Raw genomic sequence first — 72,089 nt, forward strand, 5'->3', positions numbered from 1 at the left:
CTATGTCCTAGACATCCCTTAAATATTTTTTTTAAAACAATCTGGATTGTAAATGTCAATGCCTGTAAAACCAGTGCATCAAATCATCAGGATAAATGTATTTATGTAAGCCGAACTTAGCTCATTCTACCTCTTCTCAATATAGCTATCCTTTTCTTCCCAGTTATATAACATAAACATAGAAATACTGTAATAACATCTAATTTTTTATTGTTGTAAGCCAGCCATGCATAAAACAACCGAATAATGCCATGCATTATTAGAAGTTCCTAGGAGACTTTTCCTTATGAGAATAACTGAAAAAAACCACCCTTACCTTACAGTCAAATATTTTTGCTTTTTCACTTTCATGTCATGTTTAACAGAGCACATTTTTTCCCACACTTCTTCAGCTTTTTTGATACTTATGATGAAAGCCAGAATCAGAAGAGTGAAGCCAATTAAGAGGAGAGCAGTGGCTTATGATTTTGGCATACCTTACGAGAAGAAATTTCTAATTTCAGTGGAAGAAAGTTTGCTGTTAGTTAGATTTTAATTGACAAACATTAGCTAAACAAACAAGCAAGAAAAAAAAAGAGCTAAATAAAAACAAAACCATCCCAAACAAAAAAACCCCAAACCTTACAACAACAACAACAAAAAACAACCACAAAACAAAAAAGAAAACAAAAAAAAACAACACAAACCCCATCCCCTCCAAAGCTAGTCAAAGCTTATACAAGCTTCAGTTAGAGAGATTATCTCTGTTGGAAGAATATTTTGATCTTGGTTTTAAAGTATAAACAGCTACACCTATGATTCAGGATGCTGAAGACCTAAAAGGATTTTCTCATACAATACTTGTCTTTTGTCACTAAAGATTTTATTAAATGTTGGGATGATGTCAAAATGGACATATATGCTTCATAGGCAACAAAAAAATGCATATCTCTGCCCTGGTTTAAAAGTAAATAGAGGATTATGAGTAATTAGCCAAACAGTCATGCTCTTTATGCCAGCAGCGCAATGAAGATGATGACTAATCAAGTACATTGAAGGGACTTTAAAATCCCATTTGCCGCTTGATTTGATTAGTAGAAAAAAACGGCTACTGAAAGCTTTTTATTTCTGTGCAAGTTGTGCTATTACTTCCTGCTATGTGCAATTCTTGAATTTAATTCTTAAGAATTTAATTCTTAAGAATTTAAGAATTAATAATTAATTCTCTCCCCTTCCTTCTAGGTGTTTTGACTTCATACACTCTCCACATTGTGTGTCTCCAGAGCATTGTTTACCTGCATGGTACCTACTCCTTCTTTTTACCTTTTCTTTTCCTTTAATTTGTAAACTGCAGTAAAAACCAGCAGACCCAACAAAAAACCTTGCACAGTTTTCCCTATCTCTTTAGACAGCTGCTGTAATAGTATGTGATCTGGGGGAGATGAGTTGGGTCCATCAGGCTTTTAGCTGTTTCAGCTGATATATGGATCTGGAAAGAATTGGATCCTCAATGATTTTGATGAAATTAGACTTATCTAGTTTAACCATCCATTCTCTATTTAAGAAAAAAGAAACCAAAATTAAATGAGCAAAGTATATCTGCATTTGTGTTGGACTTGATCCTATAGTTGCTACCACAGCAAACATTAAATCAACCTCCCTGCAAGGTTCAGAAAGCAAATATATTCTGCAAAAGAGAGGAGAAAGCACCAGGTTATAGCATTCAGTTACCATCAGCTGCAATTTAAACTTACCTTCCTCGTCATCTAGTCTATGAAGTACTGCACCAGCAGATGATCAGCAAACAAGTGTGAGCTATTTGCTACCACTCCTGCTATTCCTCTGAGAACAAAGGGAGAGAAGGATGCTTGCTTTCAGAAGCTCCTGGAGTCTGAAAGCTGCTCTCAGGTTATCCAGCTTAATAAAATGCACTGCACCCAAGCTGGCCTTGCGACTTCCCATAAGCAGAGGAAATGAAAAGTTGACAGGCATTTAGAAAGCTAATATCACTCAACTATGGAAGCAAAAGGCAGGAAGAAAGGAAGAGGAAAACAAAATATTTAACAACCTTCCTGAGGAAATGAAATGTCTTGACACGGGGGGGGGGGGGCACTTAGGTCTTACAATTTGCAACTTTTGAAGCACATTATTCTACCTTCCTGGGGCAAGTCAAGGCACATGGCCTACTTTGAACTCGAGCAACTTCTGTCTCACCAAAGGGTCACACTCCAGAAGCTTAAACTTGAGGAAAAAAGATCCCACCTTCTCTGACCAAAAAGAAACAAAAACAAAACAAAACTTCCATGTAGATAAGAAATCCGCCTGTTTCTGCCCGATGGTGGGCATGTTCCCATGGGAACATAAGCCCTGCTTTGAGAAGCAGCTGAGGGAGTGCAATGAGCACAACTAGGGAAGGAGAAGACCTGGCAGTAGCTCACACCACTGTCCCACATCTATGGGGACATTACAGAGGTGGTGGAGGCAAACCCTGCTTAGGGAAAGCAGTGAAAGCACTGGAGGCAGGACTGGTAACCTGCAATAAGGTAAAAAAATCCCTGTGGGGTATAAAGATACGTGAGATATAAGCATATAAGTTCAGGAGCAACATGCCCCTCTAGGGCCGAGGTTGCAGGTGTGAAGACTTAACAGTGAAGCCTTCTGTTTTGATTTGTTGCCCTCCAAGACATCGCTAATCAAATTTTCTCTTGCTTGAGTTCTAGCAAAATTAGCTTGGAGGCACAGAGGGCTTTTTCACTTTAAGAGATAATGCTAACAGATTTACCTTGAAATACCAGCCAAGCAACTTCTCATTACAGCAACACTAATAATTACTATTACATGTATGATACATGTGTTCTAAATTTTTCTTTTCCTATTGTAAACCATATGTTATTCTCCTTACCAGTGGGATAAACAGTATGCTATTTTTCTTTTGGAGGAAGACTATAAGCTATAGGCTTCATGAAATCCAAAACAACTTTTTGGAAAACAACTTTTTTAAAAAAACTTTTTCTTCATGAAATCCATTACAAATATAACTGCAAAAAATTGCACAAAATGGCAAAACAGATGTTTCTTCTTAAGGTTTGATCTTAAGGTCATTTCCAACCTTAACCATTCTACAATTCTCAAGAACAGCTCAGACATGGACTGTAGCAGAATAAATAGGAAAACAAGTTTTTGAGCACAACCTCTCATGTAATTCTTCCAAGCCAAAACCACTTTGAAAGCCTGTTTTCGATCACGGGTCTTATGCATTGATATGTCTAGCTTCTCTTTGCCTCCAGAATTTGCCCAGCTCTTTAAATAAAGCATCTTTTCTTTTTATTGCTACCACCCCAATACTTCGGACCTGTCTGGTTGTTCTTTTAAAAAAAGTCACCAGTTCCAGTTATTAACTGTAAGTTTTTGTAAAAAGCTGTGTAAGGGAAAGGGCAATTATTCACAGCCTCAGGAGAACATTAATTTCTTTGTCTATATTTGTTTCTCCCACAGTTCTGAGGCTGTTGGCACTCTATGAGCCAACAGTCCTAAATCTGTGAATTGATGTTTAAGGTATTGCCCACAAGTGCCTTAAAAGGTTTCTCTCTTTCAGATGATCTTGGTGTCACATTGACTTTCCAGCCATCCTGTAGAGAATGCTACTGAGATGGCTTCAAAAATCTCAGGCTTCCTTCTACTCTTTGAAGTGTTTGGGGTTTTTTGCTTGCAGACCTATGGCTATGCATATTAAAGGCTGCCTAGCTGAGGGAACTACTGAAACTGACTGTGGATGAAGGCTGCTAAATTGTAACCCAAAGGTGAATGTGTGGAGCCCAGGATGTGTGCTGCCTCGTATTTGAGTATTCCATGGTGGTAAACTAAAATCATCACTTTAATATTTCAAGGAAAATTGTGCTGTCCTGCTGGGCTCCCGCTGAACTAAGGAAGCTGACTTTCCTATCTTTCAGCATTTGTTCCACTGCAGAAAACGACAACAGCTGGTAGCTTGTGCGAGCCTCTTTCCCCTCTTAGCCTGTGTGCAGCAGGGAACCTGCCAGCACTTAGATATCATTTTACCTGGTTGCCTGAAGACCGGCTCATAGGGAGCTACCTGAGAACTCTTTCCCTTATTAAATACTGAGGTGTAGATGTATGCATAGTTATGTGGCATGAGTTTTCATGTTAACAAAGAGTTAATAAACCTCTCCATGCGGAACACCAAAGCAGTACTCTGTTAAGAGTGTTGAGCAACAGTCTCTTTTTCCACATGGGAAACCAGCCAGAAAAAATGTGCGCATTCAGAAAACCTGATACCCAGTAGCATAAAATGTGGAAACTGCAGAGGTCTCAATGCTGTTTTAAAAGCCGAGGTAGTCTGAACTACACTCTGAAATCTTCTGTCAGTTCTGCTGACTTTCTGTTAGTCTGATGTTTAAGGGGTGATTAAAACTCAACGGCAGCTGTTTTCCTAAATTGCTTGGATTAAAATACATTAACACTGTTTCTTTGCTTACATATTTTCCTTGTGAAATTTAATTATCTGGTAATTTAATATCAGTATGAATCCAGCCATGGATCCTCACTCAGTTCTAATCATCAGCAGATTTTGAAAAATGTGGTGTGTCACTCCTGTTTTAGTAGAAGGTCACAGCAGCTGGTGTTAGTGCTTAGTCTACATCCTGACTTGTTTGTTTTTTCAGCATGCAATTAAACACGAAATTACAACAGCATGCCTTTTACTCTTAGCTTCTTATCTCGGATTAGTTCTGAAATTTCAAAAATGAAAATATTTCTGCAAATATTTATAAATACACACAACATGTTGTTTCTGGCCCTAATTTTAAACTTGGATTCTCATTTTTTTACCATAGACACTCTGTTTATACTAACCAATTTGTCTTGTTTAATATTTGCAAAATATTATGACGATATTTATAAAATCTTAGTATTTATAAAAAGGTCAATGGACCTTTGAATAGGAAAAAGGATTTTACGAATTCATTAAGAGAATGGTGGCAAAAGGAGGTGATTTCCTCAGAACAGATCTATGACACATTCATGTTTATTTTCAGTGAATCATGCTATAGAGCACAAATAATTGTTCAGAAAGCTGGGCAGGAGTTTTCTAGTACACATGTGAATAAGAAAAAAAAAAAAGGTCAATATGCTGGTACAATGATAACACAATTGTGTTTTGACTCTTGTGGGAGTGGCCACCAGTTAACACAAAACAGTTTTTAGCAAAGAAGGAAAGAGTCCTGAAGGGGTTAAAAGATACTTGAATATTGGATATGAGCAGGATTTAAGATACAGATTTTTGTTCATATGCCTGTGTTCATAATAACATACTGTGGAAACTGTAAGTGAATAATCAATCAACAGAACACAGCATACTCAAATTAACTCATATAATATATGAAGGAAAAGAAACGACACCTTGCCTTTAAAAGACTATTTCTCAGCACCAAAGCATGATGTCTCTGATCTCTCAGTCCTGATTCTTAAGGGGAACCTACAAAATAAATTCAGGTGAGGAGCCTGAAAGCTTGTACTGGCAAAGTTTTAGTAGGTGAGGCTGCAAAGGTGGCCTCTATGAGAAGACACCAAAAGCTTCCCCCATGTCTGACAGATCCAGCGCTACCTGGCTCCAAGACAGACTGCTGCTGGCCAAGGATGAGCCCATCAGCAATGATGGTAGTGCTTCCATGATAACACACTTAAGAAAGGTTAAAAAAAAAGCTGTGTAACAACATCTGTGAGAGAGGAGTGAGAATATGTGAGAGAAGTATTCCTGCAGGCACCAAGGTCAGTGAAGATGGAGGTGGAGGAGGTGCTCCAGTCACTGGAGCTAATATTTCTGTACAGCCCATTGTGCAGACAATGGTGGAGCAGGCCACAGTGCAGCAGACATCCACATTGCAACTCATGCCTTGAAGGAAGCTGTCACCACTTAGAGGACATGCTAGAGCAGGCTCCTGGCATGGACCTGAGGCCCCATGGAGAGAGGACCGTATGCTGGAGCAGGTTTGCTGGCAGGGACCCACTCTGAAGCAGCCTGTTCCTGAAGGATGCACCGTATGGAAGGGACCCACGCTGGAGCAGTTCGTGAAGAACTGCAGCCTGTGGGAAGGATTCAAGTTGCAGAAGTTAATAAAGGACTACGTTCTGTGGGAAGGATTCCACACTGGATCAGGAGAAGAGCATGAGGCGAAAGGAGCAGCAGAGAGAATGCGCGATGAACTGATTGCAACCCTCATTCGCTGTGCCCCTGTGCCACTGCAGAAGAGGAGGTAAAGAATCTGGGAGTAAAGTTAAGCCCAGAAAGACGGGAGGGATGGGAGAAACTGTTGTTCAGATTTGGCTTTATATCTCAAAATCCTACTCTGATTTGATTGGTAATAAATTAAATTACTTATCCCCAATTCAAGTCTGTTTTGCCCACAATGGTGATTGCTGAATGATATCTCCTTGCTCTTAGCTTGACCCATGAACCTTTCATGGTATTTTCTCTCCCCTGTCCAGCTGAGGAAGGGAGTGATGGAGTAGCTTCGAGCATTTGGCATACAGCCAGGGTCAGCCCACCAGAATACATTTATTTATATATTTATTTAATTTATGCTTTTGTGATAAGTAGATTTTCCATTAAAAAACCTCAAAGCCAATTCTGTAATAAAATCAGGCAAAATAAAAGATTACTGCCAGTAAAAAGACAAAATATACCCAAAGTACATTTTTATTAGCTTTTGTAACAATTAGAATCATACAGTCATAGAATACTTAGGGTTAGAAAGGACCTTAAGATCATCTAGTTCCAACCACCGTGGGTAGGGACACCTCACACTAGACCATGCTGGCCAAGGCTCCTTCCAATCTGGCCTTGAACATTGCCAGGGATGAAGCATCTACGACTTCTTTGGGCAACCCATTCCAGTGCCTCACCACCCTCACAGTAAAGAACTTCTTTGTTATATTTAACCTGAACTTCCCCTGTTTAAGTTTGAACCCAATACACCTTGTCCTATCACTACAGTCCCTAATGAAGAGTCTCTCTTCGGCATCTTTGTAGGCCCCCTTCAGATACTGGAAGGCTGCTATGAGGTCTCCACACAGCCTTCTCTTCTCCAGGCTGAACAGCCCCAACTTTCTCAGCCTGTCTTCATACAGGAGGGGCTCCAGCCCGCTGATCATCCTCGTGGCCTCCTCTGGACTTGTTCCAACAGTGCCATGTCTCTCTGATGTTGAGGACTTCAGAACTGTACACAGTGCTCCAAGCGAGGTCTCATGAGAGCAGAGTAGAGGGGCAGGATTTCCTCCCTTGACCTGCTGCTGGTCACACTCCTTTTGATGCAGCTGAGCACATGGTTGGCTTTCTGGGCTGTGAGCACATACTGAAGCCAGCTCATGTTCAGTTTCTCATTGATCAAGACTCCGAAGTCCTTTGCAGGGCTGCTCTGAATCTCACTTCTCTGCCAATGCAGCTGTGCCTGGGATTGCCCCGAGCCAGGTGTAGCACCTTGCACCTCAGCTGGTTGATCATCATGAGGCTGGCATCAGCCCACCTCATAAGAGTGTCAAGGTCCCTCTGAATCCCATCCCTTCCCTCCAGCGTATCAACTGAGCCACCTGACAGTGTTCATCAGCAAACTTGCTGAGGGTGCACTCAATCCCACTGTCCACGTTGCTTACAAAGATGTTGAACAAGACCGGTCCCAACACCGATCCCTAAGGAACACCACTCGTTACCGGTCTCCAGCCGGACATCGAGCCATTGACCACAACTCTTTGCGTGCGCCCATCCAGCCAGTTCTTTATCCACCAAGTGGTCCACCCATCAAATTGATGTCTCTTCAGTTTAGAGACAAGGATGTCGTGTGGGACAGGGTCAAACACTTTGCACAACTCCAGGTAGATGACATCAACTGCTCTGCCCCTGTCCATCAATTTTGTATACCTCTCATAGAAGGCCGCCAAATTGATCAGCAGGATTCCCCCTTAGTGAAGCCATGCTGGCTGTCACCAACCACCTCCTTGTTTTTCATGTGCCTTAGCATGCCTTCCAAGAGAATCTGCTCCAGGAGTTTGCCAGGCACAGAGGTAAGACTGACTGGTCTGTAATTCCCCGGGTCATCCATTTTTCCCTTCTTGAAAATGGGGGTTATATTTCCCTTTTTCCAGTCATCGGGAACTTCACCTGACTGCCATGATTTTTCAAATATGATGGACAGTGGCTTTGCAACCTTTTAGTTTGAAAGGGTCAGAAGAATCTCTGCTAATTCATTAGCAAACCAGGCTTCAGCAAAACAGTCAGATCTGTTGTATTGAGCTATAAATATTTCTGCCTTAAATTCCTGTTTCCATCTGGTGACAACTTATCAGTCTAAACATACATAGAGCATATGAATCTAGCATGGGATATAAAATGGGAACTTAATTTCTACACAGAAGTCTTTTAAAAGTAATTTTGATTAATAACCTTAATTTCTATCAAATTAGCACCAGCATTTTTTCAAAATTAAAATTCTGAATAATCACCAAGGGCAGAGTCGAAGTCAGATTGCTTTCTGAACAATTCCATGAATTGCTTGTAACAACCTCTTCTTAAAGACATCAAAAAGCATCAAAAAAGAGCATGACTTTGCTAATATTTGCTCTGTTTCAGGACAGTTTGTGTCTGCTTCCTTTGCAAAATTCCTGGTTTCAATTTTGCCTCTGCAGACACTCCAGCAGACACTTTGCAAGTTTTCTCCCAGCATTTTGTACCCTTGAACACAACTCTTCTCTGCAGTATTTATTGGAATGACTTCTTTTGTCAGGTTTTATTTTGTCAGAAATTTTAACTGCATATAAATGTATTTCTGTTTTAGTATTAATAAAAATATAAACTAGATCTCACCTTCTCAAGTAGTTTCTCTTCTTTTTTTTGAGTGGCTTAATTTTAAATTTTATCTCTAATTAAATTTTATTCACAGAATCACAGAATCCCAAGGGTTGGAAGGGACCTCAAAAGATCATCTAGTCCAACCCCCCTGCAAAAGCAGGGTAACCTAGAGTACATCACACAGGAACTTGTCCAGCCGGGCCTTGAATATCTGCAATGTAGGAGACTCCACAACCTCCCTGGGCAACCTGTTCCAGTGCTCTGTCACTCTCACAGCAGAGAAGTTTTTCCTGATGTTCACATGGAACCTCTTATGCTCCAGTTTACACCCATTACCCCTTGTCCTATCACTGGACATCACTGAGAAAAGCCTAGCTCCATCATCCTGACACTCACCCTTTACATATTTGTAAACATTGATGAGGTCACCCCTCAGTCTCCTCTTCTCCAAGCTAAAGAGACCCAGCTCCCTCAGCCTCTCCTCATAAGGGAGATGCTCCACTCCCTTAATCATCTTTGTGGCTCTGCGCTGGACTCTCTCCAGCAGGTCCCTGTCCTTCTTGAACTGAGGGGCCCAGAACTGGACACAATATTCCAGATGTGGCCTCACCAAGGCAGAGTAGAGGGGGAGGAGAACCTCTCTCGACCCACTGACCACACCCTTTCTAATGCACCCTAGGATGCCATTGGCCTTCTTGGCCACAAGGGCACAGCGTTGGCTCATGGTCATCCTGCCATCCACCAGGACCCCCAGGTCCCTTTCCCCTTCACTACTTTCCAGCAGGTCAACCCACAACCTGTACTGGAACCTGGGGTTGTTCTTAAATGTAAATAAATTCTTTAAAACCAGCTATGTTGCCAGTGGTTTCAATGTAAAGAAGAAACAAATCTTTACGGAATAATTAAGACGCTAAATTTTCTTAAATCTTTCAACATTGAGAAGTGGTTGGCTTTTTTTTTTTGTTTGTTTGTTGTGTGGTTTGTTTTTTTTTAATAGTTTGGGGTGAGTTGTTGTGTTTGCTTTTTTGGTTTTGTTTTTTTGTGACTTTTGTGACTTCTTTTCCTTTTAGTTCTTCCAAATCACAGAAAGTAATGTGAACAAATAGAGGAAATTAGGAGTGCTGAAATGTTAGGATAAAATAAAGGGCTCCTAAATCTCTGGCTCAATATACATGATGTTGCAATTCAAAACAAAGACAAAAGTTTTCCCCAAATAACCAAAGAGCTATGGTATGAATGCCAGACAAAGCTTCATATTGCCTGCGTGACACACTATGTGTCTGTCAGCTCCACAACAACAAATCTAAAGATTATCTATGGGCAAAAGCTGATGATTAACATTAGCTGATGGCAAGACTATCATCCAAAAGAATAGAATTTCAAATTTATTTCTTTCCAACTGTGCCTTGTTTATTTTGTATAAGCTCAAACTACGCTTTCTTATTGCATAACATATGCCACTTGGAATTACATTTAAAATTCTTAAGAAAAAAAATCTAGGAGTCATCCAGAGAGGAATAGCAAAACCTACCAGATGTCTAAGAAACAAAACTCTAGGTGGGCTCTTCAAAGGAGTTATAAAAGAGCACTCACAAGGAAGGATTGTCCCACCTTGCAGAGAGGAAGACAAGACATGAGAACTGCCTTCTGTGAAAGGCAGCTGAAATATGACAAGCTCTGCAACTGGTTGGTATTCACGTTTAAATGCTGAAGTGTCCCCAGTATCTAAGGTGCTTTTACTGCTTATAAGTCTTACACTACACCTGACATTTTGCACTTCTGACTCATTGCTTAAGCCCCCTTTCAAGAGGCTCCCAAGTCTTACCTGCTACCTCTTGGTTGTAATTAGCTATGCCCCAGCCATGATCCAGCCATCACAAGAATCAACACATCTCACCATCCAGCAAGGCCCAAGGTCTTTGCACTCATTCATCTTGTGCCTTGGGTAGCAAAAACAAAGAGTGAAAAAAGGCATGAAATAGTGCAAAAAGAAGATACCCCATAGGGCCTTTAGATGTAATTAACAGGGGCAATTAGCACAGCAGATAAGCCTTGGGGCTGTGCAGCCAGTGTGGATTTAGGAGGTTTGGGCTGCTGTGGGCAGCTGTGAGATAGCTGAGTGCTTCTCTGTGCAAGGATAAGGACTGCACTTGGGAGTGCAGGAGAACTGGCAAGATAGGGAAAAGTTTGGGACAGGGCTTGTGTGCACACCAGAGCTTTTGCCCTGACAAGATCACCGTACCACATTGTTAGGGAAGAAGACTCAGAGAAGACTAATAGACCAGCCTGTCAAGCTTTGCAGGCAGCGAATGCTTCCTACAGTTCAGATGCCACTCAGGAGCTCAATAGTTGTGCCTGGGACAGGCTCGCTCCTGCTCCTGTAATTGGCATCATGACCTGCCAGCACTCATCACTGTAAGCAGACGGCCACTGTCTTCTTTCAGAGAGTATCTGAGACACCAGCTGGCATCAGTGAGAACATTGCTTCCAGGAGCCTTCAGAAAGCTATTGTTGCCCTGTGCAAATAAACCAGAATATGCCCTATGAGTGGGTTAATTAGTATTTTAATTTAATAATTCTTGTATTAACCAGAAATAAGACTAGATAAGGTGCCTCCTTCAGCAAGACAACTCTTCTTGCTTGAAGGCAGGATTCTTAGCGTGTGACTGGGGAAACACAGAGGCAGCAGCACTACAGCATTGTTTAGAATAAGCCCTGTGAATGAAATTGGCTGAACAGGAGCTGACAGACAAATTTTCCCTTTGCTGATTTGCACAGTCTTTGCAAATTACCTGTGGTTTGCTTGTGTGATTCTCTTCCACTTCTTTAGCTCACTTTTTCCTAGGTACCTTGTAATACTAAAGAAGCTTCTCTGTACTCAAAAGGCAAGAATAGCAAGGTTTATACATCCACTATTGACCTATCTGTATCTCCTCCTATACACGTAGTTTGCTTTAAAGTGATTTCCTTCTATCATATCATTACTTCTGTCTACAATATCCCTCTCCTCTCCTCTCCTCTGCTTCCCTCCCCTCCCCTCTCCTCCCCTCCCCTCCTCTCCCCTGTAAAAGGGATAGATAGTTGCTTTTAAGCAACCTTTTTTCTTATTATACCCAAGCAGAAATTGTAGAAATTAGATCATCTTCCTGCTCAGTCGTATGTATCTTTCTGATTGCTTAACCATCCTGTGCCATCCTAAAATGTTGCTGGAATGATTTAACACATTTACCAACACATTTGCTAAAACTACTAAATAGCTTTGGCCATTTTTTTCTTTCTTTTTTTTTTTTTCCTAATCTCTTTTTTTTTTTTTTTTTTTTTAACATTTTTATAGTGATTCTCAGGATGATTCCAGCTTCTAATTTGTTTAATATTATCTGCATCAGTCAATATGGTGCTAAGAGTAAAAGTAAACTAAATTGTTAAAAAGCAGCTTCTGAAAAACTCTAGTTCCATTCCAGAATATATGGCACCATAAATAGAAATGGAAGAAATGTTGAAAACACAGTAAGGTGGGCTAGTGAGGTAGAGAAATATTTGACGGGGCATAAGAAACTAGTGATCTGTCATTACCCCAACATACCTGGATTAGGAAGCCTGTCAGAGAACATACAGAACCAATACATTGCCGGAATGTAGAAGGGGTAGCAGAAAGCGTGGCCTTATGAGAAGACAAGTAAGTTTCCTATGTATGTGCTTACAGTGGAAGGGCTTGAAGAAATAAACTCTTCTCTGTGGGGGGATTTATCCTGATGTCAGAGAAGAAACTCATTGCAAACATAGAGGCAGGATGCAAAGCCACCTCTGTGTTAATGCGTTACTGCTCTCAGATAAATGGAAATGCCATTCCTAATTCTCTTGCATCTGAAAGTGCATTCCCTCAGTTCCACCCAGACTGTCATACTGGTATTTCATGCAGGACACCCCACAATCTGCTTCTCCTTCTCTACCAAAAAAGAAAGAAAGAAAAAACGTTTCAGAGCCACTTCTACTAAGACAATAAATTATGAATGCTACATATTACCTAACGGGTGGTGAGTATTTCTCTTGGCACTGGACAGTCACCCATTGTGGAAAAGCTCTGTGACTTGCAGATCAGCTGCTGGACCTACATAAATGTCTTTTTCCTGTTTCTTGTGTTAGTGTCTCCCCCCCATCCGAGTGCTGGCAGTTCTGCTCTACAGCTAACTATTCACCCCCACCATGTTTCCAGAGCAACAAAATAGTCCTTCCACAGGGCTGTCCTTGTTCCTGCTTTAGTATGATTACTGTACATCAGCATGTTACTTCTTTAGTGTACTGTCCACAGATTCAGTCAAAGCACTAGGTATAAAAAAGAAAAAAAATAAAGCTTCCATCCTGCCCCCACTCATAAAACTTTAGAGCTGGCATCTAACTAGTTAGTATTTTGTTTATGGCTATGCTCAGTGAGGAAAAGGCAAAGCCCCACTGAATGTATGTTTAAAGGCATCCTGATAGGTCAGAATTGTTTTATGCTGGAAAATGTATCTGTTTTGAATGGAGATGAGCATACACTGATTTTCTTGGAGTAATGGGCAAGTTATGGCTGGATGCTGGATGCCTCCTGATGCAGAGCCTCATGATGAGTAGATGTATAGCAGTTAGGAGCAGTACTCACAGCTAAGTTCTGATGCTAGTGTGGTTCTGCAAAAAAATGGCATATCAGTAAGAAGAAAAGAAAACTATCTGAGCATTGCAAAACACTTGTCTCAAAATCCTTTTGGAAGCCAATATCAGGATAATCAAGCAGACAAAGATATAAAAGGAAGCTATCACTATAACAAGAGCAAAATGGCTGAATTATATCCTTCTCAGCATATTATTGAGGGGAGATGAAAAATGATTAATCAGAAAAACTTCCAATGGACTTACTCACATCACACCTTGCAGCCTGTGGTCTCAACTCACTTTTTTATCTGTTAAAGAAATCTCAAGGTAGCAGCACCGTTAACAGCAGCATCTCTAGGAATCAGAGATCATAAAAGCAAACCACGATTTTCCAATGCAGCCAGGATTTTCCCAGAACAAAAGTCTTTTCTTCTCCCAGCGTCAATCTGAGTCACAGTCTGACAGCTCTCCCTCAGTTCCAGGATATCTGATAAGAAATTTGTCACCTGGTTCAAATGGCTTCTTTTGCAGGGCACTATGCAGGGCTGTGCATGGACACATCAGTTGACTCTAAAATTGATCATTAAATATAGCTTGCATCTGCAAGGAAATTTTGGGCATAACCCAGGTGGCAGGATATAATAACACTGGCTTCTAGACTGGTGCAGACCATGGTGACAGAGGTTGTCCCTCTGGAATTCCAGCAGGACCACAGCGGAGCAGATATTCACAATGCAGCCTGTGAAGGACCACAGACTGGAGGGAATTGAGATACTGTGAAGGAAGTCATGACATCATGAAAAGTCCACACCAGAGCAGGCTCTTGGCAGGAGCTGTGGCCCTGTGGAGAGAGGATCCTGTGTTGGAGCAGGTTTGTTGCAGAAATTTGTGACTCTGCGGGACCCACGCTGGAGCAGCCTGTTCCTGAAGGACTGCACCCCATGGAAAGGACACAAGCTGGAGCAGTTCATGGACTGCACCTTGTGGGAATGATTCATGTAGAAGTTCATAAAGGATTGACTGTTGTGGGATAGACCACACACTGGAGCAGGACTCCTCTCCCTGAGGAGGAAGGAGCAGCAGAGACAACATGTGATGAACTGACGGCAACCCCCATTCCCTCCCCTGCACTGCTGGGGCGAAGGAGGAAGAGAAATTGGGAGTGAAGCTGAGCCAGAAAGAAGGGAAGGTAGGAGGAAAGCAGATTTGGATTTGTTATTTCTCATTATCCCGCTCTGTTTAATTAGCAAGAAATTAATTTCCCCGAGATGAGTCTATTTTGCCTCTGATGGTAACTGGTGAGTGATCTCCCTGTCCCTGTCTTGACCCACAAGCCTTTAGTTTTTCTCCCCCAGTCCTTGAGAAGGATTGAAAAGGGAAATGACACAGTGGCTGGTGGAAACCCGACAGCCAGCCAAGGCAATGCTCCACAGAACCCTGCACAGTCGATACATACTGACCGATTTTCCAGGCATTCCTATTGAACCTGAGTTTTAAACAAGTCTGGCCAGATCTTCATATAACGGTTTGGCTACTTTGTTGTAAAACACAGAGGGTCACAAGATTAACAATTAATACTGTTTCCAGACCTTCATGACATGCAGGTACCCATGTGGTAGATTTTTTTTTTTTTTCTTTTTTTTAATGTTACTGTTCTAGTTCTGGAGATCTTAATTTAGCCTTTATAGTTTAAAGCGTGTATTATGAAGCTCAGGAAACATCAAGGTTTGGTGAGTGAGTGTGCAAGAAAAGAACATATTTCACGTGATGTATCCTGTTCAGTCTTATTTATATGCAGAATCCAAATAAGGGGAGGTTGTTGAAAAACTAAATGGAAAGCAGACATTCCAATGTTATTTCCATATTTCAAAGAATCAGTTGATTTTAGGAACATCTTGAGAAGTCAGTGATATTTTGAACGATCTCAGCATGTTTGTCAAAGAAATTATATGTGTGCTGTTTTCAGACTACTGTCTTACATGTTTCAAAGCTCCATATAACCCACAGGAACAGAATAATTGGAAGAATGGTAAAGAAGAGGACTTAGGAAGACATACTCATATCTGGAGAAGTGAGGAAGCATTACCATGCAAGTACTCCATACGAAGAAAACAACCTCACATCATTGTCACAAGGCAGAGCAAGAGGTACCTGAACACTGCAGCATTTTTTTTTCCACAATGCAAAATCTTCCTGTTGTATCGTTGTTGCAAAAATACCACCTTTTTTTTCTTTAAATGTATTCTGTATTACTTATTTGCAGCATCGATAATTTGTTAAATCATCTATTACTACAACTATATTAATTTTAAGTCTAATTACTACCAGGCTTTTCATAGTCACCTGGAAACAGAGCTGCCTTAAAATTATTATTATAGCAGCATTATGGTGTTGCTTTGCTTGGCCTGGTTAGCTGATTTGATTATATTATTATAGCTGTTCTGGTAATTCTCCAGCAGTGATTTACCCTGGATGAAGTGCTCCGTTAATGTTGAGATATTGCTTCTAGTAATTGGAGAGGAGCTAGCTGCAAGGTGCTAAGTCAGAAGTCAGTGGGAAAAAGAGAAATGAACATGGAGGACAGAAAACACTACCTCAGGAAAGCCAAGAACACAAACCGCTTGTGACCACACCACTAGCCACAGTAAGCCAAAAGAGACTCTGTACTAAATACAGTCATTAACAAAGATGACCTTGCAAGAAAGTCACACAGACCCTGAAAAGCAACCGGGCACAGAAAAATTGCCTAGTGTTCCAGCTAGTCTCAGCCACATGCTTTCTTTTCACAGGTGCAGTCATACAAAAGGTAACTACTCATTCTTCTGTTGATCTTGGGAGTAAAATCTAAATGCAAAAAACTTCTGGCAAACAAGAACTTTCATCTTCACCACTGAGGGCACAGCAAATATTTCTACAACACAACCAGATTTTTATAATCCCAGTCGTGAATCTGTTCCAGCATGCCAGTTCTTGGAATGCTAATTTGCTTCCTAATAAGCAGTTCTTTTTCTTCAGCTATTAAAATAAAGAAAATGCTTTAAACAAATGCTGTAAATACAGAAAGCTAGGCACTTTTTAGAAAATTGTCTCGAGAATTACAAAGAATGAGAAACAAACTTTCTACGCTTCAACATCCGGACGTCCATCGCTACAGAGTTAATGCATTTCTTCTACCAACAGAACAACATTTCATACCAACTGAGCTGTGTGACTTTCAATCTCACCCATCTGAAGTGTTAAGGGAAGATTCACCAATGCAGAATATAAATTGCAGTCTCAACGAAAAGTTCAATTTGCGTCTTTTGGTGACCAATTTTGGCAAACACACTACAGCGTGCAATGGGCAGCATTATGCACAGTGATGAGTACCCAGAGTAACCTCCAGCTAAGGAAAAACAGAAGAGAACTGTTGCTTGGGATTTCACTGGAGAGATATAAAGGACAAAGACAGAAAAGGCAGATACAAAAACCAAGGAGAAATAAAAGACAGATGAGAAGAAGGTGGAAAAACTAAAGATAGGGTAGATAAATTATTATGTAAAAAAGCACAGAAATGGTATATGAAGTCAGGCAGAATATACAAAAGGAAACCTAGAGAAACTGTAGAAAGTGCCTCCTGTCAAATAGAAAATACTTCTTCTAAAAGAAGAAAGACTTGAAGTCAGGAGTAGTCCAATAAATCTCAGGCTTATTATATAGACATTTTCTAGGAATCTTAATTATAAGGACCAAAATTTCAGCTTCAATTTTTTCCCTAAAAATTGCAGCTGTTGACAAAATACTATACCAAGCCATGGTCTGCACAAGCCCCATACCAAGCCATCCTGTACACCTGCATGGAGAGAAGAAACAAAGTTGACTCCTACAGAAAAGAACAGGTATCATATCACCAATGCCGAATGGCTGCATTTATGCCATACAGAGAACACAGGCCCAAAATACCTGGCTATGGAGAATGTGTGGGAGGGACAAGGAAGAAAATGCAGTGTTTGTACAATTTCTAGAAGAGGTATGTCCTCATTCTCTGGGCAGTTATGCCTCACTGGAAGAGTTAGCACACCACACCTTAACCTCCACATCACACAGCTCTGCAACGTGATCAGGAAATCCCCTTCACGCCCCCAACGTCATTCTCCCGATGATTATTAAGCCTGGAATAATCCTGATTGGATAACTGTCTGCACAATCTGCACAGAGTTTGAAGATTTGAGAAATAGCTATTGACATTTGATTCGATGCAGAAGAGGGAGAGCCTGATAGATGACTAAGAATTTGAAGCTACAGACAAGACAGGGGAGGCATGTGTCAGAGTAGAACTATCATGCTTTGCATTCCCTTTTGCCTCCAGCTATGAGAGGCTGTCCTACTATGGAAGCAGAGCATTAGTTTCCCAATCAGTATAAGTTACAGAGATCCCCAGTTAGCCCCTAAATAACAAGTTTTCATGTTGCACTCTGAAAGGTTTTCCTAATACTGCACTTACTAATTGAACAAGCTCACACAAATTGTTTTAGGAGGTTCAAAAATTTTTAACTTGTTACATGCCAGTGGTGTGTTTCCTTTGTGACCTAAAATATCTGTTTAACATTTCCATTGAGAAAAATGTTGAAACAATATTTAAATACACAATTGTTTTCCCTTTTATGGAGTAATTAGAACCATTTTTCAGCAGCAGGATATTTATTTGAAGGGTGACATATTGAGGAAGCCTCATTATTAGACAGCACTTAGCATACACAAAAGTATTAGAGGGAAAATATGAGTGAGTTTCTACAGGATACACTATGCTGGCAAATCAAAGAAATTAAACAGCCAGAGAGGACATGACTCATTCATTTTCTTGGTAAAAGCTGGCTTTATAAATGTAATGAGTAGCTGTTCTTTATGAAGAAAAAAAAAAAGTGTTAGCCAAAGCAAGTGTAATTTAGCACATCTCAAAGCATGTCAGAATGGTTAAGCAACAGTTACCTGCATCAGTAGGCACTTTGCCACCTTTTTTTCTTTTTTTTTTGTTTTTTTTTTTTTTTTTTTTTTTTGCTTGTAATGGAAAGAGAAAATAAAAACACTACCCTTGAAAGAAAACACTGTAGGCATTTCTAAGCTGCTGAAACACATGTTGCCACATGAGAAGTTGTCTCCTTCCCTTCACTGTCCTCAAATAGCTGTTAAAGTGACATGCACCTCATCAACACTGGCAAGCACACACTTGGTTTCAAGAATTCTCTTTCCCACTATCTTGTATTTTTTTATTTCTGCCCCATTTTCCATACATAAAGTTAGGCCACGGGTGAGTCCACTGATACCTGTACCTGTCGAGACCATAAAACACATCAGTGGTCTGTATGGACATCAAAGGTGTCACAGCCATTTTGAATGGTACTGAATAGAGCTAAGAGATGGGAATCAAGGCACCTATGAATATTAGTGTTTCTTTCTACACAATGTGCTTGAAGGCTCAAATATTGTGCACATAAATTCAGGGTTCCATTTCAGGAATCAAATACTCACTTTGCAGTAAAAGCAAATCTACTTTTTTTTATTTCTGCAGGTACCCTAAACCTAAGAATCGGGAACTCCAACTTGTCTGTTGCCTCTAAAAATTCAGTTTTGGCAGACATGAATTGCCTATACAGAACGGAGTTGGGTCCTGTCCAACAAGTCCTTTTGTTCCAGACTTGCCCTAGTGCCAAGCTTAAGGCTGTGAAATAAGAGCAAGACTCAGAATTTCAGGTAACAGCTAAACCATACCTTCTGATGGTATTACTGTGGGCACAAGTCACATTCTGCCCTACACTTTGGAAACAAAAGAAGAGTGGTACAGTATGTCATCCAGATCAAGCTGCCACAGGCAACAGGTACTGCAGCCAACTCATTAGCACTTTGAACTATAGTAATGAAAAGATCTATACCTGCACCATTAGGCTGCTGTATGATGGTATTTACATCCACTGAAAGGGTGCCTTTATTTGAAGGGAAGATGTCAACTCTTTTTCTTTTTTTTTCTTTTTTTTTTTTTCCTATCGAAAACCTGAAAGAGTAACTGGCTTTTTAGTTGAGTTAGTTTCCATGCATCAGGGGAAAGAATGCTGTGCTTAAACTGTTCCGTGATTTTAACTTATCTCTAAAAACACCCTTTGAAAGGTAAAGACAGAAACAGACTTCCAAATGAAACCCTCCCTAAATACTAACATTCAGACATTTCTACTTTATTTTATTAATTTGTTGCAATTGAGAACAGTAATCTTAGACTTCTGTTTACCTGCATTATGACTTTAAGGTTCTTTCCAACCCTAACTATTCTATGATTTCACATTCCATTTTCAATATTTCTTCTTTCCAACCCCCAGATTTTGTTCACAGTTTGTCAAACTGTCTTTAGAGAGGCTGGAGCACTTAAGGTAAAGACCACATTATCTTTATTCCATAAAAAAACCCCAAACCAAATCAAACCTGAAGATACAGTTTTATCTAACTCCTTAAAACCAGATTTAAATTTAAAATACAGACACCTCCAGTTTCTCTTTAAATAAAGACCTTATCACCTTCTATCTCTGCTTGAGAGAACCAAACTAGACAAATGGTTTATTCACACTTTGCTACCGCCCATCTTCTCATACAGGTGAGAGAATGCTGCTGTTGTATGCTGCTCTCAGATCTCTTAGAAACAGCCATTTAGTCACAAAAAATTCGTGTGTGACCTCTTGTCATGGTTTAAACCCAGCTTGTAACTCAGAACCATGCAGCTACTTGCTCACTCCCCTACTTCTTCCTCCCCTTGGGGAGGAGAAAAGAAAGAATGTAACTCCCACGGGCTGAGATAAGAACAGTCCAGTAACTAAGGTATAACACAAAACTACTACTGTTACCATCAACTATAATAATGATAGATGTCCATCTGTATGTTGCATCTCTGCCCTGATGGCCTGAAGTGGCATGTGCCCATCGGGCTAAAGATAATTCACCCTTATGTTGCCAATCTAAGTCCATCTGAGCCACTTCAATCTTAGCAGCTTTATCCACTTGTTGGTTGTTCCGGTGTTCCTCAGTGGCCCGACTCTTGGGTACATGGGCGTCTACATGGCGTACCTTCACCACCAGGTTCTGCACCCGGGCAGCGATATCTTGCCACAGTGCAGCAGCCCAGATGGGTTTACCTCTGCGTTGCCAGTTGCTCTGCTTCCATTGCTGCAACCACCCCCACAGGGCATTTGCCACCATCCATGAGTCAGTATAGAGATAAAGTACTGGCCACTTTTCTCGTTCAGCAATGTCCAGGGCCAGCTGGATGGCTTTCACCTCGGCAAACTGACTCGAGTCACCCTCTCCTCCAGCAGTTTCTGCAACTTGTCGTTGAGGACTCCATACGGCTGCCTTCCATCTCCGATGCTTTCCCACAATACGGCAGGACCCATCAGTAAACAAGGCATACTGCTTTTCACTTTCTGACAGTTTATTAAATGGTGGGGCCTCTTCAGCACGCATCACCTCCTCCTCTGGTGACATTCCAAAATCTTTGCCCTCTGGCCAGTCCATGATGACTTCTAGAATGCCTGGACGACTGGGATTTCCTATTCGAGCTCGTTGTGTAATTAGTGCAGCCCATTTACTCCATGTCGCATCGGTTGCATGATGTGTAGAGGAGACCCTGCCTTTGAACATCCAGCCCAGCACGGGCAACCGGGGTGCCAGGAGGAGCTGCGCTTCAGTGCCAATCACCTCCGAAGCAGCTCGAACCCCTTCATAGGCTGCCAGTCTCTCTTTCTCAGTTGGGGTATAGCTGACCTCAGATCCTTTGTATCCCCGACTCCAAAAGCCGAGGGATCGACCTCAAGTCTCCCCTGGAGCTTTCTGCCAGAGGCTCCAGGTAGGACCATTCTCCCCGGCTGCGGTGTACAGTACATTTTTTACATCTGGCCCATTCCGGACTGGTCCAAGGGCTACTGCATGAACTATCTCACGTTTAATTTGCTCAAAGGCTTGTTGTTGCTCAGGGCCCCATTTAAAATCGTTCTTCTTCCGGGTCACATGATAGAGAGGGCTTACAATCGAACTGTAATTTGAGACGTGCATTCTCCAGAACCCCACAGCACCCAAGAAAGCTTGTGTTTCTTTCTTATTAGTTGGTGGAGACATTGCTGTTATTTTGTTGATCACATCTGTGGGGATCTGATCCAGGACCCCTTTTCTGCTCAGGTATCATTGAAAGCGTAAATAGTTTGGCAGTGACATCCAGTAGCCCTGAATTACACTACCAAAAATCTTCAGAGGATAGCAGAGATTTCTGTCTTAATGCAGAGACAGGCCTCGTTTACATCATGTTCATTGGGTATGTTTGTGGCTGAAGGCACGTATTTAGCTGAATGATCTCCTCAGATGGAACAGACAGTTTACATACTTTGTACTTACCGCTAAATTCAAAATACCTAAGAAAAGCATGTGTTTTGGTACAGTCTCAAGAATTCCGCATAAATCTGTAAAGCACACTTCAGATCTCAAGTACTACTGACAGTACCCAGAGCTAGATCAGCTTGTGTGTCCCAAACTAGATCTGCTAAAACAGATGAATGCAGCTGGTACCTTGAAAGAACGTAGTACTTGCACCACCACTAGATCTGAGCTCTGTTTTAACTCAGCCAGAAGCCGAGCTTGGTCTGTTGGCCAATCAGCTCAGTTCTTTAAAAAATGAAGGAAAAACAATGTACAAAACAAGCAATTAAATCTGTACCAGGAAGAGTAAGTTTTCATATTCCAGAACATTAAAAACTTACTTTCTACAGCAAGTCAGTATTTTGTAGTTTTTAGTGGTGCATCCTGCTAAAGCCACCTATTGATCACTCATTTAAGCTAAAAATTGAGTACGCATACGTAAGAGTCATATGTAAGAGCAGCGCACTTAAAAAGGTTAAATTTTTTTTTTCATGCCACATTTATTCACATCTTCGCATGGGCAAAAACAACAACTCTGGACAAAGCAGTCTATTACTTCTTTTGGGAAGATAAAGCAAGTACACATGAAGCATCAAAATATGTTCATTCTAACTGATGGGAAGAGGACCAAAAAAAAAACCAGCCTGAAGCAAATGGCTTTTGCATTGCAGAACAGTTGCTGTAAGTTGGCAGCATGCTTTGTTACCCTGCTTAAAGTTACAGATCTGAGACTCTGGTGTAGACTAGAACCGTAAAACTCTCAGCAATGAAAGCAAGAGTGTTTGACACAAGTTAACATTCTAGCACAGTATCCAGTGCTGTCCTGAGTCTTCTCTATCTTCTTGCACAATATGTAAGTGCATGTCCTCCATCTCCTATGGCAAAATGCCTTTCCTAAAATTTTACTCCTAGAACAACATTATTGCCCAATTTCACTGATACATCTTGCCAAATGTTAGTCTCCAACATGCACTTAGTTACTGCTTCAAGGCAACTGCGATGGAATAGTGAATCTAACACCTTGGAAAACGATGGGTTTTATGTATCGAAAGTTGGAATTAAAAACTTGATTGTATAACGAACTGTACAATCTGGTCTGAAGTCAATATTGTCCTTGAGTAGAGCAGGAATTTGGACTAGATAACCTGCCAAGACAATTTCTAATCTGGATGATTCTCTGATATGGCTGTCTTCATACTCATGGAAACTTTAAAAACGCAACCTAGGATTCTAATATTTTACCCAAGTTCTTGCATGTAGTTTAATTAAACATGTTCTGGCACTCAGGAAAGTTAAGGAACTTCAAAAAGCCACTCAGAATTCTATAGAATAAAATATAACACAAATTGGGGTTTCTTTACATGCCTCTTCAGTGAAATACTTCAAAATATTTACAGTGAATTTTCATTTTATTTCATTGCTTCCATTCTATACACTAAATTTGCAATTAGCAATACTTCAAAATGAAACCAGTTCCCAATTATACTTCCACTATACTTTCCAACACTTATGCATTTAAAATACATGAAAGTTATAATGTAGACCTGAAAGTGATTTAGTCAGAACTTACAAACAGCAACACCTGTTATGTTTGCCATGACTATTTTCCATAAGTGATAACTACTATACAATGATTAATGATTATAATGCACATCAATTTACAGTATTCACAAAGATAGACTTGCAACGTGAAAGTGTTAAAAAGGCAGCAGCCTTTCATACAATTTAAAAGTGACTCTCCACCTGCTTGTTTTATTTGCTAAAAAACATTCCCCCCCCCCCCCCCAATTTTCAAGATATTTACTGATGAAAACAAGGACTAAATTATTCTGAAAAATAAGAAGTAATTTTCAGACTGGAAGTCTTGATGTACTAGGGGAAGAGACTAAAAATTGTACATTTCAGTTGTTCGCTTGTACATAAAGAGACTTACTTCTGCTCCACAAATAACAATTCAGCAGAGACTTTAAAATGAAGGACATCAGTGTCAAATAGCAAATAGATAATGGTGCACATATTTGTGATCTAACAAAAGAGAAACTCTACAAATAGCTAATTTATTTTTTTACACTTTCTATACAATTTGAACACTGATAGTACATCCATCTGTATGAATACAAAGTAGCTGAGTAAAACTAAACCCTGAAGTTGTAAGTGTGAAGTTGACTAAAAACGGCACTTACACATGCACACGTCAGCTTCTAATTTGCTTTATTCACACACTTTAGTTACTGTAAGCCTTACAAACAAACTGCAGGACAGCCAAATCTGCATTCTCTGCAACTTCGCCCAAACTCAAGTTTTTGTTATTTTGTACAAAGCAAAAGATTCCTCTTCATCATCTTCTGTCACACTGCAGCAAAGTAACATGTAATAATTCACAGGTGTGTAGAAGACATTTACGTGTAAGTTATTTTTACAGTTTCTATTTTGCTTACAGTGCCATTAACAGTGAAGTTGAAGACATTTTTAAAAGACCAGTAAACCCACCAGTCTCTCACTTGCAAGTTCTTATGAGAACAAGACCATTTGAACCGGCTAGCAGTCCAAATTAAATATCAGTTATGATGTTCATAAAGCATATACTAAGAATTCATAATCATTCATTTCTTAATTCAGTTAACCGGTAAGAGGAAAGGTAAATCCTCACTCCAGCCATATTTGAAATCTATCCCCTTCTGTATGACTGCACATTATATATACAATTTGTGTCTATAATGTGGAATTTAAACAGTACTCTTTTAATTACACTTAGGAATCTATATCCCCATTTTTAAAACAAGTTCCTTTACAGTGCAAGGAGCATCCACAGAATGGATTCTCCAAACTTAATTTACTAAGCCATTTTAAACAGTTAGGTTAGTGAGTTTCTAACCTAAATCCACTGTGCTAAATCCACACCTGAACAGATTAAGAAACATTTTGAAGCAGTGTTGAGTAAATTATTTTGGTAAGCTGTAAAACTGCCACATGCAACGTATACTGTACTACAACAGCTCCAAATCCTTTATAAAAACCTAGCATTCCTTCTTCCCGTTTTATAGTATTTATGCAGTCTCTCATTCCCTCATACTGAGTATTGATGGGAAGCACTTCATAGCCAAGGTCTGTATTGTCAATTATTGTGCGTGTCCCTTGAATATGAAGGCGGTGTAAAACTGTCTCCAGTGGGTAAAGCATGACATCAGCACAAAGGCTAGCTGCAAAGCTAGCAATAAGTTCTGGAAAATAAGCATCCAGCATGCTCTGAATAGAAGTAGAGCCCTCAGGTGGAAGGTTGTGGGAATTACCCCGTTTCAGAACAAACAAAACAAGCTTCTGGATGATGGAACTGATGACGTAGTGAAGAACCCCATGTAGAACAGTTGGAAAAGTCAAGACCATCAGAGGAAGGAGACGCTTGCTATGGGGTACTCCCATGCCTACAACTCTGCCAATTCCTTCTTTCACGCAGTCCAGGATGCCAGGATTATCTCGAATTATCTCGCTCTACAAGCACAAAGGAATAGTTACAACTTGTGCTAACCATTTCAAAACCATACTGACATCCACCTCTACACTTTGTCACTGCTGAACAGAGAATTCTTTTATAGACATCTGCATGTTATTGTTATCTACAAAGCTATACTGCTACAAATTCTTTGCTCTAACACTCTTAATCGCACTCAAGTAAATGTTCTTTTAAAACATGAACCCATCCTAAAGTCTTTATTTAATGTACATTTCATTTATTTGTGGTGCTACCAAAGAAATTCAGCTTCTAGGCTAGTGCTGATATATCACAAAACAAATATATCTGCAAAACAGTCATGTATTGAAAACACCTTCTTCCAGAGCAAAATGAGAGGGAAGTATATCTAATTCAAAAGTCCTTTTATTTAAGGACTATAACTCTAGTTCTTGAACTTGAATGTGCATAATAAAGACTTCCATAACTAAAGTTGAGCTGACAGATAATTTTTAGTATGAATTTAATAGGTTCAGCTCATGTTTCTGTACCATTATTTGCATCTAAAATAGCACTCTTTACTATGCTGCCTCTTAGAAGAAAGATAATTATTTTGCTCATGTAGTGAAAATAAACAATTCACTTAGCAATTACTTACTCCATTATACTCCACCTATGTATGACTAAGCTAAGGACCTTGTTTCCTCTTCTAATGCTTTTACGAATTCAGTGTTTTATCATCTCTGGTACATCCAAAATTCAGGATTTGGGAGTTCTCAATGCCCAACTCTGAATCCTTGCTGACTGTGTCCTGACCTCATGCCCAGATAAACCACCAGAACATTCCTCAGTACTCTGGGAAAGTACTAACATCCTGCAAAGCCTTCATGATCAGTCTGCACAGAAGAGAAACTCATCTAAATACTTAAGAATATAGTGTTGTTCCACACTTTAAAAACAAGTTAAGCATCATAACCCCTAATGAATCTTCTTCTCCCCCATATCATTATAGCCACTGCACTTCAAATCTGTGCTTGCTTTTGTCAAACACAACACCATGTGGTTTGAAAACCTAAAGACAAAACCAGTAATGTGACAGCTACAAATTTCTACCATTTACAGTTATTTTGATGAAATATATTTACTTGAAGAAGTGTATCAAAGAAGTACTGTTGAACAGCATGGTTTACCAGAATTAAGATAACCAAAATTAGCATAAAACTGTTACTTACAAATCCCAGAACCTTTAACTTCCATAGTTTGTTACTGGTCATTGTCCTTTTGCAGCACAGGAATATAATGTAAATCTGATAAGCCAAGTTGCCTCCCTGCACTGATTAGTACACCATATTCCAACTTTCTAATTTCCTTTCTAATGCCAGATTTAGACTTAAGATAGTACGACTAATATACCTATTATAGTAAATACTTTTAATCTCAGTTAAAAATTAGTCATACAGTGTCGAGCAAAACAAAGGCAACAACTGCAAAATAAACCTGAATCCAAAGCTAAAGACCCACTTCTCCACATAATGTAGAAAGAGAATAACAGTGTCTTTTTTAACGTTTTAAATATATAAGTTACCTGCACAGTTTCAATCAGGCTTGCAGAATAAAAAGGCATTGCTACCACATGTGTTAAACTGTAGAAATGAACAAGACAAGAATTATGCTCATGACAATACTACAGATATAGCAAACTATGCACCTGAAAGTTGACAAAGTTATCTACCAAATCATGCCCAAGAGAAAATTAACTAAATTATTAGAATGCGTATCAACAAGCTGAGACATACTTCAGCCTGAAATTCTGTTAAATTCTATTTCCACGTGACCAGGCTGATTCAGGTCTCTCAGCTATCATAATTTAATTATTAAAAGAATCTAATATTTTAAATTAGGCAGATTCTATACAGGCGCAGGGATCTAGTATGAGAAAATACTTTGTGAAAGTGGTGTATGCAATCAAAATGGTTCAAAAAAACCCCAATAACCCCAACCTCAAAATTAGAAAATTGTTATCAGCACCAAGTAACCATAGCTGCAGATTAAACTAATATGCATTTAGCAGTTTCATTAACATTTAGATAATGACATAAGGTAGTAACACATGCTACACTTACCCTTTGAGTAGTAGGTGTCCACCTATCTGCTTGAGGTTCCATTTATGTGAAAGCTCCCTAAAAAAAAAAAAAGTATTTGCCTTAACATTGGTAAGCACACAATATTCTCAAGCATTTCTTCCACAGGTATCAACACCCAGTTTTCATATTGCTGTTCTACTATCAGCTTATGTTGCAAGATTTCCCATAGCAGAAAGATATATCAGAAACATACTTAATAAATCATGCTTAAATGTTAGAAGTTATTTGGGCCCATTATTCTATTAAAACAAAAAAGGCTTTTAATGATTAAAATGTATGTAGCTCTCATAGCTACTGCCTTTAGAGTGTTGCAATTACTTTGCATCTTTATGTACTAACTCTTCAAGCCATTTTTAGGGAATATTGGATTATTTTAAAATCTCACTAGGGTTCCTTTGTCAACACACTTGTTTTTATGTCTTGGTTTGGTTATGCTGCTTCTTTTGTTTGAGGTTATGTTTACCCAGTTGTTGTTTCTTTCCTGAAAATCTAAGTCAAATTCTGACACAGACAAAACTAAACCAAGTAGAACAGGTCAGACTAGAAGCTGAATATTAATTCTGTACAAACCTAACTTAAGACTTTTGGCTTTAGCACATCCTGGTAAAACAGAAGAAAACCCATGTGTTTAACACAAAGGTGACTTTAAAAGAAGTCCCACTAAAGTAGTATTTCTAATTAGGCACTTCAAATTAGGAACAGCAAACATAACTACATTCCACTTGACAGAAAGTGTAATCCCACCCAGGTCAAGATACCACTCAAATACCAATGTATTTACCATACATTTGGTAAATAATTTATGAGGTAAAAAGATATTTGTCTGAAATCTTGGACACACTAAACTGCACATTTTTAATAATAACCTGTAAGGTGTTCAGCTTCAGTTACTGTCCAGGAATCACACCCACCGTCTGTAGTTACAACTTCAAAGAAAGAAAGTCTACTCTTTCCCTAAAATTGTATGTTACTAGTAGCTATCACTTTCCCACATATGTAGGTCAGTTACTAAAGAGAAAGGGAAGAGCACTTACTATTATGCATTCTGGACACGCAGATTACATCCACTGAACCATATTACTTCAAAGATGTGGAAAATGAAACCAGCCAAACTAATGTGTGAAAGACTAACCTGTCAATCCACTACATGTAACTATTCCTGCAACTGGAGAACAATTAAGGAACGAGTTTGTCTAGTACAGAACCAAATGCAACTTGAAAGTGTGAACATTCATTTCTGTGCCCTCTCCTAAACCAGAGGGAACCTTTCATAATATGATGATATAAAAGTGGAATTGACATCTCACTTCGTTGTTCTTTGGAGTTTGATAATGTAGTTAAATAACCTTCTAAATCAGATTTGGTGGCACTGCTGCAGTAAGCAGTAACATTCATCTCCCCGTGACAGCCCAAACATACAGGCTATGATTAAAAAGCGAGAGCATCCTGTAGAAATCTGCATGGGGTGGTGCACATACAAGACAAATGCTTTAGCCAGATCACTTCCCCAGTCCAGATCATTTTGTGGCTGTTCACATACCGTGTTGGCACAATGATGGGGGTAGGACTGAGGAAGGAATAAGCAAATACTAGCAGAAAGGACTGTTCCTTTTCGCAGCAGCACCAGCTTACTTTTCAAGCTACCAAACAAGTGGCCCACAAGATAAAAATCCTTCCTCACATTTAACAGAAATCAGAACTATGAAAATATAAACACTATATCACATTTGAACTTAAGGGTCTTCTACAGCAGGTTTTAAAAAGCAAGAACAAGTCAACTTTGAGAAAACTGAATGCCTGTGAATTTCAGTTAGGCATGAGACACCTGACCAAAAAGCTTAAATATACACTCCACACAATTTAAGTATGAAATGCTCTTGATAATGCTTTTGACAAATGCCAGAAACCGAAGACCTACTTTTATTAGTATGCATGCATGCATCATAACAGTAGTTAGATTAATGAAACTAGGACTTTTTATTTTAGACATGGTATTTGCTAGTGTCACGCAATACAAACCAGAATACAAAAAGAAACTTATGAATGCTTTAATTACAGTGGAATTACACTGAAGACCAATGTGCTATGCTAGTTCTATATAGACCAGTAGGCAAACATACCAAACATACAAAGCTCACAGGAAGTCTCTCACTATTTATTAATTACAAGGTTGTCTTTGCCAAGGCAATCACACCATGCTGAAAACACCTATTCAGTGCCTGACTGTTCTAATCAAGTAATTTTTTTCAAAACAGCTTTACAGTTTTAACATTTTCAATAGAAATCAACAACGGATGATAAATTTGTTAGAATTAGTAAATAAAACCCCCATGCAATACCTTGGCAGAGGTGTAAATTCACTGATGATGCCTTCTGTTCCCAGGGTTATGCCCTGAACAATGAAAGTGCTGCCCATTCCTTTCCAGAGGGCTCTTGGACCCTGTGTTTTGAACATGCAACATTTTGATTCTTGCAACAGAAAACTCAAAAATCTTTTAACCTGATTTTTATAAAATTTCAGTAAATTCAAACTGCACAGGGCTACAATCTACCATTAAAATACATTATTGCCAAATTCAGGGGACAACTAATCTTCAACTCTGACGAAACTTTTGTTTTTCAGTCATTTCAAGCAGTTGTCAACAATTTTGGAGGCATATCTCTTACTGTGAATACTCTGCACTATCAGCTTAACACCATTTTCTATGAACAAGATACTAAAGGCCATCTCTACAAAACCCAGAAAGTCTTTTTTTGCTGTCTTCTGAATTTTAGGATTGCCATTCCCATGCAGAACTGGAAATTCATGCACTCTATCTTTGGAAGTAGTAATTTGGATAATTTCTTCATTCACATAAAGATTAACTGCTGTTTCAAATACTAATAAAAAAAGTTTCAGGGTCTTTTTTCTCCTAACATCTGCAAATGTTCCCCACTAAAGACTATGCTACTAAAAAAAAAGATTTTACAATCATATTCTTGAAACATTTCTGCCACCATAAAAACAACAAACCCTTACAATGGCCATGTTTTTCACCATCAGTTACAGAAAGAGTTAAGAATGTCAATATGCAAGTGTGTTATAGTAACCTTCCTGCTCAGATAGAGCCTGACACCAAATACTGACCTGTGTCTTATTGATGCTGTACATAATATTGACAATAGTAAATGGAGTAAGATGATAATTCCGAGCATGATAGTTAACCTGTTGAAAATATAAATAATGACAGTTATAAACACATTTGGTGATGTTATAAAAGTACAGGAAATAGCACTTCCAAAATAAGGACTTCATCCCTGTAAAGACCAGCTAAAGTGATCAAAACATAAATAAATGCTCACTGAGTTAAGGAAACAGGCAGAACTTGTATTTGCATACTGAAAATGTAAACAATAAAGCAAGCATGAGCCAGAAAATATTGGAAACAAAGCACCTTGCTTGTAATCAGGGATCTAGAAGTCTCTCTGCAGACTCTGAAACACTTGCTGTAATATATTTTCCACTGCCCAAATAAGAATGAAGAATGTTCAGGGTAAGTTAAATTTCAGAATGGAAAATGTATGCTACAAATAAAAACATGTTAATGTAGCAGCATCTCCCTAAGATTTGTAAGGCTTCCTCACACTCCACAGAGTATGAAAACTCAGCAATATCATGGTACGCAGGAGCTATGACTGGAAGAAGTAATATAAAGGACATACCTGACACTGGCGACGTAGAACAATGCAAGGATGTGCCAACACATTTTCTGTAAATAAGCTTTAAAAGAAAGGTGTGTTTAAAGCATTGGAAGCCATCATAAATTTATCAGAAAAGGCTTGTTATTTTTCTCTAACATAGAATATGTTGTGGCAAGCTATCAGCTATCCATCTGAAATGCTTCATTAATTCACTAGATAATGTAGAGTTTTTCCAGATACTGATTTTACATCTGGTGGCCATAGTGTTTAGGATGTGGAAAACTTTGTCATGCTTGATTAAATCAAAGCATACAGTTCAAAGGACAACTGAGCCATGCTAACAGTTCTCTGTTCCTGAAGGAGATCAACATGTTCCTGCCCTATTGCTCCACCCATTTGCTGATACTCCCCTGAGCTCAATCACCTTGATAAAGCTGTAAAGAAGTCAAACAACCCTTTACATGTTAGGGAGAACTAGTTCTAGTGCCCCCATCAACTCTATTTTAACAAACTGAACAGGCTTATCAAGGGGTCTGAATAAGCAAGCACAGTCACTGCAAGGGAAGCAGTGGGAGAAGAGGCACAAGCAATTTCGTAAGGTGGGATGATGTAATTTAAGCAACTCGTTATGAGCTAAAAATAGTAATTTCTTCATTTCTAGTCCTCCTTCTTTATCCCCTGCCTCTCTGGTCCAGTTAGCTGCTGTCTGCTGGCTTTCATAGGTAGTCAGCCCCCAGGTAAATCAACTCAAATCAAACAGCAAAACATATTGCATCAATTGTCTTCTGTTTCAGTGAGTCGAACTGGTTAAAAGAGGCTCTGATATGCATCAAAGGTGATAACAATGGCGTAAGGAGCAGGACAGGCTGGTGGTCAAGTAAAAGGTCCCTCTCTTCTAGTAGAAATACACTGCAAGAACCTCAACTGACACAGCTTCCATGTTGGTCTAACTGGATAAGTGAAACAAGCATTCTCATATTCTGAAGAAAGAAGAACTTTTCCCTGAGAAGTCTCATATTCAGGTCAACAACTGTGAGTCACAACTTTTTCAAGACAAAAACCTTACCTTCCACCTCTTTACAAGCTGCATCAGTACACTGACGAAGAAAAACCTAATCAGGTGTGACTGACCAGGAATGCTACAAAACCCTTCTGAACTTATCATGATCCTTACACTTGACAATTTAAGCTCTTAAAATGTTGTTAAACAAACGCTAAAATCCACCACTTTTTCAGTGTCACCATAATACAGAATGGTTATTGGACTACTTGGCTACATCAACATTACTATTCCAGAATACTTTGGCAATATACTTGAAGACATTTTCACCTTCTTAGGAAACATTCACATTACCTAAAATTATTAATAAAAGTGGCAAATGTGAAAACAGTGCTCTGGTGTTAATTTTCAGATCGCTCTGACAGAGTATGCATAACCTGTGTATACCACACAAAATCCTGTTTCTTTATAGTCACTGCTGATTAAGTAGTGGCGAAACAGTTTAGTTAAGGAGAACAGAAACCTGCATGGATTGTAGGTAGTAGGTTTCTAAAGCCACTGCAACTGTGTAAGTCTACTGGCATGAAAACACGATGCAAAAGTACGCATAGAGATCACAGGACAACTATAGCTTTACTAATTCTCTGTCACCGAAAATTGTTATACAACTCTTACCTTGCTAGGCCAATACCAAAGCCTGCAAACCTGTTCAGCTGGTCTGAAAAAAAAACCCGAAGAGAAAAACACCAGGTTATACAGCAGTGATAATCACAAAGCAGGAGAAAATGCCATGCAGATGATCTGAAAAGAGTATTCTTCTACTGTACTTGCTTTACTTGCTTCAGAAAATTACAGCACTAAACCACAACATTTGTGACAGCTCTGCACATGGATAAAATTATTCCCCAAGGAATACTTGCACTTTGGACTGCATTTGTGTTGGGACATGCTTTCACTAAAATTAAATAAATAATTCTTGTCTTAAAACAGACACAGGTTGAAAAAAAAAAAAGTAAACAGTGAAACAGAGAATATTTTGGCATATAAAAATCTAACTCAAACCAACCACTAAAAAAGTTAGCCAGCATGACAGTTTACTGTAATTCTGAAACATATATTCAGATATGAGGTGAAATTAATTAAAACAAACAAACAAACAAAACCAACAAAACAAACAAACAAACAAAAACAAAACAAAACAAAAAACCCAAAAAAACCCCAAAAACCAAAATTAAAAGACTTTGGGAAAATTAACACTGAAAGTCATTGATGTAACAAACTTCAGTATGAAGTGAACTGTCAAGTCAACTGGTTATCTCCACTCCTTTGCAAAAATCTAGTTATTAAAGAACTGTTAAAATCACACGAGTAATGGGTTAAATTCTCTGTTGTCTGCTATCAGGCAGACATTTGCACATTGGGTATTATCACAAAAGATTTTAAGAAGAGTATCAGAACTGTAAAGGCAACTGAAAATTAACGCTCAGTCCTTAAATCTATAGGGTGCACACAACCTGTGACCATGGCTGATGCCAGTAACGTCAGTGGAGCTCCACAAAGACATGGCAGTCCTTCTAATAGGAGTAACTCTCTCCACTTGCAGGAGCTGGACTCAGTGATACTGCAACTCCTTATCAGTCCTCCAAAATGCAGAATCAAGAATCAACATAACCTCCATGAGTAGGTAGACCAAAAAAAAAGAAAAAAACCAAAACAGTGGACTCCAAGTATTTGAAAATATTTAAGTGGTTCTTTAAGCAATGCTTAATCCAGCTAAAGCTGCACTCATTACAAAACCTGAACAAACCCACTGCACGCTAAAAAAGAAAAAAGCAACAACTCGATTTCAGTCTTTCATAAAAATTTCATACCCAAGTGTATTTGAAAGGCTCCAGAACATCCTTTTAATTAAAGGAGAGAATGTTCAGTAGCCTAGATTTAGCAAGTTTCTCTTAACTCCCCTCAATTTTATGATCACATTAAATGACATGGTACATCTGAGGGTTTCTGCTCAATTACTGGAAAAGAACATAGTTGTTGCCTCAAATTCTACCAGTTTCACAGTTCCTTTACTGCCACAGGTGAAGGAGGATTTTACTTTAGCTGCTCATCTTGTACTTCTTGCATTTTGTCAACGGCACAATAAAACAGCCAGAAGACACAAAGTCTAAAACATCAACAATGACTAAATTGTAACAATACAATTGTCACACCCAGTGCTAGTTCTTGCCCTTACAGAAAGTGGAGTATTTCTGCTGTTTATCGTTTACATAAGCAACAGGGAGCTAACCACACACTGCTCCACCAGAAGCCGCAGGGCACATTCTGGCACTCTCAATCGCATATGCGTGTAACTACGCGTTGCTACACCGCAAAGCGGGTGCTGGAGTGCAACAGGTTCTCTTCTAAAGGAATTTTCCCTCGGCGCGGCGGAGGTCAGCGCCAACACACCCGGGCGGCGCTGGTCCGGACGCAGCCAGGCCGCGGATGAGTCTCCAACCACCGCCCGCTCGCCCTTGCCCGGCGCAGCTGGTCACCGCTAACGGGGGGGGGTGGGGGCGGCAGTGAAGAGAGGGAAAGGCGAGAGGCGTGCTATCCCGCCGGGCCGGGCCGGGCCGAGCCCTCCCTTACCGGCGCCAGGGCCGCCCGGCCCGAGGTTGGGCTCTTCGTTCAGGCCGGCGCCCCCCAATGGGGTCCCCGCCCCGTACGGCGGCGTCTTCTCGCCCCAGTGCAGGTTGCGGCTGCCAGGGATGTCGGGTGGACTGGTCACCCAGTGGCCCAGCTCCGAGGCACTGCCGAAGGGCCTGGGCCCGGGACCCGACTCCTCCCGGCCGCCACCGCGGTAGCCCAGGCCGTCAAAGCCCTCGGGGCGCCGCGGGTGCATGGCGAGGGGCCGGAGGGGCAGGGGGATGGCAGCCGCGCACAAGCTGGCACTGGCAGCAGCAGGACACGCACCCAACACCCGACCAACACTTCCAGCTGCGGAACACGGCCGCGCCTGCTGAAGCCGAGCACGGGCCACGTGATCCGGGAAGAGGCGGAGCCGGCGGACGGTTGGGCCAATAGCGTCCCTGCTGCCGACCAGGTGGGTGAGAGTGCCCCCTGTCGTTCCGGCGGGCCCTCACAAGCGACCGGGGCCCGGGAGGAGAAGGGGGCAAGAAGGGGAAGGAAAAGGGGAAAGTGAAGGGGAAGGGGCCGGGGGAAAGGGTAAAGGGAAAGGGAAGCGAAAAGGGAGAAGCGGAGGGGAAGGGATCTCTATGTGAAGTCTGGGTGGCAGAGCTGGGAGTGGGGACTGTCAACTGTGGTAACAGGGCTGAGCAAACCCCGCAGGGGAGACAAAGCAGAGAGGTCAGGATAGTGTCTGCCTGGTGTAACCCCACTGTTTCGTCTCATGTGCTTCCCATCCTCCCTTTTAATCTCTTTCCCACTTCATAAGCTGGTTGCTGTGCAGGCTTCCTCCTGAGGAGAAGTGATCACAGTCACCAGTGGGACTGGGGATGCTTCCCTTGGCCGGCCAGAGGGGTCTCTGATGTGGACCTGACACTGGCCGGACACCTTCCCTGTGGGGTTGTGCTCTCTCTTCTCGCCTTGAAAAGTCCATCAAGGTCTCCCACTGCTAGGTCTCTGTCTGACCTCACAGCTTTTCTTTTTTTTTGTACACAAGATTAAGCCAGCATTAGTCCACTTAAGTCTATTAACATAGCAGGAGTCATCCACTGCCTTGTGCTTTCCCACCGTTACAGCCCCTTCCAGCTTCACATGGTGTGCTTGGAGATGGTTTCTTCTTCTGCCCTTACGTGCTAGTTTCATTTTATCAGTAGAGCTTCAAGTAGCCTAGTAAAGAGCCAGCATTCACGTGAAAGCAGACCCTCAGAGAGCAACAGCACTTTTGTGCCACAAAGGCAGTGTGGATCCTTCCTGTCTCTACCACCATTTTATTGTGCCATGACATTTTCCTTGTTAACTGAAAGTCTGCTGGCATCATTGTGTTTTAATGTGGTAATCTCAAAAATATGTGCAGATGAATCAACTGCCTCTGGAAAGAGGGGCCAAAACACTGCAGATTTTGTTTTCTTTTTTTGGTAAAAATCCATTTTAAATCCATATTAAACCCAGCCCCGTTACTTTCATTTCTAAGAGATGTTCACTTAGATCAAGTCAACAGATACAGGAGTATACATGTCTTTAAGAGTATGTGGTGACCTGACCATGTGCAGCCTTACACATGAAGGAGGTGCTCTGGATCTCATAGCAGTTAAAGTTTTGAGAGAAAATGCTGACCATGAAAGAGTAGAGTGTGTGCTGTTGATAATACATCCTGCAATAGCCTGACAGCATGAACAATGAAAAGGTCTTGTACATGCAAAGAAAAGTACATGGAAATAAAAGCATGGAAATAAAGTACACTTGTTTATTACATGCTTTTAGTTCCCTGTAAAGCTGTAGAAATCATAAAAAAGTTTGAGGTGGAAGGAATCCTTAAAGGTGTAATCTAACCACCCCTGCAATGAGCAGGGACGCCTTCCACTACATCAGGTTGCTCAGTGCCCTGTCCAGCCTGACTTTGAGTGTTTCCTGGGATGGGGCATCTACCACCTCTCCTGGCAACCTGTGCCTCTCTCATCATAAAGAATTGCTTACATATATCTATATATTTCAGTTCAAAACCATTAGCCCTTGCCCTATCACAACAGGCCCTACTATGAAGTTTGTCTCCATCTTTCCTATAAGCCCCCTTTAGGTACTGGAAGGCTGTAATAAGGTCTCTCTGGAGCTTTCTCTTCTCCAGGCTGAACAACCCCAACTCTCTCAGACTTTCCTCCTCATAGCAAAGATGTTCCATAGTCTGATGATTTTTATGGCCCTCCTCTGGACCTACTCCAACAGGTCCATTTCTTTCTTGTACTTGGGACCCCAGAGGTAGATGCAGTTCTCCAGTTGGGATCTCACCAGGGCAGAGTAGAGTACAGGAAGAGAAACCCCACCCTCAACTTGCTGGTTACACTTCTTTTGATGCAGCCCAGGACATGGTTGGCTTCTAGACTGCAAGCTCATGCTGCCGGCTCATGTCCAGCTTTTCATCCACCAGTATCCCCAAATCCTTCTCCTCAGGGTTGCTCTCAATCCTTTCATCCCCTAGCCTGTATTGATACTGGGGATTGCCCTGACCCAGATGCAGGACCTTGCACTTGGCCTCGTTGGACTTTGCTGAAGTTCACATAGGCCCACTTCTCATTCTTATCAAGGTCCCTCTCGGTGGCATCCCATTCCTCAGGCATGTCAACTACATCACACAGCTTGGTGTTGTCTGCAAACTTGCTGAGAGTACATCAATCCCACTCTCTAGGTCATTAATGAAGATATTAAATAGTACTGATGAAGATATTAAATAGGAATATTAAACAGAAATGCAGGTGTGGGATCTATGCCTTCTACACATCATTTCCAGACCATCCCCTGGTGTTTGCGTGACTGTGCTGTCATCCCCTGGTGTTTGCCTGACTGTGCTGTCATGGCACAAAACTTACTTTCAAATGATTCAGCAGAAGCTAGGGCTGATTTCCTTCACTAAAAAAAAAAAAAACAAAAAACAAAACAAAACAAAACAAACAAACAAAAAAAAAAACCCACAAAACCAAACACACCAAAGAAAGAACAATTCAGAGGTTTGCTTTTGCAGTGAGAATGAATTGGCAGTAGGCTAAGCGCATTGAGCAGGAATTACAAGACACAGAGCTTCTGTGCTAGTGATCCCTTAAATTATATTCCAGCCTCCTGAGAAGAAAAAAGAATGAAGGCTGTGAAGAAGAGAAAGGACCAAGTCTTGTTCACACAGAGATTCTTGGAGAAAGATTGTTGTTCTGAAGAAAAATACAATCTTTTTCCACATTGGAATAATAAGCCAGATACTCTTTCCTAAAACAAGGCTCACTGACTCAGTAAGTGTGTGAGAGGGAGAACTGATTTGGGGGAGGAAACTATGTCACATAGAAACATCAACCATTCCTATACATCATTACTGTACTCTTCCTTGCCCATTAAAGCAATTTTCTGAAAAAGAGTGATTTTTTTTTTTTTTTGGTTTTCAGTCCCTACGAGAATACTTGAGCAGACTTCCAAGCATTGTCTTACTTTCCTTCTACAAAGATGCTATCTGTAATGTCAGAGACTATCTCTAGAATCTACAGATTTCTGTCTGTAAAGTCAGAAAGGCTGAAAGAGAAATTACATTCTTTGAGGAATTATGTGGGAAATCTGACCTCCACTCTTCAGGACAAATCTACTTACAGCTTTAGCTTCACAAAGCAGAGCCTGTGTCATTCAGGGTCATATATGCAGTATAAAGAAATGCATGCCACATAGCAGCTTGCTATCATTTCTGTGTATGCTCACATAGCTTACTGTAAGCCTGTGTGTTCACAGGCTGTGCACATCGGACATCTATTCTCTAGGAAACAACACACAAGTTTATTTCTCTAGGAAACTGCAGCTATCAGATTCCTCAATGGGGAATGCTTTTCCGCATGCAAGCCTTCATTGTCTGTCTTATTCAATATCTCACCTACATGTAAGAAAACATTAAATTACCTTTTATGTCTACACATACTTGGCTTACACTGTTTACTTGTAACAGTGTGTGTTTCTGCACTGGTACTGGGAGCTCATCTTTTGGATAATTCCTGCCCTTCTTTTTCCTTGAGTCAGCCCTGCCTCCGTGCACATGAAAGCTTTTATACATGGTGATAGGCGGGAGGAAGTTATGCCAGTGGAGAGAGCTGTTTGGTCAGCAGGGTGTATATCCTGAGCAGATTTTGCTTAGTTTTCTCTTATAAGTCCTGCAGAATAAAATCTATGCTTTCCTTAGGAAAAATAAAAAAATTGTAGCTATTGCATTGTTATCCAATTAGTAAAGGACTAGTCTGAAAAGCTTCTGACTCAGATTTGATTTACACCACGTTTGAGATCCACACAGTCTGTAGCTGCCCTCTGATTCATATAATGAAAGAGAGCATCTATGCTCCAAGGCAGCCAGGGTTTTCAGCAGCACAGCTTGAAAAAGATCTGAGTGTTGAGTCTATGTATTGAGTTTACATGACTGCAAGAGTGGCTTCTGTGAGAAGACTCCAGAAGCTGTCCCTGTGTTGGACACAGCCAATTCCAGCTATTTTCCAGGCAGACTCACTGCTGTCCAAAGTTGAGCCCATCAGCAAAAGTGGCTCTGTGAGAATACACTTAAGAAAGGATAAGAAATGCTGCACAGACAGAGGAGTTAGAATATGTGAAACAGCCCTGCAGACACCCAAGTCAGTGCAGAAGGAGGGGAAGGGGTGCTCCAGGTGCTGGAGTGGAGGTTCCCTGCAGCCCATGGTGCAGACCATGGTAAGGCAACTGTGCCCCTGAAGCCCGTGGAGTTCCATGGTGAAGCAGATTCCACCTGCATCCCACACTGGAGCAGGTGGGGATGACCTGGAAGAAACTGCAGCCCATGGAGAGCACACACCAGAGCAGGTTTTTTAAAAATGGCAACTGTGAGAGATAATGGGCAAAACTGTGACTGCATGTTTCCAGAAAGTGGAATAATTGTGGGGATTAATTTTATTGGACGAGTTCTCATCATGATAAAACCCACCTCAAAAAAGAAACTGTCCTTGTCATAACTAATACAGGACTTGTGTGATCTCAGGGAAGTCTTAAAACGGAAGTTTTCGCTCCTTTCTGATCTTTTTAGCCTTCAAGTTTGTAGAAAATCAGCAAACCCTCAGTACATTTTGTTGGTAAGGACAGGGCTTGGATCTGGAATGTTATCTATCAGCTACTTTAGAAATTGAGATCCTTTAAAGTCTAGGAAAATCATTTTGTAATGTTTTTTAAAGGCACAAGAAGCAAAATTTGAAAGAATGTATCACAGGCCGACACCCCACCCCTCCACACACCCCCCCCCCTCCACACCCCCCGCCAGTTCTCCTTAAAGCCATTTTCCTCAAGGACACAAACTTGTGTAACCAAAATGGAGCACTTCACTATTTAAAATGTCCAGTAAACAGCTCAAGCAGCTTGAATTCCACCTTGGTCTCAGCCCCGAAAAAATATGTGAAATGTTTGATGCTTTATTTTAGTTTTGAATAGAGGTAAATTTCAGGTGGCCTTTAGTGAAATATCCATGGAGGAGCATGGAGGATCCATTCCTCCTCTTGCTGGACAGTGGAAGCTTCAACCTGAAGAACATCTTCCAGAAGGCCTACTTTGTGTCAACAGGAACATTTAGATCCTTGTCACTGTTGAATAAAGAGTATGTATTTCAGTGCCTAAGTGTCGATCTCTAGAAGCCTCATTTCAATCACTGTTCTTACAATCTCATTGTTTAGACCCTGTTGCATCATGCAGATTCATGTGAAGGAACAGGTGAGGTCAGTGGAGTGCTATCCAGTTGCTCCGTCTCAACTGTCCACTGTTGTCAGAGAAACAGGATGACAGAGGTGAAAGTGTATATTACCCTTACAGGCTCTAAGAAACCCTGGGTGGAAAAGAGCCTGCTAGGCTGCTTGGAAGAGGACAGCTCTTCATGCTGTGCGTGCACTCTGCTTTAGATAGGTCCTCCTCAGTGTTGCTCCCTTCCTTTGGGCAGACTATTCCACAAACTTACTTAAGATGTTAAGTATTATGAAGTCTGTACTGTTCTGCTGTCATATCTTGTTAAACCAGATGAAAAGTTATAGAGGAGGAGAAAAAAAAAGGAAAAGAGATCAGCCATAAAATTCACTGAAGACAGAGGAAGCTCCCATATGAGCAGCTATTGGAGCAACCTGGACAAGGCAAGAAATAAATGAAAGAGAAGATAAAGGGGTGCAGAATGAAAATTTATAAAGCAGAGGAAACCGCTGAAGTTTTAACCTTGGCTGAAGAAGGAAACAAAGGTTTTGCTACCAGTTGTGCCCACCAGGTCCTTCTTTTGGGCTGGGGTGACTTCTCCCACCTTTAAACTTTTGTCCCTTGATCAATATGAGTATGGGGAATATTTTCTCGTATTCCCAGTGTTCTCTTTTACTCAGTATATTCTTCCTGTTGGGCTATAGCTGTCCCCACTTCTAAAGCCCATACCAAGCTACCTTCAACCCTTTTACTGCCCATTTCTATTCCCTTAACATTTCCAAGGATGTAAAAATAATATTGCAGATGACTTCATCAGAAATATTCACTTTAGTCTTTCGTATTTTTAAACTATTTTTAAATTATTTTTGCACATTCTCTGTGAGATGAAGAGGAGAATTGGAAAAAATGTAAGGCGACCCCATGGTTTGAGGTAAGAGCAGTTTCATAATTGAAATAAAAGTGAAATATAGTGAACAAACAATGATAATAATAAAAACAAATAAAGAGAAGAAGCAATAAACCCCACCTCCCAAGAAAAATACAAGTGGTGCACAGTACAATTGGTTACCACCCACCAACCGATACCGAGCCTGACCCAAGCAGTGATCTGACCTCCTGGCCAGTTCTCCCCAGTTTATGTACTGGCCATGACGAGCTCTGGTATGAAATACCCCGTTGCCTAGTTTGTGTCAGGTGTCCTGTCTCTGCTTCCTCCTGGCTTCTTCTGTCCCTCCTCACTGGCAGAGCATGAGAGGCTGAAAAGTCCTTGATCAGATCAAGTGCTACTGAGCAACAACTAAAACGTCAGTGTGTTATCAGCATTGTTCTCAGACTGAAGCCAACACACAGCACTGCAGCAGCTACTGGGAAGGAAATTAACTCTCTCAACTGAAACCAGGACAAAACCTCTCTATGTGGCGAGCACAGTCAAGGAGCACAGAAATCTAAACAGAGAAAATGACCTCAAGAAAGCTTTATCACAGCTTTTTAGACAACCCAGCAAGGAGTCAGACAGAATATAAGAAAAATTAGAGAGTATGCAGAGTCCAAGTGCAGAGAAAAGTATGTGAAGTAAAAGTGACATAAACAGCAAGGCCTTCCAAAAGGCAAAAGCAAATGCAAAAATATCAGAAGCATCTCATGAATAGCTCAGCCTGTGCTTCTCCAGCAGTGATTACAATTGACAGTGATGAGATGTCAACTGTAATTGAGATGGAGCCAGAAATGACTGAATGTGACAGCAGCATTACTTGGACAGGCACAGCTTAGATAAATAAAACGGAAAATGGGTCTCCATCTTATTTTCCAGCAATGACAGGGTGTAGAAGTGTTTATAGAGACAGCAAGAAGCTTCAGAGGAGCAGCAAAAATTATAGTATTACTAGCAGGAGAAGGACTTAGATGGTGACATTAGAAATATGATATTGAATTTTGAGAAGCAGCAACTGATCAGAGTCTATTTGTAGACATTACCAGCAGTAATACCCATCACACAGGACCTGTAACTAGCCTTGGTCAAGAAGCCTAAGTGTAATCCTCCTGTCAGCTGCTTTTCCTGGGACATCCTTTCTAGAGTGTACAAAGAGACCACTGTTGTCAGCAAGACTGCCAAAAAGGCTTGTCAACAGCTGCTTGTGATTTGGTTCACCAGGAAAAATAACGTCATGTTTTACCCTCGACACTTCTAAAAAGCAAAGAGAGTATTCTCTACTTTCAGGAATTTCTCAGGAGAGTGCTTGGAGGTTTTGGTTTCATAAAGCCATCCTATATTGTCATTGTATGTTAAATACATCATGACTCAAGCAGTGTTTGAGGACATAAATAATCCCTTCCTCCCAAATCGATGCGTTTGTATAGCGGTATGTACCTGTTCTTGCCGCTATGGGCACAGGTTTCACGTTTGCTGAAGAGCAGCACCACCTTGCGACACGTATATGTAACATTCCGCAGGGTTGCATGCCTATGTATTAATGCTGCGCTTGCCAAATGGGGACACAGCTGCTGGGGTCTGCAATGGTCACAGGAGCCACAGATCCCTTCCCAAATCATGCTGCTGGCAATTACTTCAGCTTTACCTTGATTCATTTCACTTAACTGAAACACAGGCAGCTGATCCAGCAATCAGTCAGCTCCCACAGCAACAGTCCATGAAGATGCTGGTAACTGGGCTCCAGATCTAGTTGTTCTGGTTTGTTTGGGAAGGACTACTTCTGTCATTATAGATAGCCTGCTGGTGTACTAGCTCTTAGTGTTGTTACAAAATCACCAGGAGTTAGAGTAATCTCTCTTTGCTGGGGCTGAGAAGAAACACAGAAGAAAGGCAAGCCCTGTGTGTGTGCAGTGAGACAATGACATGGGGTTTTTGAAGTTTAAGGGATGATGTCTGCCTAGGCTCTGAGCACAGATAGGAAAACTGTACATGGAAATAGTGTACGCAGTCTTTCACACACTCCCTGTCTGTTAAGAGAATATACACACCTTCCTGCACATCTGCCCAGCCTGGAGCCAGCAGCTCTCTATGAATCATAAATAGTGCTAACAAGAACTGCAAGACAGAAAGGGTGTGACAGGTTGTGAGTGATGACAAGGCAAAGGGCAGGAATCTGCAGGCTGACCTTAGCTTTGACAAGGTAATGAATCTGTCTAGCTTCAATCAGAAGCCTGATGTCATTGGCCATTTCTTGTAATTTCTGCTCATTTCAAAATGAAGACAATCATCATGTTTTATAGGCTTTTGCACCTGACACCAGCATCTAAACAGATGAAAATAAAGTTGACTGCTGCCACACTCCCTGTGTGTCATGTTTTCTGTCTCCACTTTCATAATGGGCTGTGAGACAGGGTGCAAATGCTCTAACATGGACAAGGAGTGCTAAACATAGGCATGTAATGTTAAGCATTGACCCTGTGGGTTCTTTGGGTGCCCCAGGGTATCTTGTTGGACCCATCAGGTCCGAATGCCACAGGTCCCACTACAGGACTTCTGTCACATCTGCTGGTCTACTGTAGAAGGTTTGTCTATGCAAAGCTGTCTAAGGTGTGCCCTCCTCAGTGCAGACCTGGGCCTTGGGGTTTCTGGGTTTGCTCATTCTGCCACAGTTCATGGCATTTCACCACCCTGTGTCCTTGTGTGGAATGAACAGAGGAATGCTTCTGTAACTCGTGGAGGTCCTTTGAGCAGGAGCACACCCAGCTACTCATAAAGATGCTCAAGTGTGAATATTAGTACACTTCTGATAGTCCTGACAGAGATATTTGCTGACATAATTTCCACTTAACTGCATGCTTTTTTGACAGTGCTGAGGACAGACACAGCTCCTCTCTGAAGGAGCTCACTATCTATGAAAACAAATGACAGACAGATGAAAAGCATCTCAATACAGTTGCTAAGATGAATGAAGTACCTTAGAGAATTCTCTTTTCAAAGTTATTTACTCAAGTAGTTTATTAAATTTTGTTCTATTAATTCATTCAGCTTTCATACAGTGCTTAGTGTTTTATAGCTGTTCACTAGCTATTCTTGCAATATCACACTAAGGCTGTTAAATGCGATCATCCCCATCTTAGGAACTGGAAAACTGACAGAGAGGTTGAATCTTCCCAAAGTCTCACAGTAAGACAGTGAAAGATTTCCTGTAAGGTTAAAAGACAAGACTTCATTCCTTTCTACCTGTTTTCAGGCTCCAAATATGTACAGCATTTTTGCAGTAGCTGTCTCTACTTATCATGTACTTACACTTTCTTAAAATGTGTAGAATTGAAGCAATTACTTCATGTTAAACTATGCATGCATTTCCTTTCCAGACCAGCGTTACCAAGTCAGATTCTGATTTTGTCCAGCCACAGGCACCCAGGGCTGCTATATATCTGTAAAAGACTGTGTCGGTGAAAACACCACTGAAGAAAGAGTGTTAGTGAAAACTGACATTGCTGACACCACTGCCACAGCAGATGTTTGCGCAGGATGTCTCCACATTGCTCACCAACTGACACCTGGGGTGCAGGGACACGAAACCCCCCCAGCTGACAACTCGGAACAACATGGTGACAAGAACCCCTAGTGATGCTATTGGGCATGCGCACCACCGCTGGGTGGAGAATGTGGTTACAACTCTGTAAAATTGGCACCAACCAGCATTGGGTGAAATATTTCCCCCACTGGACTTGGAAACTAATGGGACTGTTGGGATGCCAGAGCTCCAGGGTGGTAGCTATTGCTGTGAACTCTTTTACTCTTTCCTTTTACTTTCCTTCTTTTTTCTCTCTCTGTGTCTTTGGAATTTGCAGATTTGTTGGTGGGCAAATAAAGTTCTTTGGAGCTTGACTCCATTCTGAGTCTTAATTCTGTTACCAACAATATGAGCAAAACCTCACTCCGGCTTTTGATCAGCGTATGATATTGTCCCAGTGAGCTTTGGCAGCCATTCGGTCATATTGTGCCTGCTGGTTCTCTTCAGAGTCCTACACTGGCCATTTACTTGGGAGCTGGGGCACTGGATGTTCCTCAAAATAAGCCTTTCCCAGCAGGTACACTCACTGTTACCTTGACATGCAGTAATTTTCTGCCTTTTATAACTTTTGCCCCATCCTGCAATTCCTAACACACATCTTCCCTCTCCGTAATCTTTCTGCTCTGGTCACTTTTTTCAGGCAGCCTTCTTTTTTTTTAGAGACATCCTGAAAACAGGATATATATATATATATATATAAGAAGGACATCAAATTATGAGACTCTGTCCAGAGAAGGCTGACCAAGATGGTGATGGGCCTCAAGGGCAAGACTTAGGAGGAGTGGCTGAGGCCACTTGGTTTGTTCATCCTGGAGAAAAGAAGACCGAGGATGACCTCATGGCAGTCTACACCTTCCTCACGGAGGACAGCGGAGTGAAAAGTGCTGATCTCCTCTGTCTGGTGGCCAGTGCATGACATGAGGAAATGGAATGAAGCTGAGTCAGGGGAAGTTGGGTTGGACATCAGGGAAAAGTTCTTCACTGAGAGGATGGTCAGCCACTGGAATGGGCTCTCTGGGGAAGTGCTCATGGCACCAAGCCTGCCAGAGTTCAAGGAGTGTCTGGACTGACTCATGTGTTTAATGTAAAGTGTTTCCTGCAAGTAGCAGTGAATAAGACTCAAAGATCCTTATGGGATCATCTTGAGATATTCTATGGTTCTGTGACTACTTGCGATACAAAGCAAGTATTTATTAACTAATAATCAGAAAAGAGAGCTTTTTTAACAAGCTGTAAAAAGCTTTTTTAACAAGCTTCTGTAACAAGCTGCTAGGTGAATCATTAATATGCTCACCAGCTTGAGTAGATCTGAAATGCTCTGTGAAAGCCAAACTTCTTAGGTGTAGGAGTTTGACGTGTCAGTGGCAGGAAGCTTTCACAGAGGAAAGAGAGGCTAACAGAGATGATTGTATGTTTCATTGAAACTTGCCTAGCTCTTTCCACTTTTTCCCCTTTTGCCTTCTTAAAGAATATGTGAGGCTGCCTCCCAGGGCTAACATGACCAACGTGAAATCCACTCTCTTTTTGAGAGCTCTCTAGTTTATTGCATCCTGTGATTTCCTACTGTTCAATCTACATGTATGCTGTTGTTCTATTTGAAACACCCCTGTCAAAAGAATAGCCCTGATAGAGAAGACCTAATGGAGACTGGAAATTTGACCTTGCCTGGCAAACATGGGTAAACTTGTCTTTACAAACAATGACCCAGAAGGTCCCTCTTCCATGAAATTCACTGCTTCCTTTAGCTGTTTTCCAAGGCTCCCTCTGCCAAGTAGCAGGACATGGTATTATGTGAGTCTCAGTAATAGAAACATCAGCCATGTGGAGAAGTGGGCCAGAGAAGTCAGAAAGCTTTGAATAATGTTTGGGTGCACTAATACAGTCTCTTTTAGGGTTTAAGTGAAAAGGTTAAGGGTTGCTTTTTTCTGAACCACAATGGAGGATGTTGCATGAGAGGAGATGTCTGTTAATGCAGTGAGTTAGGAAGGTTTCGTAGCTGTGCTGGCCTTTCTTCCTACATCGAAAGTCTGAAATGCTGACTCCAAACACAGCTTGTTCTCCCAAATGACAGAAGCAATCAGGGCATAACCTGGTTAATATATACCAAGGCTGATGGGTTGACTGGCAAATCATTGTAGGAGCACATTGTGGATAAAAAGGATTTGATGAAAATAGATATTATGGGTTGAGCAAGAATTTGCAGAATAAGTGATGATCCTAAAAATACTCCATACTTGGTGCCATCTGGAAAAAATTGGCAATGACAATGCTTATCTGTCCTATTTAGGGCTTTTGTACAGCTTTTATATATATACAGGTTTTTATATTTTTATGAACATTATGGAGGAAAATAACCTGTGCCAAGCAGAGTCTTCAAACAATTTAGATGGATTACTGGATGAAAGGAAGGAAGTAATCCTCAGGGAACTGCATGCCATTAAAATGTTGCTTTTAACAAACATACAGTACGATCACTATTTTAGATAAGTCAACTATGGTAGTTTACAAGAAACATGTTAATTAGTTTAAAATTTAAAATTATTTGTAATTTGTATGCTATTAAGTCTTACAATATTAAGAAAATGCATCTTAGCACGTGGATTCATATTGCAAAGTGTTCAGGGGCAGAACTGACCTAAGATCTGTCTTGCTTCCCCTATCCTCAGCCACTCTTTCCTGACTCCAGGCTAAGGCAGGATTTATGATGTTTCTTAGCTGTATCAGTGCAACTGTTCATGTGATTGTGGTATGAGCTAACACACGAATCTTAATCTGAAGTGGAATAGTCATTAATTTTGGCAGTAACACTGGAGTACAAAAATGGCTTTTTATCATGGCTGAATATGAACATGATGAGTAACAGGAGTGCCACTAAAGGACACAGACACCATCTGTGACCTCTGGTGAACTCCAGTAATCAAGCTATCATTTAGAAAGTTTCAAGCATGGTGAGGGAGACACTGTTTTCTCCATATTCAAACCAAAAATGAGAAGAAATCTGGGTAACTTGTGTGACAGAGATGAGCACACTATTATCTTCTCCAGCTTGCAGTGTTTTTTTGTCAAGAAAATTTCTGAATCTGTACAATATTTCATGTTTATTTACAGTGAGGCCTATGTTGACTAGTCTCCCAGTCTGTGGGCCATGGAGGACACAACTGCCCTCTTTTGCCCTGTAAAGTCAGGCCACAAAGCCATAGCACTGTGATCCCCACGTGGCCCACAGACTGGGAGATGAGCTTGACTAGTCTTAGGATTCATGGATCCCTGCAGTGGCTCTGCCACATGATTGTAGCCATGTATTTTTGTTCCATCCTGGGACAGCTGTAACATCCCAGAACTACTAACCTTCATTCTTGTACCAGGCAACTAACTAGATGAGGCTCGTGGGGCAGGAAGGGTTGAGATAACAACAGATCTGACCTAGGCACAATGCTGATTTATTGGCTCTCAAAGTTGTTTCTCTTGATGTCACAGTTTCAGTATTGCACCAACCAAGACTCCCTGATTCCCATCCATAAGCTGATCCGTAGTCTGGAGAGTCAGGGGGTGATCAGCAGGACCCGCTCACCCTTTAATAGCCCCATATGGCCAGTGCGAAAGTCTAATGGAGAGTGGAGACTAACAGTAGACTATCGTGGCCTGAATGAAGGCACACCACCGTTGAGTGCTGCTGTACCGGACATGCTAGAACTTCAGTATGAACTGGAGTCAAAGGCAGCCAAGTGGTATGCCACGACTGATATTGCCAATGCATTCTTCTCAATTCCTTTGGCAGCAGAGTGCAGGCCACAGTTTGCTTTTACTTGGAGGGGCGTCCAGTACACTTGGAACCGACTGCCCCAGGGGTGGAAACACAGCCCTACCATCTGCCATGGACTGATCCAGAATGCACTGGAACAGGGGCAAGCTCCAGAACACCTGCAGTACATTGATGACATTATTGTGTGGGGTGATACAGCGGAAGAAGTTTTTGAGAAAGGGAGGAAAATAATCCAAATCCTGCTGAAAGCCGCTTTTGCCATAAAACGGAGTAAGGTCAAGGGACCTGCACAGGAGATTCAGTTTTTGGGAATAAAATGGCAAGATGGACGTTGCCAGATCCCTACAGATGTGATCAACAAGATAACAGCAATGTCTCCACCAACTAATAAGAAAGAAACACAAGCTTTCTTGGGTGCTGTGGGGTTCTGGAGAATGCACATCCCAAATTACAGTTCGATTGTAAGCCCTCTCTATCATGTGACCCGGAAGAAGAACGATTTTAAATGGGGCCCTGAGCAACAACAAGCCTTTGAGCAAATTAAACGTGAGATAGTTCATGCAGTAGCCCTTGGACCAGTCCGGAATGGGCCAGATGTAAAAAATGTACTGTACACCGCAGCTGGGGAGAATGGTCCTACCTGGAGCCTCTGGCAGAAAGCTCCAGGGGAGACTCGAGGTCGACCCCTCGGCTTTTGGAGTCGGGGATACAAAGGATCTGAGGCCAGCTATACCCCAACTGAGAAAGAGAGACTGGCAGCCTATGAAGGGGTTTGAACTGCTTTGGAAGTGATTGGCACTGAAGCACAGCTCCTCCTGGCACCCCGGTTGCCCGTGCTGGGCTGGATGTTCAAAGGCAGGGTCTCCTCTACACATCATGCAACCGATGCTACATGAAGTAAATGGGCTGCACTAATTACACAACGAGCTCCAACAGGAAATCCCAGTCGTCCAGGCATTCTAGAAGTCATCATGGACTGGCCAGAGGGCAAAGATTTTGGAATGTCACCAGAGGAGGAGGTGATGTGTGCTGAAGAGGCCCCACCATATAATAAACTGTCAGAAAGTGAAAAGCAATATGCCTTGTCTACTGATGGGTCCTGCCGTGTTGTGGGAAAGCATCGGAGATGGAAGGCAGCCGTATGGAGTCCTCAACGACAAGTTGCAGAAACTGCTGAAGGAGAGGGTGAATCGAGTCAGTTTGCCGAGGTGAAAGCCATCCAGCTGGCCTTGGACATTGCTGAACGAGAAAAGTGGCCAGTACTTTATCTCTATACTGACTCCTGGATGGTGGCAAATGCCCTGTGGGGGTGGTTGCAGCAATGGAAGCAGAGCAATTGGCAATGCAGAGGTAAACCCATCTGGGCTGCTGCACTGTGGCAAGATATCGCTGCGGGGTGGGGGTGAGGTACCAGTTGGTGAGCGGTTGTATTCTCTTCCTTGTTATTTCCTTTATCATTATTACTATTGGTGGTAGCAGTAGTGATTTGTGTTATACCTTAGTTACTGAACTGTTCTTATCTCAACCCGTGGGAGTTGCATTCTTTCGATTCTCCTCCCCATCCCTCCAGGAGTGGGGGGAAGAAAGGTAGGGGGGGAAGTAGACTGCGTGGTTCTAATTTACGGCCTGGGCTTAAACCACGACAGTTCTTTTTGGCGCCCAATGTGGGGCGCCACTTTTGTATGCAATCAGCTGAAGTGCTAAAACTGTGCTCAAGAAAAATGCCTTTTTCTTAAGTTTAATAGCATTTCTAGTAAAGAAAAATCGATGCCAAACAAAGAAACTCTCTGTTTCAGCCTTATCTAAGTTTGCTTGATCATGCTGTAACAGATATTTGAAAAGCACTTTCAAGTTGTAGAAGGAGAGAAAAGGCTAAGTGTCAGCAACAATGGAAAAATGCAGCTGGTAACGTCACGCATAGATAATGATACTTCATGGGTGCCATGCACTTCCAAAGTTGTTACTGCAGTTTTGTCTTCAAAACACTGTGGTGCATTTGTGATAGGCTTGACACAAAATGTCACTAAAAACAAACAAAAAAAAAATAAAAATTACAATTCTGAATGTGATGATGGAAGTGCTTTCAGACTAGTATTGTCTGTCCAAATTGTAAACGCTATATTTTTGCAGTAATTTTTCTTATGGTGGAATTAGTCACAGGCAAGCATGCAGCTAGAAAAAAATGCAACACAGTGAAATGTAAGGAAATAAGCAGATAGCAGGCTCAGAGAGAGCAGAGGAGAGACCATGGGTAATTTCAAAATGCCAACCTTCCGCTGCTGAAATGACAGATATGGAGTAGCTTTTTCTAGCCCCCATGAGCACACCACGGGCAAAGTAAAGGTAGTTGCTTAATGTGCCTAGTGCCTTTGTCACTGCCTCTTGTTATAACATGAAAGAGTTTGCTATAACATGAGGTTGACTCGTACATGATTTCAGATTCATTTTTACTGTAAGTGCCTTCCACATTGCCGTAATCCACAACAAAATAGTCATGCATAATGGGAGGTGAAAGCAGGTGTCTATGCAGTGTGGGGCATATTTCATTCCTCTCTAACGATGGAAGGTGGAGGGGTGGAAGGGCGAAAAAACGTGGTAGAAATTCTGACAAACTGTTGGCTGTCCGTCTCCTTGGGCTTTGTGTCATCCTCTGAGTCCCTGAAGAGGTTCTTGCTCCTATGTACACACTATGGAAGGAGGTCACACCTGGTGCTTTGCAGTGGGAAAACCCACATGACACAGAATGCACATGGAAAGGAAGGGATGTCCTGCAGATCTTCCTGCTGCCTAAGCCTCTTCGGCCCTTTTCCTAATGATTAAATGGGAAAAGGGACTTCACACCCCAGCTAAGTCTTGCTTTCTCACAAAGTTTATGCTTTTCACCCTCCATGCCCTGCCTACCTGGCCTCAAGCCTGGCAGCATCCCTGGCCAACCACCCCATCCCAATGAGCTTCACTTCCACTAGAACCTTGGCCATGGCAACACAACTTATGTGCCTGGGAGAGAGGGCCCACCATGGTTGTGTGTCTCCTCTAGGAAATTGCTTCCTCATTGTCTTGGTTTAAGCTCCGCTGTAAATCAGCCACGCAGTCTCTCTCTCACTCGCCCTCTTCTTCCCTCCTCCCGCTCCTGGAGGGATGGGGAAGAGAATTGAAAGAATGTAACTCCCACGGGTTGAGATAAGAACAGTCCAGTAACTAAGGTATAACACAAATCACTACTGCTACCACCAATAATAATAATAATGATAAGGGAAATAACAAGGGAAGAGAATACAATACCACCTGCTGACTGATACCCAGCCCGACCGAGCAGTGAACTAGCCCTTCTGGGTAACTCCCAGTTTACATCCTGGGCATGACGTGTTGTGGTATGGAATACCTCTTTGGCTAGTTTGGGTCAGGTGTCCTGTCTCTGCTTCCCCTCCTCCCTGGCAGAGCATGAGACTCACAAAGTCCTTGGTCAGACTAAACATTTGAGCAGTAACTAGAAACATTGGTGTTATCAGCGTTGTTCCCAGGCTGAAAGTCAAAAACACAGCGTTGCACCAGCTACTAAGAGGAAGAAAAATGACTGCTACTGCTGAACCCAGGACACTCACCTTGGAAAGGTTTAGTGGAATATACTGAAGTGTAGTGTAACATAATGCAATGTAGCATAGCATAACATGACACCTGTGCCACCAGCTTCAGTGCTATTACCTGGTTCTGTGATCATCTGTGTCCCAAAATCATGGATATAGGGAATATTTAGATTATGACCCTCCTGCCCCTCTCTTCATGCAACAGTAGGGGAGGACTAACTGCTTAAGCACGCCTGTGTTTGGTATTCAGGTTTTCTCCACTTCTCCTGACTTCACTTCCTAACCCACGACTCCTGAGTCAGTCTTTGGCTATAAGTCTATTCACTTTCCATTCCTTCACAGAAGGAGGGCAGCCTCAGTCCCTCTGATTTCTCATGATGTCTCGTTTCTGTGACTGCATTTTAGCAGCAGAAGCTTGTTCATATGCTTTCTTCCATCTACTATGCTATGTCTACCTGAAACCTTAGCTCCACTTTACATCATAAAATCATAGAATAGTTAGGGTTAGAAAGGACCTTAAGATTGTCTAGGTCCACCTCCTCTGCCTTGCACAGGGATGCTGCACACTAGGCAATGTTGCCCAAGGCTCTGTCCAACCTGGCCTTGAACACTGCCAGGGATGGAGCATTCCCAACTTCCTTGGGCAACCTCACAAGGTTCCAGAACCTTACCACCCTCACAATAAAGAACTTTTTCCTTATATCTAACTTGAACTTCTCCTGTTGAAGTTTGCACTCATTACCCGTTGTCGTATTGCTACAGTCCCTGATGAAGATCCTTGGGTGGCATATAGACATCATTACCTCTACTTTTCCTACCATTAATAATCTGATCATTCTAATCAGTTTAGGATGGAACATTGTTTGCTTTACGTGTTAAGTGGGTTTAAAATTCTATTGTCAAAGTAAGGAGTTTAAATCTAGTGATTAAAGCAAATAAGTTCCTTTGGTAGTTGCTTTTAATCTCACCAAGTCAAACTATAACACAGTTATCATGGGAAGATACTTGCTAGTTAATGTGGAACTAGTTCAGAAAGAAACCCCAGACTTCACTAATGTTCGATCTGAGAACCCCATGGTCTTCTCACATCATTTGCAATGCTCTATAAATGCAATTTGCCATCTCTCCCTTCCTCTGCTTAGGCATCGCACACCTGAATTCTTGCAAAAGTTGTTCCTCCAGTGATAGTGTAGAACAAACTTGTGCTCTGCTTCCTTCATACTTGTGATTCTGTAAATATGTACTTGCATAACTTCACATGAGCCTGTAGTCTTTCTGAAGCCAAAGAATTTGCCTATTCATGAATATGAAGTTATGCACATGCCTGAGGGTTCACAGACTGAGGGAATTCAATTTGTATATAGCGAGTTGTCCCATTCCCTTCAACTTCATGAAGCCATTCATGATAACAGATTGACCCGTCTGCAGATTTGCAGGCCTCCTGTAAATACCTAGGGACATAACTATTTTTATTATTGTGAGAACACCTTTTGGATTTAGTGCAGTTGTCAGATTATTAAAATAAATACATACCTGAGGCCCCATAAGTAAATTTAAAATGGTTTTCTGAGTTTGTTGTGTCTCTGCTTTCTTGTACTGTAATTTTTTTTAACTACTACTATGTCTTTTAACAGAAAAGTGATTGAAACAAGAGGAGAAGTAGGGCACAACAGTATGTGAAACAACCTTTGATATTTCTGCAGAGAAGAACTTTTAATTTGTGGAGTGCCTTTAGTGCCTCAGCCTGCAAATGCTGATTCCTATTAGCAAGGTTACAAATATATATCTGATATTGAAATGATTAGAGGATCCGAATCTATTTTTTAAAATTTTCCTCCAGAATAGAACACACATTTATAGCTTGTGTACAGTGTGCTTGGTGCACTTTGGGATTAAGCTATCTGATTGGCTTTCTGAAAACTGTTGAACCACTATAGAGCTGGTAATAGTAGAAAGCTGTATTTCAGTGGTACTGCATGGTCTGAACATTGGAGAATTTAGACTTCAACTGTAATCAGCATTATTTGCTATGTGTCAGAAATAATTTAAATTTCTTTAATGTAGCCCATAGTAAGATTATATTAATGCCATTCTCACTACTGTATTTGTATGGATTGTTCTAGTTAGTTGCACCTAAACTTCTGTAGGAGTTGCTCTCCCAGGAATAAGGGAAGCAATCAAAGTTCGAATATGTATCTGGTCTGTTTTTAGAGAACTGAAAGGCACTGATGGCATTTGGGGAACTTGAAGGGATTTTGAGAAGACAATACCTCTTGGTGAGCTGGGCTGCTCCTTGCTCTACAATGTGACAATCTTGTAATTTATTTTCTTTTATTCCTTCTGAAAGGCAAAGATACAGGGTCAAGTTTGATGGGATTTTTTTTACTTTCCCCACAGTGTTTCATTTATGTATGTATTTATTTAATTAGAAACATTTGCTCAGAAGGAATCTTAATAATTAAGTGCAGAGTAGAATCTCCAGGAAAGTTCAAAAGGTACATAAACCACTGGAATATGTACAGTGTAGAACAGTCCTAAGATGACTGAGAAATTGAGTAAATGCTGTAATAGTTATCTTTTTATGCTATGCTTTTTTATATTTGGTTTTTTTTTTTTTTTTTTTACAATTGACTATGCTTTTATTTATTTCAAGAAGAGCTTGAAACAGAGGAAGTTCTGCACAGAGATTAGCCGAGCATAAGTCCTATTAGAGTCACTGGAGATAAGTGTGTAAGCTCTTCTGTTTTTCTTGAACTAAGAAACATTGTACATGCGTGGGAGGGTAACACAAACTAGCAGGACAAAGAAAAATCTTAGCTGAAACCTAAAATGGCATTTCTGTTATGACAAATCGAGTTTAGATTTAGGAGTGTGAAACCGCTTGATAATACATTATCCCTGCGTGACATAGGCATGAAAGGGAGAAGAAGAAAAACACAAACTAACCACACTATATCCTGATTTCTTTTATTAGCACATTTAAGTCTTGTATTTGTATAGGTAATTTTGCTTACAGAGATTTTTTTTTTAAAATTCCTAGATAAGGTTTCTGAAAATTGAAATAATGTAGGTGCATGTTTATATGCCGTTCTATGTGCTCAACTATATAGTCCATGAAGGCTTTACAGAGTCATTGCACCAGTACAGCAATTCAAATTTATTTTGCTTTTAACTCATAATGGTGAAGATCTTAATTCTTTAGCATGTGAATATCTATCCATCTCTCTGTATAGAATTTTTTTTCTTTTAGTGAAAGATAAATAAGCAGTGTAAACTGAGTTTGATCTCTCCTCAGGAGAATGAGAAAATCAGAAAATGCAGGTTAATTGTTCTGCTACTTTTCTTCCAGCTACAGCTAGGTAAGTTGGTAATTTATTTCTCAGACAGCTCTGCATTTCAGTATTTTTATATTAAATTTCTTAGCAGTAACTCCTGCTAACTGGTGCACAGTGCAGTTTTCTGTGCACTGTATAGTATTTATGCAGTGAATCGGCCAGCATTCTGCATTTGGTCCAATTATCTACATTCTGATTTGCTTTCTGGTATAAAATCAAGAAGGAAATGGAAAACTGCTATAAAATACAGAGATTTGAGCAAAGAACCTTACACTGGAAAACATGTGACTGAGTAATTTTCATCTCCCCTAACACTTAAGGATTTTATTGTGATGTTGGTCACCTCCCTTTTTACTTTATACCTTTCTAGTCACATTCTAACTTTTAGCTTTCTATGATAGCTATCTATTACCACATTTCCAAAATTAAAAACTTAAAAAAATCCTCATTTCTGCTTTTACACTGCCTTGTAGATTCATTGGTCTTTTACTATTTTCCTCTTTTACATTTTTGGAGGAATAGAGGCAGTTAAGTCTCTTTCCTTTGATGACCCTCAGAATGACTCATGTTTTTCTGCCTGAGTTTCTCCTTTCAGTCAATCTCACTCACTATTTTCCTTAGTGATCAAGATATTTTCTTCTTAAGAACAGTGCAGCTATTACCAGTTCAGTGTCTCCTTATTTATTCCCATTGACAGTAACAAAGTCATAACTGCTCCTTTCTATGCAACTAACATCTCATAGTCCTAGCCATTGTGATGAAATCCAGAAAGTTTGGAAGCATCATCTTTGCTTTCATTTTTAATTAATGCCCCCTTTTTTTTTTTTTTTTTTAAACTGAGATTTTAAAGGCTTTTGCCAAGTGCAGTAGGCACTGGGCTAAGCTGTCTTTATTAATTAGTTTTCATCATCCAACAGAGAAACTGGCATCAAGTCAAACAGAGCTCTTGTACACATACTTGTTGCGGAATTGACTCAGTCGGAGATCAATGTGATCAGACAAAAGCCATTTATTATAGAAAACTAACTGTTTATTTTAACTAAATCTAACTAACTATTGCTTTAAGTTGCTTACAATAACTTGGCACATTGTGACTGGATACATATCTTTAAGGCCCTTAACAACTAGCATATAACTGGTTAAGCACAGGTGTGAGAACCTGACCTTCAAAGCTTGCCCACAGTCCACAATTTAGCAACTCAGTAAATTCCAGCTCCTTCTTATCTTGCTGGGATTGTTACTCCCAGCGCTTCACTCCCCTCCTTCTTCACCTTTAGTTGTCCCTTGGTTCATGTCGAACTCCACATAGGCACTTGCTGATCTGGGAATATGGCTGTTCTTTGCCAGAAAATCATCCACACATACTTCCAAAGGAATCCTGTCCCACCAGCCAGAATCCTGAAAACAAACCCAAGCAGCACTTATTACAGCTCTGACTGATGATCACCAACTGCCTTCAAATAGTGCCCAAGTTATTGAGCACACTCATGCCCAAACCACAAATGCATTTGCCAAAAGCACAGAGCTCAGAAGTGTGTAGTATCCATCTGCTTCTCCTAGCACACTCATCACAGCAACTTGGCAGCATCTCTGGAGGCAAATGGCAAATGCTAAATACTTTCTCCCTCAACTGGCTAACCCTTAGCCACTGATCAAACTTTTGGACTGTCCTATTCATGTGTAGCCTATGCCCAAAAGGGAACAACTCTGGGATTCTGTGGTAACCTTACCAAATGCTTATTTTTATGTGGTAGTTAAAACTTCCGTAAAAATAAGTTTCAAAACTTGGAAGTGCCAAAAGCTTGTACGGTACTTATTTATGTTGCTATCTATTTCTGTTTATTTTCTGATTTTGAAAGAGTGACATTCATACACTGACAGTATTTTGACTCTATAATGAGTTGCCTCAACATTGAATACTTTTCTATTTAGCCATAATAAATCGCCTTAATAGCTGGGAACTGACAAATTCTCTTGGTTCCTGAAGTTGTAATGTGCTGTCAGACAAGTCTTTTAATAATATTTCATGGAGTTAAGAGAGTATTGTTCTGAAAAGTTAAAAGCACATTTCAAAACTAGACTGAGAGGAAGTTACTGCACTTGTAGGACAATCTTGCAACATTTCTTCAAACTGGAAATCCTTAGCTATTGTCAGCAATATGAAGGAATACGAAAGAGATTTCTGGAAGAGTATTTTGGAAGTTTTTTGCATAAAACTGTGAAAGAAAAGCCCAAATAAGTGGAGTTTAAATAAATGCCTATAAGGTCATTTTACTAAGTTTGTGGAACAACACGTGGTTTAAATTTTCATTCCTATAGACTATTAACTTCCAGCAAAAAGTTTCTGATTTAACTAATTCATTACCTACTAGATGTCTCTACTATGAAGTTCTTTAGGACTTGAAAATATAGCACAGGTCCTTGATAAAACAAAATTAGGCTATTTGTAAAGTACAAAATAGAGAGATCTCCAATACTGTTTGCTCCCAGTAACCCTTTTCTCCTCTCCCATTCTTTTGACAGTTTGGACAAATGATGATAAAACCTGGAATTATTACTAATTATACCAGACACATTACATTCAATAAAATAATAGCATTCCTTTCTTTTTCTTACCAATTTGAAAAGCAAGAAACTTTCAATATTTTATTGCATATACCATGTCTGGCATTCATGACTACTATGTTGGAATGAGTGTATGATTATCTCTGGACAGACTTTCTTCTCTCTAAACCTTCAGGTCAACAAACCAATATAAATCTCTTATTATCTAAGCATGCTAAGTTCTAGATGCCTTGAAATCACTGAAAATCATCCCACATGATCTTTGGACTGTAAGATTCTTCTGCCTATATTGATAGATTATTTTCATTTGCTTGATTCTGGTATCTTAGGACCTGCTCTCCTTTATTTTTTTTTTCTAAACTCTTTAAACGTAAGATTTTAGATTACTTATGAAGAAAGCCAAAAAGTTATAGAATTTTAGAGAATCCAATCCTATCAGACTTACAATGAAAGCAAGGTAACTAGAGGGATGTCCACAGTCTGTCAGCCTGCTGGTCTAAAGAGTTTTTCTTTCTGTTTACTTAGAAAGATAAGAAAATTGAGCAACTGTTTTTACATAGAATTAATATTAATATGAGCTATATTCCCTCAAATTATAGCATGGCTGTTCATAGCAATCCTATGTAAAGAATGAACAAATTGGCAGGATGGCTGCTAGGGAACATACTGACCAGAAAGCAGAGTTCCTCTTTTTTTCCATTTTCTGCCAGTTGAACAATTGGTACTGGCCATTAACTCAGGAATGGAATAGCACAGCAAGCCTTCAGAAAAGTACTATATCTGGGGTGACATCAGCTTCACTCTGCAGCTGAACTTGCCTCTGAAACACTTTGTATGGAGTCATGTCATTATAACTCCATCTTGCAGGAAGAAGGTCCCAAAACTGAACCAAAGAACTGCACCTCTGGCTCTCTGCAGCTAGTACTGCAGGTAGTAAACATAGCAGGAAAAAGGAGAAACATTTCTGTTAAAATTTAGGAAAGATCTTGTGGAAATTTTATGTTAAAGCTTTAGCCTTGCATGACAATCACTAAATTAATGAAAAATGGAAAAGGATTATGAGAAAGACTAATCTCAACTGAAGTAGTACTGGTCTTTCAAGACAGTAAGATAATAGTAAATATTATTTTAAAATATATTAAGTAAATTTTATTTCAATGAGCCTTCTTTGAACCATTATAAATATATTTTGAAACAATGAGAAATGATAATACAATGATAAAATACAAGGGCTAAACTATCCCTATTTCTGTGAAGAAAAAATGCACCTTTATAGTCACAGATGATTGTTTCTGAGCCATACAATAATTATTGACTCAAAAAATCTTTGACAAAAGTCCTTAATAAGATCATATTCTGGAAATCATCTCACAGGGTCAGAGGTATACGACTGTCCTGGATAAGAAACTAGCTAGTAGATTACAAACAAAGCAATGGTTCTTGGATTGTTTTCAGTATTGCAGAAGTCCTTTTGTGGCACACTAAAAGCGCTATTGTCTAATGTATGTATCAATCACTAGATAAAAGTATATGAGGGGTGAGAAGACAGATTTTGCCAATAATACATAATTATGTCAGTTATGCAAAAAAAAGACAGTTGTGAAACAACACAGAGAGACCCAGTGGAGTTAGATGAGTAGATAAGAGATGATGGTAAAAGAAGGCATGCTGAAAGGAGTAATCTGAAATAACATGAAAATGTGTTAAAATGCTAATGGAAAGAGCTTGAGATATTGTCAAATACTCTTATTGTTTAGAAGAAAGATTTGTATAAAATCAAAATGAAAAAAAATTCTACCACTCTTCCACAGTCTTGGGGTTTAAATTAATTTACTCAGAAGGAAAAGCTGTGTAGTTATTTATGACTGATGCAGTGGAAATAACCCCTCTGTATATAGCAGGATATATACAGAATTGCTCATCTGAAATGCTGTACTCTGTTCTGGTAGTCCTTTCTCAAAGTGATAAGATGATAGGACTGTTAAGAGTCAGCAAACTGAATAGATTTGTTGGCTTAAATTAAAAAAAAGAAAAAATAGAAAGTAGTAACTGTGACTGTACACTATGCACTTTATCATTTTTCATAATGAAGGATAAGGAAAGATACAAACAGATCTAAAGGATTTAAATTCAAAAGTCTTAGAAAGTACATAATACAATGAATTCTGTGAAACTTGTTGGCAAAATCTTCACTTGAAGGCAACATTAATCTTTTCATTAGAATAAATATATACAGGGCATATTATGCCAATTGCTAGAAACTGAGAGTTGGAAAAAGCGATTGCCAGCGTATGAATTGTTCCCTAATTGTCAAAATTTTTACTCTTCTGAAATACCTTATTGCAGTTCGCTGTTACAGACATAACACTGGGCCACATGTTATAGTAGAGTAGAACAGCAATTCCTGTGTTCAGAAAAAACTTGCCAGATCAACACTAAACCATCTCCATCTCTAGCTGATGTGATTAGAGGGAATTGGTTGCTTGACAACCATGCTAGCCAGCCCTAGGTCATTCTTGCAATATTTATAAGCTGATGTTCTATTTGCATTAGATTCATTAACTATGCTTTTCAGAAGGCGTGAAGGAAGATATGGGCAGCTGACTTCTGCTGATCATCACAGATGAATGAGCTTAAAAAAACAATGTGTGGGGGTGGCAAAAAATGGAGATTGCAGCAAGTACAGAAATGAAGCAGAGGCATTTCATGCAGGAGAGATAAAAGAATGGCTGTAGAGAAAGTCTGGCCTGAGATCCAGCCATTTCCTCCACACCTCACTTTCTCCTGGATGAGCTGCAGACTATCTATCCAGATGTTACTAATGGTATTCGTGGAGTCACAGGTTTCCCTGAAAACAGTCTGAAGCTTTTCAGTGGTGTGTCTTCACAGGCCTAGGTTGAAAAGAATGGCAGTCTCTAGCTGATAATGTAACCAAAGCCAGAGAGAAGGGGAAAAGAAGGAGTGGGCAATTTGGAAAGATGAAATATGGGAGGACAGGGAGAAGAAAATAAAAAGAATACAGATATAAGACTCTGGTTGCTCCAATATTAGTAACCACCTCACTTTTCTTCTAAGAAATATGTAGTTAAAAATATGTTGTCATGAAATATGTCTGATAAACCATTAAGTCGTTATGCTTTTGGGTCATAAACATGATGTCATTCTTAATAAAACTAAATCTGAGCTACAGATTTTTTTGGTGCTACTAATATTCTTATGGCTGGTCCTTATTGTGAAAAAAAAAGGATTTATTAATAGTTTTAGGTGACTTTTCTTGCTTTGTAGATGCTTGCTCGAGTTTTCGGTTTTGTGACCTTTTTCGGTTGCAGAGCAATGTATTGAATTCCATTGCCTGCATTTGTGAAGCTTTGCAGCAGTCATCTATTGGTTAAAAATATATACATTATATTGTCATTAAATATGCATTAAATTGAATTGTGGCAGCCTGTGAGAAGCATCCAATTAAGCTGTTCACTTTCTACACATAAGGCTACAAATGATCAGTCTTTCCTTTCAATAAGGCATCACAGGCTGCCTTTAGTGTCTGTAAAATACTTGATAAAGCAAAAGTTATTTGTAAAATACATACTAAAAATAGAAAAGTAGATAGAGAGGATGATTTTGCCTTGGGATTTTCCTCTGACTGTGGGAAAAATACAGTGTACTCTGATTTAATTTTTACATAGCCTGGGGAAAACTGAAATGCCATATCTAATAATTCAATTTTCTATTTCTGACATATATTATATATTACTAAATCTTAAAAATCAGAGGTGGACAACACATTATAGACTTTACTCACCCAGAAGCCATTACAGGACATTAAATAACGCTGGAACATGAAAAAGGCTCAATGACTCTTTGGATCTATCCACATTATCTTTGTTGCTGGTGAATTGATATACCCATAGACTTGTTTGAAGAATGTACCTGGGCTGCCATATGTGCAGTCAAAGTTGAGCTAATTTGAACAGCAGCAGCAGCGGAGGTGCATTGGCTCAGACTTGAGCACAAGACAAAACATCTCGTTTCCCGGGACTAGCCCATGTTGGTGACTCCTCACTGGCACATGGACTATAGGCTAGGTTTGGTGTACATATTATCAACCATTTCCCCATCCTCAGTGCAGACCTGCCTCAGATCATAGATGGGTTCTGACACAGTGGTGAGCCATTGGTTGTAAGAAACTGCCAGGCCCCGGAGGTGTCTCCTCTGAGCAGCCAAGGTGCTCTCAGTCGGCTGCATTGACACAGAGGAGAGATGTCAGCTTGGTGCCAATCTTCTGTTTCCCCAGCCCTGCGCATGTCCAAGGACTAACCTAGGCTGCTTTGCAAGTCACTGTATCCCAAGTTACATCCTATTATGCCTGTTTTGTAGCAGCTTTCAGTTTCCATTTTGCCTTCTATGTATCCCACCTTCTGCCACTTGCTGATTATTTCTCGCCTGTCCTCACTTACTGATGATAGTTTTAATTCACCAGTTTATTTAATTGCTGATCCCAGTGCACTGCTTCAGAATATACCTTCTGGTTATTAGCAAAGCCCTATGTACAAGCTGGGCCTAAACTCCATGGGATGTTGGTTCAGCAGACTGGAAATTATTTGATCATTCAATTTACACTTAAAATGTAGGCCTTAATTGAATTAAATATGAAGCTAAGCACTACAAGATGTAAATTTTTTTTTTTTTTCCCTTAAACCTGGGATGAAATTACAATTACTTTCAGTGTCCTTACAGTGTAATATTAAATGAGACATAAAATCATGGAATCATAGAATAGTTAGGGTTGGAAAGGACCTTAAGATCTCCTAGTTCCAACCCCCCCTGCCATGGGCAGGAACACCTTGCACTAAACCGTGTCACCCAAGGCTTTGTCCAACCTGGCCTTGAACACCACCAGGGATGGAGCATTCACGACATCCTTAGGCAACCCATTCCAGTGCTTCACAACCCTTACAGTAAAGAATTTCTTCCTTATATCCAATCTAAACTTCCCCTGTTTAAGTTTGAACCCCTTACCCCTTGTCCTACTACTACAGTCCTTAAAGAAAAATCCATCCCCAGCATCCCTATAGACCCCCTTCAGATACCGGAAGGCTGCTCTGAGGTCTCCACGCAGCCTTCTGTTCTCCAGGCTGAACAGCCCCAACTTTCTCAGCCTGTCTTGATATGGGAGGTTCTCCAGCCGCATGTTCCTCCTCGTGGCCCTCTTCTGGGCTTGTTCCAACAGTTCCATGTCCTTTTTATGTTGAGGACACCAGAACTGCACACAGTACTCCAAGTGAGGTCTCATGAGAGCAGAGTAGAGGGGCAAGATCACCTCCTTTGATCTTGCGGTCACGCTCCTTTTGATGCAGTCCAGGATACGGTTGGCTTTCTGTGCTGCGAGTGCACACTGAAGCCGGCTCATGTTCAATTTCTCATTGACCAACACTCTCAAGCCCTTCTCCGCAGAGCTGATCCAAGTCTCTTCTCTGCCCAACCTGTAGCGCTGCGTGGGATTGCCCCAGCGCAGGTGTATCTCATCTTGACTTTGCATTGACGTCAAAGGAGGAAACCTACAGATGTGGAAGCTAGCAAAGGCCACCTAAGCCACTTTGAGGCTTTTAAGTCAGAGGAAATAGACTGGAAAAAGCCCCAGTGCTGGAAAGAAGGGTGTGTTTTGCAATATGGCCTAGGAATAGGTGATATTGCAAAGAGTTCTTGCGCTCCTACCTTCTCCACCTGCCACCTCCCCTGCTGCAGTGGCAGCATTCAGGGAGCCCTGTAGTAGGGAGAGCTAAATAGTTTATTTATTTATTTATTTATATTTATAAATATTTTTAAATATTTATTTATTTAGTTAGTTTATAACTATAAGATACATAGCTTAGCACACAAGCACATAACAATTTCTATGAAAAGTGAAGCGTGGTCTGACAGTGCATCCCCTGGGTACTCATAAGGCAAGAGAGAAGTGGGCAGAGTAGATGCTGGGAGCTGCTGGTGGCCCTGAGCTCTGAAGTCTGCTGACAGGCAGGCATCCAGTAAAGTGAAATTAGGTGTTATTACTCTAGACAGGTTGTTAGGTTCCAGAGTCACACTGGTAAAGCAAAAAGAGATATTTGCAGGAACACCAGCAGTGGTGTTTCTGACTGGCTGCAGACTCAAGAAGTCAGTGCTTTGAACTATGTTATTAGCATTACTTAAACGGTGCAGTTTTAACTGCCTGACAAGAAAACCCCCACTATAAGGAGATCATACAGTGGGAAGAAACTATTTACAAGTTTGTATATGACCCCATATGAAGAAAAAGGCGTGAAATCCATGTTTGGTGGAAAAATTCAAATCTGAGAAACAGAATTTCACATGTGATAGAAATAAGTATGCATCTAGGAACTCAGCAAGAAGTTAGTTCTTTATTAAAAGAAGCAGTTTACAAGCAAAACATTTTGTGAAGATTTAGATCATTTAGTACAATATAATTATGAAAGTTTTATCTCAAATTCTTATTTAAAATATGATAATACATTTTGTATCATAAATGCAAAGCACTGCAATTAATTTGATAAGAAATGAAAAGTAAAGCTGCAATTTCATTTTCATATCTTTTCCATTTTCTATATTTTGCACAGTGTAACTTGGAAATCAAAGGCAAATTAATTCAGAAGTATGATCTGTCAAAAACTCTAGAAAATAACTAGCTAGAGAAATTCTTGCCATATGTACAATATGTACTGAAACAAGAAATCAACTTCTTTGCTATATACTGTTATATATGAAGAATATACATTATTTATTTATTTCCCCCTGTGGTTTTTCACATTCATCAATGTTTTCTACAGAAGTAGGAAAAAAATGTTGAAGTTTTAATAACTAAAATACTGACGCAGTGAAAGCAGTAACATAAATGCTTTACTAAGTTAAATCAGGCTCTGATCTTGCATACTTGTACATAGGCAGACAGTGACATTGTTCCTTAAAAAAATAAAAAATTACAGTTTTTATTCTGGGAGGAGGCTTGCCAGGATATCAGAGAAAATCTTCCTACCAAGCATAATTAGAGTTGCCAGCTTTTGAAGTTTATCTTAGTATTTACAGGGATCATCTAAAGCCCAGTCAAATCAATGGAAAAGCTCCTGGGATATGTTTCCACTCTGCAAACCACAACAATATTAAGTGACGCCTAACTTGGTGGTAAGTGAGCTGCATTGTGCAAAGCCATGAAAAAGTCAGTAACTAGGGTCTACAAAGAAGTGTAATAACAGAGCAGGTTAAGCCCCAAACAGACTCCAGTTCCAGAGGCAGCTTTCTCTGTTCCTGCAGCTATGCAACGCACGGTAAACCCCTATTATATTATGAAGCCATGTGCTGTTTGACCTTGGACTCACAAATTTAGGTTGTTTCTGATAATTAGGTCTCAGTATTTATGTGTTTCTCACTACATTATTTCCCAGTAACCCGCAGTAATATATTGTCAGTAACAAACAGAAGATGTTTTAAAATGCAATCTACTGCTTTGTTGCTGAAGTACCAGGTAATGCATCATTTCTAACCCTAAGCTCGATTGAGGCGGAACACTTCTTACAACCACTGAAGAGTACTTGGGGATGGAGAAGAGGTGAGAGTAATGGCAGCAGGGCCAAGAGTTTGGCCCATGTACTGAAGGCCATGTTTCTCCCCAAGTGCTCTAAAGGTGCAATTGCACATCAGCTTCAATGGCCATGTTTGAGCAGTCCCACCATGTCCTATGCCACTGTTCACCACAAGTTTCGGGCCCATGGCTTAAACTCATTCAGAGAGCTGATCTCTATAACCACCTTTTTTTCCCCCCTCTCCGCTTCAGTAAAGTTAGTTTCTAAACACACAAGCTTCTTGGGCTGATTTATGTATGAGCTAATCACATCGTGCTCCGTGCTATGGTGGGGCTCGGCCCACGCTGCAGTTTAAGAGCATCATAGCATGTCAAGGTGACTGGATTAAACTGCTGTGAAGCCACTGCCTCAGAGCAGATTTTTTTTCAATCATACTTTTAGAGATCATGGAGAACGACAGGGAGCACTGGAAAGTGTAAGTGTAATTTAATAGTATTTACCTTATACAGCATAGGAATGTGATGTCAAATCAGTAAATGGTTTGCATATAATCAAAAGGATGATCTTGTGTCTGAGTTGCCAGTCCTAAAGCTTCTTAATAACACTTTAAAACATAGCAGAAAAATACAGAGATTTTAACTAGCTAATAGTTGTATAAACCTAAATTTGTGCAAGAAGATTTTTAGCAATATAATGAGGAGCAGTTTAGCTGTAATACTGCTTTGATGAATTTTATGTTTTACTTTTTATCTTCACTAAAATATTTGCAACTATTTTGAAAGAGAAGAAAAATAAACACCATATTCTGCAACCTAAAATGTTTCCTTGGAGGCTTCCTAAGCCAAAAATAGATAATGCGTAGAAAAAAAAGAGGTCATTCAAATCAGAAAGATATTATGAAAATAATATATTTGGCATTTTGTAAGTCCCAAAGAGAAGTTTATGGTGCTAACGTAATTTGTCCTACATTCCAGATGGAAAATGTAGAAATTATAAAATACACTGAAAGTCCTATTTTCAAATTATGGACTTTCACTTTGAGAGTTATCCTTTGTCCTGTGGTTCTTAAAATTATCAGGAAAAGAGCATTGGCTAAAAGAGCTCAAAAAACTCTTATGATTGGCACCCTACAATGGGCATCTTAGTGAGGTTTGCCTGCTTTTGGCTTGAGTTTAGCAATCCATTTTTGTCCATATTTAATCTGGATTCATTTTAGCACCAGAAGTATGCTTTAGAACACATTCAGTAATAAAGAAACAGCCCCCTTTAGCAAATCAAAATATACAGATGAAAACAAGAGCCTCAGCTTAGTACATTTACTGATGTTAATTCTGCAGTCTTCAGTCAGAAGTGGCTCACGCCTTCTCAGCAGTGTAGACGAAACTGAATTTTGTTTCCTTACAGTTTAGAAAAAAATAAGTAAGTCTCAGACAAATCTGCTTGTTGTTGATGTAGAGAGGTTTGGAAAAGGGATCTGGTGCAGCTGTGAAATTGTCCTTTTTCAACCATCACCATAACCCGCACTGTCAGATCTGTTTCTTAGGATCACTCACAAGAGAAGATTCCTGAAGTCCTGTGCAGACAAATCAGTTTGTAAGACCTTTTCTGCCCCTTCTGGGTTGATTTTACTCAGGTTATTCTGCCACTGCAGAAAACTGCCTAGTTTTCCTGAGATAACAGCTGATCCTATCTTCTGTGTTCCAAACTGCTGCCTTCTGATTAACTACACCAATGCTGAGAAAGGAAAGGCTCATTTTAAGTCCCTAATGGTGAAATTCCTGGTGCATGAAGCCAGTCAGCTCACAGTGTCATTTCTGGAATGGTAGTAATAGCAGAAAGGAAAGAATGTTCTGGCTTTTAAGTTTTTCATAGGAATGGCTGAATGTATGCAAAATGTTACCAGATCTAATTATTATGAATTTTCCTTTTTTAATGACCATAATGTGACAGTATTCAGGCTATTAAACACTCCATCTGGTTGTAAAAAACTTTATAAGTGGATGTCTAAAAAAACCCCAAACATAATTATTTTGGTCTGCAAAAATGTGAATGACAAAACCCCTACATAGAGCAAAGTATTGCATTTTCAGACTTTCCAGCCGTTTTATTGTTGCATAGTTGTGATAGTAGTATCCATGGCTGAAGTCATAGATTTCCTGAAAGAGGTGGTAAATAGTTGTTTTTGTTGGTACACGTTTAAAATGGATAAGATGACAATACTTATAGGTATGAATGCCTACTTTTACTTAAATCTAGAGTTCTAACACTGATGCCTCATTAAATCATACTCTTTTGAGTTTTGCATCTGCAAGCTTATATAATATTGTTTCTAAAACATGCTCTTTTCTTTCAAACAAGGTTGTTTTTCACATGTATGAAGTATGTTCCACCAGCTGAATGAACCAAATTTTTTTTAAACTTTTCTTTAGCCTTTTACCCTTTTCCTTCCAAACTCAGAAAATTAGGTCTTAGCACTTTAATTTCTGGGGAACACATTGAATCCTCCAGTAGCTTGAAATGAAGCAATTATGCTGTCTCAGTGCAAATGTGATATTCAAGAAGGTACAATTTTCTTTAATTATATTTCTGTTAATTACACTGAGCCTTTCTAACTAAGCTGCAAAAGCCAACTTGATTCCTCTCAACTACGAAATCTGGAATAAAGCCAACATGTAAATGGGTTCCATTTCCTACTTGAAGAGCAAAACTTTAGAAAAATATACTGACATTGTCCACGAAGTAGCTACATTTTCTGTTTGAACCTCCTCTTTTAAAGATAAATCTGTAAAATTACATTTCCATATAAGCAACTTTCCTCTTACACTATTTTCTGCATTGTTTCTTTTTAAATTGCACAGAAATAACAATGAATATTAATAAAATAAAACATAATGATCGCAAAGTGAAAAGCTTTACATAACTTCTTATTTATTTTTTTTTAATGTTTTATTAATAAACCCACAGAATATTGATGGAGCTTTCAAAATAATTTTCCAAGCAATAAGTAGTTATGTAGTGATTATGTATATATATCTATTCTCTCAGAAAATTTCTAGTTGCAATGACCTTGATGTTTCATAACATGAAGCTACTAAAGTTTTGTGAAATTCAGTAGCTGGCTGAAGAACAGTGTGCCCTGAGAGAGACACAGTTATAATTCAGAGCCCCATCCATTTCAAAAGGCAGGGATCAGATGCTCAGTGAAGACAGACATACTAGGTAATCAACTGGCACATAGTCAGCTCCAAACTACGAAGCTCCAAATCAGTACATGCTGATCACCAGTCAAAGAGGCAAGGACATAAGGAGAAACAGGGAGACACTGTGAGGAAGAAGAAATGTCATGGGCAACAGGGTGATGCTGAGTATATTAAAGTATAGAAACGTTTAGGAGGTACATATATAAATCCACAAAAACAGAGGCTTCCTTCTGTGCTGTGTTAGAGGTACTCTCAAACACTCTGAGTTGTGCGTGGTAAAGATCAGATAAGAGGAAAAGCTATGCACTCACCTGTACACTAAATCATCTTTACTTACACTTAAAGCTTTAGGTAGAAAAAGGTTCATGTAAGTAAAGCTTTATTAAGGATTTATTAATTTAAAGGAATTTAAAATGGGCTTCATTTGGAGCTTGGCTCAGACGCCTCTGTACATACGCCTGTAGCAAGGGGAACAAACAAGAGGAATTAGAGTTGTGTGCACGTCTATGGGGGTATGATATAGTAGGCATCACAGAAACATTTTGGGATGGCTCCTGTGACTGGAGTGTTGGAATGGAAGGTTACAGGCTCTTTAGAAAAGGCAGGCCCGGCAAGTGGGGAGGGGGAGTTGCTATTTATGTTAGGGATAGGCTGGAGAGTATGGAACTCCGTCTGGGGATGGGTGAGCAGTTGACAGAGAGTTTGTGGTTCAGGGAGAACAGCGATGGGAGACATGACTGTGGGGATCTGTTACAGACCGCCTGATCAAGAGGAATCTGTGCATGAAGGAATCTACAGACACATAGGAAAAGCCTCATGCTCACAGGCCCTTGTTCTCATGGGGGACTTCAACCACCCTGACATCTGTTGGAGTGATGCTATGGCCCGGCACAAGCAATCCAGGAGGTTCCTCGATTGTGTGGAAGACAACTTCCTTCTGCAAGTAATAGAGGAGCCAACAAGTAGAGGGGCCATGCTCACCAACAAGGAAGGGCTCCTTGGAAATGTGACGCTCCAGGGCAGCCTTGGATGCAGCGATCAGAAGATGGTCGAATTCGAGATCCTCAGGACAGTGAGAAGAGCGTGCAGCAAGCTCACTGCTCTGGACTTCAAGAGAGCAGACTTTGGCCTCTTCAGGAACCTGCTTAGTAAGGTTCCATGGGATAGAGCCCTAGAGGGCAGGGGGGCCCAAGACTGCTGGTTGATATTCAAGGATCACCTGCTAGAAGCTCAGGAGTGTTGCATCCCAACTAGAAGGAAGTGCAACAGGAGGGCCAGGAGACCTCCTTAAATGGATAAGGAGCTGCTGAGGAAAACTTAAAAGGAAAAAGAGGCTTATAAAAGGTGGAAGCAAGGATAGGTGGCCTGGGAATAATACAGGGATGTTGTCCAGGAAGCCAGGGACCTGGTTAGGAAAGCTAAGTCCTAGAAGAATTGAACTTGGCTAGGGATGATAAGGATAACCGGAAGGGATTCTCTAGGTACGTAGCGGAAAAAAACAGACTAGGGACAACAAAAGCGCCCTCCGGAAGCTATCAGGAGAACTGGCTACCCTGGATTTGGAGAAGGCTGAGGTTCTTAATGACTTTTTTGCCTCGGTCTTCACTGGCACAGGCTCTGACTACAACACCCAAGTCTTGGAAGGCGAATGCAGTGACTGTGAGAATGAAGACCCCAGGCCCACTGTCGGAGAGGATCGGGTTCGAGACCATCTTAAAAACCTGAATGTACACAAGTCCATGGGACCTTATGAAATCCATCCACGGGTCCTGAAGGAGCTGGCGAATGAAGTTGCTAAGCCACTGGCCATCATATTTGAAAAATCATGGCAGTCAGGTGAAGTTCCCAACGACTGGAAAAAGGGAAATATAACCCCCATTTTCAAGAAGGAGAAAATGGATGACCCAGGGAATTACAGACCAGTCAGTCTCACCTCTGCGCCTGGCAAAATCTTGGAGCAGATTCTCCTGGAAGGCATGCTAAGGCACATGAAAAACAAGGAGGTGGTTGGTGACAGCCAGCATGGCTTCACTAAGGGGAAATCCTGCCTGACCAATTTGGTGGCCTTCCATGAAGGGGCTACGGAACTGATGGACAGGGGTAGAGCAGTTGATGCCATCTACCTGGACTTGTGCAAAGCGTTCGACACTGTCCCACATGACATCCTTGTCTCTAAATTGGAGAGACCTCAATTTGATGGGTGGACCACTTGGTGGATAAAGAACTGGCTGGATGGCCACACGCAAAGAGTTGTGGTCAATGGCTCAGTGTCAAGCTGGAGGCCTGTAACAAGTGGTGTCCCTCAGGGATCAGTGTTGGGACTGGTCTTGTTCAACATCTTTGTTGGTGACATGGACAGTGGGATTGAGTGTGCCCCCAGCAAGTTTGCCGATGACACCAAGCTGTGTGGTTCAGTTGATACGCTGGAGGGAAGGGATGCCATCCAGAGGGACCTCGACACACTTGATGATGCCAGCTGGCTGATGCCAACCTTATGAACTTTAACCATGCCAAGCGCAAAGTCCTACACCTGAGTCGGAGCAATCCCAGGCACAGCTACAGGTTGGGCAAAGAACAGATTCAGAGCAGCCCTGCAGAGAAGGTCTTGGGGGTGTTGGTCAACGAGAAATTGAACATGAGCCGGCTTCAGTGTGCGCTTGCAGCCCAGAAAGCCAACCGTATCCTGGGCTGCATCAAGAGGAGCGTGACCAGCAGGTTGAAGGAGGTGATCCTGCCCCTCTACTCTGCTCTTGTGAGACCTCACTTGGAGTATTGTGTGCAGTTCTGGTGTCCTCAACATAAAAAGGACATGAAGCTTTTGGAAAAAGTCCAGAGGAGGGCCACGAGTACGATCAGGGACTGGAGCACCTCGCGTATGAAGAGAGGCTGAGGAAGTTGGATCTGTTCAGCTTGGAGAGGAGAAGGCTGCGTGGAGACCTCATAGCATATACTTTATTTTTTTTCTTTTATTTTAGCAGCTGAAATGCAGACTAAAAAAAGTGTGATTTAGTGCTATAGA

At 40.6% G+C, this 72,089-nt stretch overlaps 1 protein-coding gene across 2 annotated transcripts; it reads right to left on the reverse strand.

Annotated features, from left to right (window-relative positions):
- Positions 1–23,720: 23,720 nt before the first annotated feature.
- Positions 23,721–35,149, reverse strand: SLC25A46 (solute carrier family 25 member 46). Of its 2 annotated transcripts, none has more exons than XM_080638204.1 (8): positions 34,800–35,149; positions 32,844–32,886; positions 31,190–31,247; positions 30,615–30,692; positions 29,827–29,927; positions 27,467–27,523; positions 26,929–26,986; positions 23,721–25,384 (listed from the first exon to the last, which is right to left on the reverse strand). In XM_080638204.1, the coding sequence occupies exons 1-8, from the start codon at positions 35,050–35,052 to the stop codon at positions 24,806–24,808; spliced, it is 1,227 nt and encodes a 408-aa protein (XP_080494330.1). In that variant the 5' UTR covers positions 35,053–35,149; the 3' UTR covers positions 23,721–24,805. The 2 variants fall into 2 exon arrangements, with proteins under 2 accessions (XP_080494330.1, XP_080494331.1); XM_080638205.1 differs by having other exon boundaries at positions 33,683–34,908.
- Between the last annotated feature and the right edge of the window lie 36,940 nt (positions 35,150–72,089).

Source organism: Psittacula echo (assembly GCF_963264785.1).
Source record: "Psittacula echo genome assembly, chromosome: Z".
Classification (NCBI taxonomy): Eukaryota; Metazoa; Chordata; class Aves; order Psittaciformes; family Psittacidae; genus Psittacula; species Psittacula echo.

Excerpts from the sequence above, each read along its gene's own strand:
- SLC25A46 (XM_080638204.1), bottom strand. The coding sequence starts at position 35,052 with ATGCACCCGCGGCGCCCCGAGGGCTTTGACGGCCTGGGCTACCGCGGT. Across the intron at positions 31,248-32,843 it reads TTTGGTATTGGCCTAGCAAG|CTTATTTACAGAAAATGTGT; the intron begins GTAAGAGTTGTA and ends TTTCTTTTAAAG. Across the intron at positions 26,987-27,466 it reads GGACACCTACTACTCAAAGG|TTTAACACATGTGGTAGCAA; the intron begins GTAAGTGTAGCA and ends TCATTTCTACAG.